The 72,089-nt window shown below is 41.9% G+C and overlaps 1 protein-coding gene across 2 annotated transcripts; it reads right to left on the bottom strand.

Annotated features, from left to right (window-relative positions):
* Nucleotides 1-33,458: 33,458 nt before the first annotated feature.
* TMIE (transmembrane inner ear) lies at nt 33,459-69,745 on the bottom strand. 2 transcript variants are annotated; one of them, XM_033011823.2, is made up of 4 exons: nt 69,514-69,745; nt 54,506-54,623; nt 38,355-38,504; nt 33,459-33,930 (listed from the first exon to the last, which is right to left on the bottom strand). In XM_033011823.2, the coding sequence occupies exons 1-4, from the start codon at nt 69,610-69,612 to the stop codon at nt 33,593-33,595; spliced, it is 705 nt and encodes a 234-aa protein (XP_032867714.1). In that variant the 5' UTR covers nt 69,613-69,745; the 3' UTR covers nt 33,459-33,592. The 2 variants fall into 2 exon arrangements, 1 of the variants encoding a protein (XP_032867714.1); XR_006166228.1 differs by lacking the exons at nt 33,459-33,930; nt 54,506-54,623; nt 69,514-69,745 and adding an exon at nt 37,798-37,898 and having other exon boundaries at nt 38,355-38,433.
* Between the last annotated feature and the right edge of the window lie 2,344 nt (nt 69,746-72,089).

The following is a 72,089-nucleotide window of genomic DNA, read 5'->3' as shown; positions in this document are numbered from 1 at the left end:
TCCTCAGAGGAGCAACTTTCTCTGCTGTTTCCCACACACCGTGACTGACATCATCTTCAGCACCAAAAAGGAGGAAAAGGAACCACATTACCTTGATCAGTTTTCAATGATGATTTTTATTTTACTGTTAAAGTTTTATATAGTACTAGTAATCAATGACACCCATCTCCTATGGTGCTCAGAGCTTTAATGATCCTGTATGACCTCATTCTGCTGGCCCTAAATACAAGGAAGTTCTGGCTACCAGACTCTAAGTCTGACTGAATTACCTGTCTTCTCAAAACAGCTGTGGATTGTTTTCAAACCTAGAAATCAGCTGTCCCTAATCCTCTTGTTTAGAAGAGTGTTGTAAAATTCTGATTCCCTACTCAGAGCTCTGAGAGATGATGGGGAAAGTTCACTTTTTTAGGATTATGTTAGCAAAAGAGATGTCAGGAGTAGTGTTGGTGTATTTGATGCTCGCAGAAGGGGGACAAATGGACTGGATGACCGCTGAGGTCCTGTTACCCTTTTTCTTTTCTGAAACTGCTTCTTTAGGCCCTTGTTGTGTGAACGGATACTGTTTTCAACCCTGTCACTGGTTACTGGAAATCATGCAGGTCTGCACCAGCTGTTAAAAAAGATTGTTAAGAATTATTTCTTCACAGAGAATTTGTGTTAAATTTTTGTAAACTGGCTAATTAAGAAGTGTTTCGCACCTGATCTAAATTCCATTCAAGTCAGGTGAAAACTTCCCTCTCCATTTCAGTGAGCTTTCAAAAGGTCTTTCCATGTTTTCTTGTGATAAATATACTGACAGCATATGACTGACACTAACAAAATTGCAATGCCCCTGTCTCTTTTTGGAAAAACTACAAATGTTTCCTTTGTAATTATGATGTCAAATCAGCTTTGCTATCTCAGTACATCATTAATGATTTCTGCGTGACTAGTCACTTCTGCGTTCTTTTTTCCTTGCCTCCAGAATTCACTTATCATGGCTTTCATCGTTGAGATTGCAGATTATTTCTAACCACCTTCAAGCCGTAAAAAGAAACAAATCATCAAAACACTCTGTGTGAGCATAACAGGAAGCCAACTAGCAAATCTCCTGCCTCTTATAAATGCAGTACCTGAGAGAAGATGTTTTAAAGTAGTGAAGTTTCTCATAACAACAACAGAAATGTGAAAGCTGATATGATTCAGAGCAAGGCTATCGATTCCAAACCTCCTGGCACATCACAGGGGGTTTGATCAGCAGGCAAAATACAAAACTTGAGGGAAAAAAAGATTAAAGGGGATTTTTGGGTACTGGACTATGGTTTAAATTCAGCTGCAAAGCCAGGTCTGGGCATATTTCCCATTTGAGCTAATGGTGATAGGTGTGAATCAACCCCCAGTCTTCTTCTCAGGTCATTGCTTTACTCTGATTCACCCCCACACAGAAAAATGCTTAAAGTTATATAGACAGATGCTCTTCCATAGGAAACAAGGCTGCAGTTTCTGCCCTGCTTGGTTAAGCTTTTTGCTCCATCTGACAAGCAGTGATCAGCCAGGCTTTGTCTTTAGGAATGATAAAGACATCTTTGTTCTCTTTTGGCATGGGATTTTTGCGTAGGAGTCAATAAACAAGTGGATAAACTCACTTGTTTGGTATTCCAGGCCCACCACACAGAGCTGTAAACTGCCAGTTGCCCAAATTAGAAGCAGATAAACCTTGTTTACCTCTGTTCACCCTTGGCTACGCTTCTGGAGATAGATAAATCCTCAGCGGGTGCCAAGCATTACAGCTTCCTGAATTGTAATGAAACAAGATGCAAAGCTCCTGCAGTCAGTTTTGCCTCCTCAGAATCAGCCTTTTGGAGGCATATTTGTTTTGAAAGAAAGACTGTAAAGCTATTTGCTTCGGCTCTTAATAGCGCAGAAGCAGAGCAGTGACATCTCTGCTGCTTCTGCTGGAGGGAGTTATCCCCACTGAGGTGATGGAGGAAATCCTTGCTCGAGGTGAAAATAGCAATATCCATCCTACTTTGGAGTTCCTCTGATGATTCAATGCGGCGAATCTCCTGCTTCACTCTGTGCTGTGGCTCCTCATGCATAAAATTGTATTAAGGAGTAACACTGAATGGGGATAGAAATTCCAGTTTGTTGAAATTGTTTCTTTTTTCTTTTTTTTCTTTTTTTTTTTTTTTTTATGAGAAATACTGCTTAAGTCATGCAGTTAACTGGCCACTACTGTAATTAAGAGAATTTAAAAAAACAGATCAATCATACCAAGAAAAAAGACAAGATAGAAACAGTCCTGTCCCCCCTCCCAAACTTTGGTACTCTTCTAAAGCTACAGTAGGGTTCTGAACTCTTGTAACAACAGAGAGATTGGAGGAACTAAAACCAATTAAAATTAATGTCAGGTTTTGTCGCGGTTTAGGCCTGGTTGGTAGCCAACCACAATGCAGCAGCTAATCACCCTCCCTTCCCCCTCCCCACCTGGGAATGGGGGAGGGGATTAGAGGGGTGAAGGGAGACTCGCAGGCTGAGATAAGAACAGTTTAATAATGGCAATAAAACGAAAATAATAACGATGTTGGGGGGAAAACAAAAAAGAAATATATAAACAGGCAATGTACAGCGTAATTGCTCACCACCCGCTAACCAATATCCAGCCTGTTCCCGGCCAGCGACCCCGAGATACCAAGATCCCACAATCGCAATCCTGGAAGCGAGAGAGAGAGAGAGCTCCTTCCCAACCACCCCTCCTTCATATACTGAGCATGACTGCGGAGCCGCGGACGAACGACACGCCGAGACGGGTTCAATGTGGGTGATAGAGCATCAATTAACGTGTGTCTTTATTGGCCCAGGGTACATATATTTATACAGACGATGATAATTATTATGCCTACTAGTCACTAGCTGATTGGCTTAAGCTCTAAAGGTCGTATTCGCACGGTCCACCTACTTGCAGTTAGCTTACAGCACAAGCTTCTCATAACACTAAGTTTCTCATGCTACTTGTTTTTGATACACGACAGTACCGTAACACAATGTTTCTCAGACCACCGTTATCATAACACTAAGTTTCTCAGACCACTATTCCTAATTCCCCTTAACCTGTTTTCGACACACCACGGTACACAGGGCTGAAGCGTCCTTGACATTCCTCCTGTATCAGCAGCTGCGAGCAGCTGCAGGCAAACCCTAGTGAGGCCCAGCATCAGCAGCTAGAGCAGGCTCTGATCATGCAATTGCTCGGTGGGCTCAAGACCCTTGTCTCTGAGCCATTCTCCAACAATTCCCCCTTTTTCTTTTTGTATGAGCAGAGCCTGCGCCAACGTTCGTTCAAAGATTTTCTTAATACATGACAAGGCACAACTTAGGCATGCAGGCTTACAATCTACTGGCTAAAGGCACAGGACCATTGTCTCTGAGCCATTCTCCAACACATGACATTCCATGATATGGAATATTTCACTGGCCAGTTAGGGTCAGGTGCTGTGGCCGTGCTCCCTCCCTGCTCCCTGTGCCCTGGCGCACGGGCAGGACATGGAGAGTCGGAGAGTCCTTGAAGTCTCGGCAGCAGCTGAAAACATCAGTGTGCTATCAACATTTTTCCCATACCAAACCCAAAGCTAAATCCAAAACACAGCCCTCATCTAGTCCCTGAAAAGGAATATTAACTCTATTTCAGCCCAAACTAAGACAGTTTTATAATGTCCATTGCATATAAATTTATTTAAAAATAAAGACCTGAAGGTTTTTAAAAAAAGGATATTTCTTAGTGAATATTATCAGCTATGTCTAGCTGGTACAAAGATGGTGGAGCTCCAGAAAAGGAAATGGTTTGGGCATTTTTTTTCTTTTTTTTTTTTTTTTATTTTTCAGCCAAGGGAGGAACAGCATTCTGTATTTTAGCATCTATTTTCCTATGCTTTTAAAATCATACCATCAGCAAATTCTTCTTTCCTTGCATCATTTTAAGTTAGAGAGAACTGGTTCTAGCAAGGGATTCTTCCCATCTAGCCCAGACTCCAACCCTAGGATGACATTACCAGCTGAGATACAATGCCTACAGCCAAGAGGATTCCTAGCCCATTTTAGTTCATATTTGTGGCCTCTAAGTCCCTTGATTCTGTGGTGTTGATTAATTTCTTAAATGCCAATTAAGCCTTTATAATCCTTATGGGAAAAAACCCAAACAAACAAAAAACCTCTGGAATACCTATGTATGCTTGTTTGTGCCTTATCAGTGCACCTGGTATTTTACAATCAAAGTTTAAGGTCCATAAGAATATCCTGATGCACAATTTAATTATACACATATAACTCTGAACAAAACAAGCAGAGGTTTGGTGATTGTCTTTTTTTATTTTTTTTTTTTCTCCTCTTAAGTTTGCTATTTTTGTCACTCTAAAGATGGCAACAGCCTTCTCTTTGGATAATTACACCTATTTTGTTGAATGCTGCTTTTCATTCACACTTCATACCCTGCCACCGTGTTTGTACTGCTACCTGCTATTACTGCAAAACTTTACAAAACCTACTTACTGTTCCATTTCCCATGATTGCTCATTAAAACAAGGAAAAACTATGACACGTGTCAGAAGAGGAACTGTGTGTTGGCTGCAAGTTTTGCTAGGAGTCTTTGAAATTTGCTCTTATTCAATTTTTTGGTAACAAGAAAAACAAGCAATTAGTTTAAATGTTATCTGAGTTTGAGAGAGGTTATGTTTATAGGGAAGAATAGAATTTTAGGCTGGTGGTAATTGGAGATTAAGACAGACTTCATCCCACTGTCACAGTCTTTCACCTCTGTATGGAAACAACAAGTTCGGTATTTTTGCAGGGATTTTCACTTGTACAAGTGCAGGATGGGGAATGGCTGATAAGTTCTAGAGGGGAAAGCAGACTCCAGGCTCCCAATACATTTGCGATGTCACAGATGCTACCAAATCCAACGTCGTTCTGAGACCCGCTTTAGGAAAAAGCTGCGTCTGCAAGACCCACTCCAGGATCCTTTAACTCTGCTCAGCGTTGGGTCCCAGAAGTGGGGACAAAAGTGATGGAGTAGCTGGAAAAATTCTTTACAAATCTGAATGCACAACCTATAGGGAAAACCAGCAAGAATTGGGGTTGCTGAGTGTAGAGATACAAACCTGAAAATATAAGGACTCGAGAGGCAGTCAGCTAAATCACTATTAGTGTTAACTGATCTGAGAAACTTCTAGTTCCAGGAATCCTGCATCATTCCTCCATGTTTGTCCCAGGGCTCCTCTGCTATAACAGTTAGGAATTTTCTTCTAAAAGCTGAGATGATTTTACCTGCAATTTTAGCCTCTCCCATGATAGTTGTCATTGATTGTTTAAAGGAGCAGAAGGTGATTCTTCTTAACAAGGATAACATGTCATCTCTGTATCCTAAAGAACAAAGCTTATTTTTTTTCTCCAGCTTTCTCAGGTTTCAAGAAAATGTTACTTCTCTTTTTTTTTTTTTTTTTTATATTTTTTTTTTTTAACCTAAGACTACAAGATCTCTTTTTTTTTTTTTTAATCCTATAGTGCAATCAATCAATCCCTAAGAGTGCTTATGATATAAAAGACAAAGGTTTGGAGGAAGAAATATATTTCCTGTTACAAATTGGAAAGAAAATACAAGCTCCTTAGAGTTTTAGGTGACCAGGCTGTTGACAGATGTGTGACACGAGGCACCATTTCTTGTGCAATTGAAGTCCTATACTTTACTAGTAGTAAAGATGTAACTTCTCTTTAACTGGAAGTTTGTATCTGGAAGCTGTGGAAGAGAATATTACTGTCTCTGAGAATTTCTTAAAACTTATAATCAGATCATATATGATTATGGGATTTGACTCTGACCCCAAAAAAATAAGTGGAAACCATCATGTAAATCAGGACACCTAATTTATATGGTTAAATGTGTTCTGAGTAGTTATTTCCTATTAGAATTGATGAAGGATTGATTAATCTGGGAAAAAATCTGATTACTCATTTGAAGACATCTAATGCCATTTGAATTGCCCCAGAGGATCCCTCCTGATCACTGGTTTCTGGTCCAAGAGGGTACAAACTACTGATGGTTAGGTAACTGAATAAAACCATCTGTGTCTATAGGAAAATGCAGCTCTCGTGAGCTGCAAATGCTGCTTGTGATTGCCTTACCATCCCAAGGCTCCACCTTGTTTCCTCTCTAGATGACGTGGTCCTTGAAAACATTTTTGATTGATCACTCTCAGGCACAAAAGTTCATCACATTCCCATGCTTTAAATTTATATACTCTATTAATTTTTTTAGCTCCCTTTCTTATTAGACCCATGTTATTACTGACTTTTTGTGCATATGAAAATGCAGATGTACTCATTTTCCTTTGTGTTGACCATCCTGGGTAGCTCTTGTCTTTTTATGATTTAATCACTTTTTTTAAATGAACCCCCTTTGCATTAGAGCTGAAAGGTTATGTATATCCAACAGATGCTGTGCACGGGTATGTAATGAGATTATGAAATTCATTTCAAGCACGTCGTGTGCTGTGCATTAACTGAAATGTCTCCAATGAATTCATAAAATCGAGGCTACCCCTGTAAGTAAGTTCTCAATAATTTGCATGGTATTAAACTCTAGGCCTGATTTTATTGGCACTGCTGGTATGTTCACACCAATGATTATGCCTAATGGTTGGTGGAGTATGTTTTGTGATGGGTATTCAGCGGATAACTTACAAAGACAAAAGCACATATTGATCTTGAACTATGCCTATGTTTTGCATTAGACAACTGTTAGACCCAAAATCTCTTAAAATATCCCAGCAGGGATCACTCACCAACCTTTGTTGAGCCACAAATTCTTCTTAATTTCTTTCTCTCGCTGACCTACTGCTATTTGTAACAGAAGATTCAACAGGAAGGACAAAGGGTCCCCTGAATCAGAACGTCTTCTCTCCTGCTAGTTAAGAAGTGGATTTGACAAAGCCTAGATATAAAGCTTCCCCACACTGGGAAGTGCTTTCACCTGGAATATGTTAAAGAACAAGAGGACAGTCTCTCCTCTTCAGCCTGTGTTTTGGTCTAATGTCCATACCCTCCAGGTTTCCCAGAGTGAATAGGGTCTCCAAGGTGAAAGTGAGCATGAACTCCTCTACCTTTTGGATCTTGAGTGACTTTGATGAAAAAAAGTCATTTAGATGTGTCAGTTCAGCCAAGACTGCAGAGCTCATGAGCATGCACAGAGCAGAAAATGAGGTGCATAAAAATTTGCCAGGAACTGGATATACCTGTGTGCACTTAGATGCTTAAAGTGGTTGTTGGGCTTGCCTTCTTCCACAAAAACCTCAAAGTCTCTACTCCTGATTATAAAACATGAGGATTATTTGGGGTTTCAGGTCTGTACCTATTTTCCTTTTTCCGAGGCCAAGAGTGTGTCCCTGAATCACAGTGGCACAAAAAGATGTGCCATGTGGCTATTTTTCACAGATTTTCTGGCTCTCTATCCAGCTCTTATTCCAAGGAATTGTTCTGGGAAGCAAAGATAAGAAATGACTTCAGAAAAAAAAGGCAGCCATTTCACTTAAGACATCCTAAATTTAAGTTTAAGCAAATTTAAAAGTTTAAAATATAAGTCTTGTCTGGCAGAATAATCTCCCCAGGTTTTCACAGCTGTCAGAGCCCATTTATTCAATGCCTTCAAAATAGCAATCATACACACTGCCTTTTTGAAATCTTTCAGATACTGGTGTTATTTTTACTGAGCAAGTAACAGATGAGTATCGGAAGTGAAATAAAGTGGCTCATTAATAAGCTTTTATATAAATCTTCATCTGAGGACCTCATAGAAAACTCTGAACATCTGTTAAATAAGTGCAATACATCCCACTAGCTTCCTTAGAACAAATGCCGTTCAATTCCAGTCACGTTTCAGTATTTCATCATAGAGCATCCCTCGAATGACTTAAAAGCTACTAAAGCCAATGGCAATCTTTCCTTTGCCCCTTCCAGACTTTGGGTCAGGATGTGTATTCAATACCATCTTGCAGCCCTGATAGTTTAAAGATATAAACAAGACAACTTTTATTTAATATAAGGTTGGCTGCTCCTATTTCAGTCCTGAAGAAGGGGTTGAGTCTCTGGAAGCTCCTTTGTTATTTCCAGTGGTATTAGCTGGTCTAATAAAATATATGAGGCCTTACTACAAAATCAGTTTTCTGTAGACCAAGCAGACACATTTTTGGTATATCTTGGGAAATAAGGCTACAAAGCACTTCTGAGAAAGCAGTTCCTCTCTGGTTGTGTTCTAAGAGCAAAACAGAGATGAGATTAGGCATTGACACCGTAGCCTTGGTGCAATGCAGAGAACAAGAGGAATGAAAGCGAGATAGCAGCATGTGGTTGGAAAGGCTCCAGAAGGACTCGGAGCTCCTGAAGAGTTCAAGCTTGCACTCCGGAGCAGACCTTGAGTGATGGCCAATGTCTTGGCTCACTTTTTGACACCAGTGCTGGTTAAACTGTTTTTAGCAGGCACTGCAGTGTCTGTCGTCTTTGCCAGCATTGTCTAGACGTAAAAGGCAACTCTCACAATGTCTTTCCTGGGTGGAAGAGGCAGTCTGAGACATCTCTGTCCTCCACAGACATAGCCTTACACATAGTCCCAGTCAGCAGTCCAGATCTGCTTGAAAGACTATGCTGCAAAGCTTAGTAAGGAAATGATGTACATTAAAAATAACCCTTCAGTGTGAAGAACAAAGGTTTGATAACAGCCCAGATCCTCTCCCTCACTGGGATGTAAGATCATATGTAAGGTCGGCATTCTACAAACACTTAAATTAGCCTTTCTCTGTTTGAAAATAAGTGGGTGATGTTATCTTACATTTTTTAGACACCTACCTGATCACAGGAAGGATCAGCTTTCTGAATTTAATTCCAGAGGGAGCCTCAAGTGACTTGCCCAGAGTTAGATTTCTGGCACTTAGATGACTACCGTTAGCCAAGATAAACCTCATATGCAGTGTCAGACATGTGACTTGTCAAGCTGTAGCAGAATTTGGTTCAAAAGGGCATCACAAAGTATTAACATTCTCATTGCACAGATGACTTAAGAACAAAAAGGAATGAACAGGCAAAAAGCTTATTTTTTTTTTAATCTGAAATAAAAGTGGACTTGCCAAACATTTTCTTGGCTCCTAAAGGCATCTGAACAGTTTAGGCAGCTGCCAGGTAAGCAAGAGAGAGGAAGATCAGTGGAATGGTAATGGGATACCTTTTTTTTTTTATTTTTTTTTTTTTTTAAGATAACTCCTTATTTTTGAAGCCAGAAAGCCAAAATGAGAATTTAATTTGAACTCAGTCAGACCACTTTGTCTAGCAATTTGAATCAATCCTCAGTCTTTCTGTTCCTTGCTGTCTCATCAAATTTGGAATGACCTCCAAGCTTTCAAATAATTAAGACTCTACCACAGGTATCCCCAGGAGAATCAGATTGCTGTCAGGAAGCCCTAAAAGATCAAGCCTGGATTTTAACTACACATGACAAGATATAGAGGAAGGTCTCTTAGCAAATTAAAAAAAAAAAAAAACCAAACCCAAAATGTCTGTTCACAACATAGGACTGTCTTTTTCTATGTCACATCCCAACGCTCATTTTTCATTTCCCAAAACCGAGCATGCAACCTCAGAGGAATGAGTAAGAATGAGTTATCTAGGTCAGCCTCCCCATGGGTACTGTCCATGGAGACGTTCTTAAAATGCAGCAGTTCAAGGAAATTCAAGGTCCCCTATTCCAATAGAAAAGAGAACTATGTTTCCTCATAGACCATTCAGTACCTGGTAGGTTACAACACAGGGTGGAGGGCTGTAGAATAAGGGACAGATCTCCAAAGTGAGTGACTCAATAACTCACTTAAATTTTTTTAAACCTCTTGCAATCTGGCTAGTAGCACAGATTCCTGAACAGTGAACAGTTTCTTCATGAGATTTTGACATAACTGAAGAGCCTACTGTTTAAGTACTTTGAAAAAGGTTGTTCCAAACACTAGAATACATGAATATATGTTGCATAGAATAGCACAACAATCTAAATCAAGCTCATGGGTATAATTAGTCTTTTTCACCTTTGTTTCAACTTGAAGTAAAACACTCAAAATTTAATAAATTTAAGAAAGTTCATTGGGTCTTTTTCAGGGATTTATCCTTTCAACCTTAATTTATCTCACAGAAAAGATACAGAACAGTTCTTGGTGCTCAGTGCCCCAATGGGTTCATTACCATTGTGAGTTGTGAGTTTAGACCCCAGAAAAACCTCATCAGCTTTGTGCACTCCTAAGGAGATGTCTGTGCGTTGAAAGAATTTTGCTATTTTGTCTTAAATATTTCATTACAATATAGTTCCTTATGCCCCAACTGGAAAAGGAACTGAAACAGTACTGTGAAGGAAATCCTTCTCATAACTGTGGCAGCCAGAGGAGAAATAGGAGGCACCAAAATAGGAGGACCTGAACATCACAGGTTCAGCCCCAAGTGATTGAATCTATCTATATTCTTTAGGATGGCAGAGAAACAGCCACTTTATTGCTGATGACCTGAAGACAGCAAAAGTAGAACTGTTCATTACGAGAACACGTCTGTTCATACATTTCCTATTGGTGGCTATGTTCAGTCAAGCCAAAAATCTGTGTAGCCTGTCCAAAAAGGCAATGCATAGGGAAAGAGTGGAAGAAACATGGAATGTAGAAAGTGATCCTGTGTCTGGAATAACCTCCCAGGATCCAGCACTACACATAGCAGAAGCTTCCTGAGCTGGAAGTTGAACTCAGACCCTTGAATTTAATAATCCCAAGAGATGGGTCCTCCACAGTTTTGTCTTTAGTTTACGAGCCTATCGATATATTTGGACTCCACAGCTTCCTGTGACAATGAGTTACAGGATATGAGCTTGGCAGAAAAAGGCTTCCTCTCATTTGTTTTTGAAGTGCATTTCTCCAAATATTCACTGAGTGCTCCCTTTAACTGGTAGAGGTTCCTGTTCACTTTCTCCCACCTCATCACCCTTCAGGATTTTACAGACCAATTTCACTATTTAACAACCTGAAGAGCAGGGGCTCTCTTTTCTGATGTGGCCATTTGATTGTCTCTGTCACCCTTCTCTGAACCTCATCTGATCCCAATCTGTTCTTTCCTGGGTGGAGGGCAGAAGAACTAAAATTACCAGAAGCATTCAAGATGTGGGTGCACTATTTAGCTGTGTTATTTTTTTGTCTTCTTCTAACACAGAGGTACTTCTATCTTCTTCTCTTCAGCTGAATGTTTTTATAGTCATTGATAATATTTATTATCTTCTTCAGCACTGATCTGATTTACAGAGAACTCAGTACAAACTCCAAGATCACTTAACCTCTGTGCCTCAGTCTATTTAAAAATAAAATATTTTAAAACTTCTCTCACCCTGTATAATTTTCTGATTTAATAACAGAAAAGAAACTCAGGATCTATTTAACTGAAGTAAGTAGCATTACACAGAGCCTAATTCAGCTCACAATCTTATATTAACAGTGTTCATATCTCCAAAAGATGTATTAATTCAGAAAAAGTCATTAAAGTAAGCAAAGCAAACTTCCTACTGCATGACCCTCAAGCTGCTGGGGGGCAAGTGGCCACGGGGTTAGCTGGAACTGAAGCAAATGCATTAGAGACCAAGGAATTTCCTAATTAGAATGTACTACAAGAATAATAAAGCTAAGGTCTGGGAGCAATGATGATGGAGACAGGTCTGCAATCAAAAAGGTATCATTAACAGCTTTCCAGTTTAACTAGGGCCCTGAAAAGAGACTTGAATCCTGAGAGAGATTGAAGAAAGAGAGTAGTTCCAAGCCGCACACCTGCCTTTGGGTCACCATCTCTATTGAAACTAAAGGCACATGTGTTTTCCTCTGATTTCCTCTGGAACTCCACAGCCTCTGTGGTGCAAAGCTCACATTCCCCATGCAAAATGGGCAGACAGTGTGGATAAAGGACACAGAGAGCTGCATTAGAGTTACAGTCTAAACTACTCTAGTGTCCCATCTCTAACAATAAACTGCTGAAACTCTTTCAGAAGAAAGTGAGAGAACTCTGTACAAGATAACTAGGGCATGATCTACCCTAGACATGTCTTGGGCTCTTGCTATTTCAGTCTTACCACTAGTAACTGCTCATCCCTAAATTCTCAAAGTATTTCAAACCAGTGAGCCAGTTTAGCCAACATATCTTGTAGGTTTAGCTATGAAATGATCTCTGTGACATTCTATATCTAGGTTTGGTCAACATGTTGACTTGCTCCAGATAAGAGCCAATGAAGAAGACCATCAGGAGGAGAAGGACTGCAAGTTTCTTCCCCAGCCTAACATACCAATATAGACACAGACTATTGACCAGCTAACACACAAAGCAATGACCCTCAGGACCCACTCCCACATTTTCTCATTTAACTATAACAACCAGACCTATTCAGGGTAGGAGTAAACATGGACAGCTTCTTATTTAATCTAAGCTCCAGGACTAAAGAACTTCTTGTATTTGTCTTCAATCCTCAGTCCTAAATATCCAGAGGTTATGAAAGAACTCTGTAATTATTCAGTAATAAATTGGGGGTATTTCACATTACTATAGCTGTCTAAGAATTAGGCATCTTGTCTAAACTGTGATGCCTGAGGTTTTGTCTACAATTAACAGAGAGAGAGAACCGTACTGCTGGTTTTGGTGGTTTTTTTTTTTTTTTTTTTTGTGCTTCCCCCACCCTCCCCAACCCCTGGCAATCAAGGAAAATTCACAAATTCTTTGATTGAAGCATGAACTTCCCTAAATATCCCATCCACCAACTTCATATAAGATGCTTTGATAAACTTTTTTTCCTACCCCATTGTAAGATCTTTCTTTGTGTGTGCTCTGCGCAGACGGTTAATGGAAAATTTTGGGATGAAACTCAGGTGTATTTCCCACCATACCAGATCTGGTGTTGCATTAACGTCCATATTACTTGCAATAGTGTTTTTATCTTTGAGCGTCTTCAGGTTTCCAGGTGAGGGAATTCGTAGAAAGTCCAGTATGAAATAGTTTGAAAAATGTCAATTGCTGATAAATGTATAAGACCGCAGATATTCTTATAGCCAAGCCAGCTGTTAGTACCAAATTGTTTCACTAGGCATGTTTATATCGTCAGTGAAACCCAAATAAGAGTCCGCTCTTAAGACCAACCCTGTCACACAACCACTTTGTAAACCCTCAAGACTGCTTCAGGTCCATAGTCACAGCTTTTAAGGAGGAGAACCTCCACTTGCAGTAAAAGTTTGAACATGTTGCACGTTAATGCAGCCCAACACGTATCTTAAATTCATCTCTTTCAAAAATGTTTGGGCACTTCTGACATAGCCAATAGCAAGGCCATCAGGGTGGAGACCAGGGTTGGGATTTCTCTGCCCTGTCCACTAGAGATGGGCACTTGAAAGTGAAGATGTTTCCTGTCTGCCTATTTATTTATTATTTTTGCCATCCTATTTAGATTTGTAACTATTCAGGGCAGAAGCCAGTTGTTAGTACAAGTTTATGCAACACAGTGTCATGGGGCCCAGATCCTGTTGGAGGCCCCGAGATGTTGCTGTGTTACAAATTCTTATTTTTATTTGCTATGTGGAGTTATTGCGTGATGAATGAGTCTGGAGGAGACCCAAAGGCCAAAGCATGCACACACATGCACACAGATAAAAGCAAATTGTTTGGATTAGTTCCATAAAACTCACTCTGAATAAGTGTCATTGCTGCTCTTCATCCAAACATTGCTGGATGCTTAAGCCTTTTTAAATGGTTTTCAAAATATAATTTTGATCAGCTGCAATTTACCTTTTTTAAATGAAAAATAAAGAAGTGGTGTCAAAACGGGGGGCACATTTCTCTAGCATTGTAGTCACAGATGAAAGAAATGATGCCTCAGAAAATTTCTTGTCATAACTTCGGACAATGTAAATACTAACATCAAGATGTATCTCCACAATAATGTACCCCACTAATGACCTTAGAAAGACTAAATGTCTAAACACCAGCCTGCACCCTACTGCACTCTGATCTTTCTGGAATAACATGACTGACTTGCTAGTGAAAGGGATGCAAAGAGAGATGCAATGGCCACAAACCAGGTTTTGAGGATAGGTGAGACCATTCCCCATGTCACCACTGGGAGAGGAAATCATGTTTCAGCCAAGCTTGCCACAAAGAACCTTGAAAGAGAATAATCATATAGAGACAACTTTCCCCCCTTTTCCTAATTACCCATTGGATCTGTGATGGAATCAAACTTGCATGAGCACTGGAGGAAGAGCAAGGGGCAAGCTGCTACCTCCAGGCCAGGAAAGGACCTCTTCTATCACCATCTCCACTGTAGTTCTCCCTGTCCAGGCAATACGAACGTCCTCCTTAGTATGTAACTTCATGCAGAACTTTAGTCTTACTTTTAATTCCTTTTAAACCCAGGCAGAAATACACCAAAGGAGGAATAAGAAGGTGGTGGTAGCCTCTCTGTTAAGCAGCTCCCAATATAGCAGCCTTTTTGCAAAAGGTGATAGACAGTAACTACAGAAGTATTCCTCCATTCTGGGTGGCCTCCAGTTCCCTAAACCTCCAGCCTCACCTAGGTCCTTACCTTTAAGCACACTGGCTAACACACGCTCACAATATATTTTGTCTTCCAGCAGAGAAACTGTCTTCTGTCCTTCCACTCTTTTAATAGAGTCAGGGACTTACAAAAATTCAAACAATGCCCCAACCCTGGTTGTTTTAAAATTTTTTTTTAATCTGTATTTCAGTCAAGATCAACATTTTATGTAGAGAAAAAAAAAAAAAAAGTAAAAAATCTTGTTGACAGAATACTCAGTTGCTTGCTCCAAGTCTTTCAAGGCCTTTTGGAGGTCTGAACCTTTGGACTCTTGACTGTCTGTAATAAGATACATAAGATTTTTGTATACAGCTTTGAGAACTGTTATGGTTATAGTTAGGAAAGTGATTCTCTAGGAACATAAGCCCCTTTCCCCAAAGATCTGTTTCATTGTGTCTTTGAGTCATAGTGGATTCTTTAGCAAGCAAAAGTAATATTTTACTCCTGTTGGTTCTGCAGAGCCAAAGCCATTAATGGAAAAATCATCTCCATTCGGTTCCAGCTCATGCATCATCAACAAAATGGTTGGCCAAATTCCAATGGCAGAACTTTTGGGGAGGACTTAAGAGGCATACACAAAAGGTTTTCATCCAAAGCTGAATTTGTGTTCCTGGTAATTAGAGGAGGAGGGGAGCACATCTTTCATTTTGTAAATCAAATGGATGCAATCTGGAAGCCATTGAGCGAAACCAGAGAGGGGGAGAGAATTTCGAACTTCACCATTTTTATCGAGCCGATTTTCTGATGAATGGCTAGACTTTCATGTGAAGGTTTTTTTGTTCTGGCCTCTGTAAGGCTGCTGGATGTGGAATGAAGGATGTGGAAATGTATCTGTGCCCAGAGATCGATGATATTCATGGCTATTTCCATTTTGTTAAGGCTGCAGAATGGTGACATTAAAGAACACAGCTGGGCCACTTAATGTTTAAAGGTTGGATATAAAAGCCTGGTGTTTCACTTAAATGAAAAGGCAATGCTTGTTTTTTCACAAAATAATCCAGTCTATATCGTCCTTCAAAGGCTTGAGTTAAAAGTCATACCCCACAGCAAATATTGTGATTCTTTTTGTGATGTTTAAAGTTTATGAAGTATTCACAAGTTCTGGGTTCTTTGAGGTTGCTTTGTTCGCAGGGCAAGTCAGAGCCAGAGAAGAACACAGGAAGGTCTGTAAGTCCATTAATTCTCTTGTTGAACCCTTTCTAGGGCGGGGAAGGTTCCATGTTGTCTAAGCAGGTGGTCAGGGTTTTTGAAGGGAGGCGAGTTCTCAGCAGAAAGCATCTTTGAATCACCATGCCATCAGTAAACAGGAACTGCAACTCTGGTGACTCGATGGTGGAGGTTTGTTTCCATTTCTCTTTCTTTCTCGCATCACTGTCTATTAGCAATGAGTGCTTTATCATCAACCCCACAGTTTAAGAACCCATTTGACGTTTCTGGGGTCTTCCCCACAGCTTTCCAGGCTGTCTCAGGGACCACAGTTTCGGAATTCAATGCACAGTCATTATCCAAGTGGGTAAGGCCAAGATGAGCATCCCAGGACTCTGTGGCACTACTCATCATCTCTTCCTGCTGCAAATGCCAGACCTTGCCATCCTTCTCTGCTCTGGAGTAGGACACCACATGGGGAGAGAAACCTCAAATGCCTTTAGATGTCTACAGTGCAGCCACACACCTCTAGTGACCCTGGACTCTTTTTGTAGTCAGTAAAAAGAAATAGAGCTTTTTAGGGAGCAATTTGTTTGATCTAGTGTCTACCTTATAATGAAAGGAGCAGTGCCTTAGGACCATTTATTTCTTTTAGCAAGTTGTAAAGGAAGCCTGGGCTGCCTTCACTGGCTGCAGACATTGGCAACTCAGATGTCTGCACTTAGTCACAGAACTCCTGTTCTTGTGGCTCAGTTTACCTGGCAGCAGGAATCCAGAGACCCTAGAAGATACCAGAGACTCAATCAGTGACTTGCTTTCTCTCTCAAAATCTCACTGATTACCAGGGCCAGCTTCACTCAGAACAAAGAATTTGCATAGCTGGCACCCCTGGTGCAAAGAGCTAAGGGGATCGAGAGCAGCGGCAGGTTAACAGTCTCATGCTGGCTAGCTTGTATGAAATCTCTAGGATACTTGGCCATTGGTCTCAGTACTCTCATCTCTACCAACAGTTTTCCAGGGAAGTCCACCACATCGATTTAAACCCATACAAGATTTAAGATTATTCTCAAACAAGCTGAAATTCTCCTTAAAATGCATTATTTACATCTTATCGAGGCCTTAACTCATACTCTACAGAACATCTTTCTCCCTATCTAGTTAGATTATTTACTTACCAATTTGCTCTCTTTCTTGCTCCCAGGCTCCATATGACTTATGTCAAGTTGCCATCTTGTTCCCTGAGTGAAATTCATTTTTACCCATATTGATGCAGTTCCTTCATTTTAGTAAATGGATAGCCCAGCCCTCAGTCCATTCTTTACGTCAAATATTTACTGACTCACATCTAAGAGCACTGCAGGGAGCCAACCCTTATTACATCATGTTTCTCTTTACAAAGATTTTATTGGCCTCAATGACTGGTGGCATCTCTGGGATGTGAAGTGGTAAATATTATGAACAGGTAGTGCCCTGGTGGGTAAAGAAACAGCTATAGCAATGAGTTGTTAAAGGAGGAACAGGCAATAGGCATGCTTCTCCAGAAGCATGTGCTTTTGTTACAGTTCAGCTGACTTACACTAGTTCAGTTTGTGAAACTTCAACAAGCCTAAAAGTTCACTCTAAAAAAATTAAGGTTCTCTGTAGTCAGATGGTGAAGAGTAATTGTTCTAGCTCCTCATTAATTTTAGCATATAAACTCACGCTGCCCAAATGGTTAGTCTGACAAGGAAACAACTGAGAAAGGTCTAAAAAAACTCTGTGCAGCTTGAAAGGGTATCTACTTTCACTGCCTTCTCCATTACAAGAAGTAGGGGACAAGAAATGAAGCCCATGGGAATTAGTTTTGAAATAAACAAAAGGCAGTGTTTCTTGACATAACCAGTAGTAAACCTGGGTAATAACTTTCTATCAAAGGGCATCGTCTATGCTGAAAGCTCATGAGTACCAGAAAAGACTGTGAAAAAAAAACAAGAGAAAAGACACATTCAAATGTCTCAGAGCTGAAAATAGTGCTGCATAGTTTAGACCTATTCTTGTTTTTCCCTTCTACATGTAAAGATGTAAATTTTCCTCCTTTCTGTTCAATATTTATATATTTCTCCACACTTATGATCCTGGTTTGTCCTTGACCTGTTCTGTAGAAACTGTGTTGAGGTAAGAGAGATCTAGTTTAATTTTTTTCTATTTCCTGGGAAGGTGACTTGGATGGAGTTGTTCATAGACACTCAGAAAATGATTTCCAGTTCCTGGAGCAGGAACAATATGCTTGTGCTGTTTGGTAGGGCCACAAAACAAACTAGATTCAGTAATTTGGACTCCAGAACCTATCTGTACTCCTAATCAGAAATAGTCTTTGAAATATCTATTAGGTAGGTGCTTCGGTATGGGCTGGGGTGACAATAGGAATCACCACCAAGGACTCTTTTAATTTCACTACACTTGAGCATGTAATGCGGTTTGACAGGTTCTGACATGTTCAAGGCATCCCCATGATGTTGGCAGATCATATGGGAGACTTAAAGGTACATTATGACACAGTTGTTCTTTCCTGGTCATCTCTGATCTTTCCCACTTGCCTTTTTCCCCTGTTAGCCTCTCTCCATAGTGGGCCTTGGTATGAAATCCCACATCTGAGAAACCTATATATGTTTTCCCAGATAAGAAATGTAAAATGTCCTTTATGACTTCCTGCTGAAAGAGTAAAGAGAAAAAGAGAAAAAACCCTAAAAACAATAACAACAACCAAACCCCCTCCACCTCTGAAAATACAGGTGATTGAAAAGAGTGAAGAGCACTCAGGAGAGGTAAATAGACCCCACTGCAGATGGACTGGAATTAGTAGCAACTTTAAATCACTTTGATGCCAATCTGCACTTGAGGTTAAATTCTCTAACAAGTGACACTGTATTTCATCATTTTTATTTTGTCAGCAATTTATCCTTGAGCCAGACAGTTTCAAAAAGCATAACTGCAAAGGATATCTTTTAAGGTTTTCTGATTCAGTTGGCAACCTCTTCAGTGCTGCTTTAATAAGCAGTGCCTTCCTAAAAGGTCTTGAGAGATTTATTCAGTGCCTATTCAACTCTGTTAGTGTATTGCTGCTTTACACTTCCCTTTAAATTTCAAGGTTATGCAAGAAACTCTCCTTCTCCCTGACTCTGTTGTGTAGTAGACTTCAGAATATCTGTTTCCAAGATAGTGAATTTAGTGTCTGCCATCTACAATGTCTCTGATGTTTGTAAAACATTTATCACCGTGTTGTGTGGGTGTCTAGTATCAATGATTAATTCAGAAGAACAAAAGTCTGACAGCAATAAAATGAAACCTTCTGCATATATTAAAAGAATGGGAACCACTAAATTATGCTGAGCCTATAAATATTGGACCTGGCTTGTCCCCTGGAAGTGCTCCAATGATTTCATGGGTCATATCTACACTTGTAAAACAAAAAGGAAGTTGGAGAGTTAGCCAAGACAGGAGACTTCCATGTTCTCCACTCACATTCTTTGGTATGAACCTGACTCCGGATATAGATACATCTGAATCCATAAGTAAAATGGGTTAGGGTCTTTCCGTTGGTTCTGAGGCCAACTGGCACAGTGCAGCCTACAACCCTGCAGCTGAGTTCTTCTACTTATAGGCCATGACAACCTGAAACAAGATACCTTCATGCACTGCATATTAAGAACAGTCCTTGGCCTGTGCAAACCTCAAAAAAAAAACTCAGGCATTTTTTGGAAGGATGCTAATTGGCATTGGCCAGAGACAAAAGAAATCAACTATATGGATAACAGAATTCTTGCACTGAGGGAAGTTCTCTGATATTCCTTGACTTATTAGCATGGATGGAAACAGAACCCTGATATTACCAGTTTGTAGGGAGGAAGAAGTTTTTGGTTTATCCTGTTAGAAGTTCCAAGCATTTCTATACAGTAAGGTGAGTTTCTTGGCTAGCTGATTGAGTTTGTTTTTTCTTATTTAGCAAAGCATGTCACTTAAAAAAATACAGCCCTTCAGGACCCTACAGGAACAACTTCTAGAGCTCACTTTCTGCCAATACAACCATATCAAGAGCCTGCTTTGAAGAGTCTTACATCCTCAGATATTCTGCACTTACCTCAAGGGTACCATGCTTGAGCAGTGACCATGGTTGAGGGAGTAGAGTGATGAGATAGCTGGACTGGGTGAAGGATAGACATGAAGGAAAGACTGATTCTGAAGAAGCCTGTCTGGAAACTTTCAAAGGATCAAGGACTCCTTCAGTCTTGCTAGGGGACACTTCAGGAAAAGCTGGTCCAGGAAAGAGGACTCTTACCCTTGTCAGGGAGAGTCCAAACACGGATGCAAAAAAAGTGGGTACGCAGAATATATATGCATAAGTACATTTAAAATTATGTTTTTGAAGATACTTCTTGGCTATAGGCCAGGATGGTGGGGTGTTAATTTCTGATTCATGTTTTTTGACCTCTTAGCTTTGGCAACATGGGGCATCCTAAACCAGCCTCTAACAGGTGATGGTGAAGAGAGCTGAGAAATGATTCAGCACAAACACAGTATTTATGGCTATAAAGACAAAATGGCTTCTGGGAAGCAGGAGAATGTCAGTTATTTTTAGGAAAGAAAGGACAATGAATTCTTGTCTACATTGTGAGTTTTCTCCAGCTCCCAAGCTGGCCTGAAAACTGTCTGTAATCACCGTGTAAACAAGTTCCCAGCTGCCAGGATCAGTTTTATCATCCCTTAAGTTTTAACCAAAATTCAGATGGTTTATCTGCTCTGTTTGCCAACAAGACTGCATCCTTGAGTTGTAATGCATTGTTCCGTACCAATAGCCTCATGAAACAGGGCAGAGATCTTTCTTTCCCCTCTACAGAACCAGTGGTACACAGCATGGAGATGAGAAATTAATTGCCTGTGACAGGAGAGGATCTTGATCACAAGATTTGAGCAAACCCTATAGCCATTGCACTACCTTGTTCTAACTGTGCTTCACATCTTTTAAAAACAACTAAATTTTGGAAGGTTGAATCACTTGCATAAAAATGTTATTTTTCTTCACAAAGAAAATGACTGGTAGATTTCAAGTCAGCTTCTAAAACATGTTTTTCCATTTTCTTTGTATTGGAAGAACAAGGCCTGGAAATATGGATTAAGAAGTTCTGAAAGCAGAAATTCCTAGGAGAAAAGGGCATCCCTGAAATCATACTTTTTAAAATGATTTAAACAAGTGTCATGACTTCTAGTCTGAACTGTAAACCTGGCATATCTTGTGCGTAAAAACACACCACCTTTCTGCTCAAGACATTGTCTAGTTCCATGTCACAGCCCCAATATTGAATCGGCTCTACCTAAACCAAACATGATTTGCATCTAATCTCTTCTTAAAATCCTAAAATCAGTGAGGTTGCAATACTTTGTTACTCTCATCATTTGGAATCCATTCTGCTACCTGCACTAAATATCTATTTCTATAATTATGTTCATTTTCACTTGTTCTGTCTTCAGTGGACAAGGAAAACACCATATTTCTTTGATCTAGTTAGTGATCTTTAAGGGTTTTGAAAATTATTTCCAGGCTTTTCCTTGGCATTCTCTACAGTAAAACTTTGTTTCATTTTTCTTTGCAGGCCATTATTTCCACCTCTCTGATGCTTCTCCTCACATCTGTCTGAACCACTTTGACCTTCACCACTGTCTCCAAAGGGAGTGTAAGACATATCAACCCTCTCAGACTTTCACAGTATTTTCTTCTGTGTTTCAGCATTCATTAAACCCTTGCCCATCATTTTCCATATTTTCCACTCTTTTACAACAAAGGAGTTACATTCAGCCACTCCTTTCCTATTCACAAATGTGTGAATGTTGAAACAGTGTTTGGAAAAGTGTGTTTAAGTTGAACTGAGGTAAAAGAACCAAATAGAATAGGGGTTTAATTTTGTCCAAATCTTTAGTTTCTCTTAGCCATTAGCTTCCTGCGACACTGAAATTCTTCTTTGAAAGTCCTCAGGTTGAACTGATGCATATATGCTCAGTAAGTAGAATAAAATGGACTCTTCTTTCTGTTTGTCTCTTTCCAGTACATAACAGGATAAAATATTCAGTTTGGAGAATTTGTCTGAAAAGGTTTGGAAGCCTTCTGAGATTTTTTTGGGCAGTGGGACAATCTGATTTGGCAAACTAGCTAAGAAGTTGTTGAAAGAATTAAACCGTATTATTGGATCAGATGTGATATGGCTGTTTTGCCAGAACTGTGTTTTGGAGGTCTCATTTCCAATGGTGGGTATTTTTCAAATTATACAGGCTAGGTGGCTTTCTTATATGTTTGTAGTTAAAAAGGTCCTTGGATCCCCCACACAATGAACATGTTAGTCTGAAATGAAAACAGACTAAAATTTGAGCATTTTTTTTTTTTTCTCAGAAGTTCACATGAAATGTCTAGGTCATTAGATACCTAAGTCATTAGGCCTAAATCCTATTGTAAATTTACAGTTTATTTTATGCGTAAAATCCCAGCAGACATCAGGTCAGTGCTTACATAAGTCACATTTCCTTTATTCTTGCCAGGTCTTGTGCTTGCAGAGGAGAATGACTGCTGTCTGAAAGGCTTAGATCAGATACTTTGACTTACCCCCTTTCTGTGGACAGGAAACTACATCTCCTTGAGGATTTTCCATGAGGAATGTGTCCCTCAAATCACTTCCATGCTTGCAAAGATCCTAACTAGAAAAAAAAAATTGCTCTTTGGGAAATGTAGGGCATCAGTTACAGCTTATACTGGGCAATGAAGTCACAGTGAGACTTATACAGGGATCAGGGGGACAGTGGCTTCTTGAAGAAAATTGAGTTCACCTGAAAGTTTGGTCTAGTTACCTGGGGTTGAACCTATTGTCTTTGGTAAATGCAGGACCTCTCACGCACCAGCTAAAATGCTCAGGTCAGTTGTCTCAGACATTATTGTTCTTCTTTTAAGGCAAGTCTGAACCCTCCAATGAGAAAAGGCCACCATCTATTCCAGTGTGGTTTCATCACATTCAGCCTTGGCTTCTATTCAATCCTTGTGCTAATGCTTCATCTTTAATTAACATCTAAGTTTTGTGTGTGCCAGAATTATATAAGGACATACATTAATGGAAACCCCAATAGTTTTAGATAGTTTTTTTAGCTAGGTAGCCCTGTTTAACAAGACTATCCTGGAAATGCACATAAAGGCTACCTGTGACAGGTGGGTATTAACTCAGATGTGTCACTAATCCAAAGTCCTCCATTCACTAATCCCCTGGTACGACTTCTGGCAAATTTACCCCTTTTTCTCTCAATTATGCAGCCCACACTTAGCTTCCTTGGAAACAGATTAGAACCCGCCCCACTCTTTCGTATCTTGAGAAATTAGAAGAGTGAAATGTGGCTCACCTTCTACATCATTCTGATGGTCTCCCAAATGTAAAACCAAACCTTAGAAATACACAGTGTTTGCAACATCAGGGCAATGGACCCGGGTCATCTCAGTGGCATGGTAAATATCCCAGCAGAGCAGTTTCTGAGTGTCCTCTTTCTACAGATCTTCCTTGTGTCCCTTGAATGTTGGTAAACCAAAATATAGGCCACGTTTCCATATCTTCACTGAATGCCCTGCAATTATTCGACTTTGTTGCCTTGGGATTGTACCCAAGGCTGGTGCCCAAAAACTGCTGAGCTCTGTGTGTAGGGATGTGAAACACAGCCGTTTATTCCAGCTCCACTGTCTCCACCATCTCTTTCACATCAAAATAAGAAGATTCTCAGCAGATTTTTCTCTCCTTTGTAACAAAGCTAACAATACTCTGAAAGTGCAAATAAAGCTTTTCAATACAGCAACACCTCCAGAAATGCTTTAGATGGGCATTTTTTTCTAATATCTAAAGCTGGTACATGACAGTTCTGTGGCAATAAAGGAAATTCAAGAGTCACTATTTCTAATAGCTAGAGGACACAAGGTCTCAGAATATCCTAATAGGTTTCTTTCCAGTCAGATACGGACAAATCATTCCATTTAAATAACTTCCCATTTGCCCTCAAATGGCCTCAAATGCCCCCAAAGGTATTGCTGCTGAGAAGATTTTTTTTTTCCAACTATTCAGAAAAAAAATTTGTAGGGAAATTTTATGTTAAATTGACATCCTCTTCTTTATCTTGAGGTTCTGTTTTATAGTTTCTTGTCTCAGGATGCCATCACAGGCCAGTGAGGATCAACCTTATGAAACTTACGGGCATCAGAAAGCACCCATACAGCAGCTCTTACACACACAAATGAGTGAAAATTGGGAATTAAGCCAAGGATACTTCTCTGCTGAAGGAAAGAAAAGGAGGAGAAGCAGTTGATTTATGCTTGGTGGGCAGACATTTGTAGCATGGGCATATCTCTGATTGGTAGTGGGGAGCCTTAACAGAAATAAGGCAGGGCTGAAGTTATATTGACCTGATGGGAAATGGTGTGGATTTGAAAAGCACTATACAAACAGCAAAGGTTTTGTCCCAAAGTATCAGGGAACAACATTCCTAGTGAGCCCACAAAAGAAAAGACAAGCCCATGTATGTGGGGTCTGCCATCATCTACAGTTTCCATCAGCAGACTGTTAGCATTTACTGTTTTTATACCAGCAACTCAACAAGACCAGGAAATAGGCCAAACATTGTTCTAATACCACCTATGCTATTCATTTTTTAGCTCAGTCTTTAGCATGGTTTTGGCCCAGGTTAACTAACATTTTCCAAAACAATTCCTGGGTATTGTTCAGGCATTATCATAAGCCAGGAATCCTTCCAACTGCACAATTTGGATTCAACCAGACTGTTTCAGATTTCAGCTAAGTGGATGTACACTCTGGTGGGACAGATGGCTTCTGGGACAGGGAACGGGTGTTGGCTCATTTCTTTACCAGCATAGGTGTATCCTCCGAGTGCAATGAGAACAGGATTTGTGCCCAGAGTTGACAAGTATCTATCCTAAATTGGACTGAGCTTCATTATGTTATGGCCATAACAGTTGGACTGTGAGAGTCAAGCTGTTGGATGTGTACATCCGTGCTTCTACTATTACCATATGTCTGGATCTTTCTTTTTTTTTTTTTTTTTTTTTCCCCTGGAAATTTTTTCCAAATATATGTCAGGCTGCTTACTATATTCTTCCTTGGATCAATTGACTTCTTTGCCCTTTCCCAGCTGTCTGGTCTAGTGCACACAGTCACTTTTGAAGACAAAGCTGCATCTCTGCCCACTATAGCTCTGAATTTATAGCTTTTCCCCTATTGTCTATCTCTTAATTTCTAGCTTTTATCCTATTGCTGTCCAGCTCTGAGGGAGGTTCCTTTTTACCCTGCTCCTACACAACTCTGTCTCACCTGGTGTCCCTTGTCCACTATAGACACCTCAGGAAGGAGCCAAAGTCAACTAGGAACTCAAGCAAGATTTAGAGATGGATACTCTAAACTCTGTTCATTTTTGGGCTCCTCACTGCAAGAAAGATATTGAAGTGCTACAGCGCATCCAAAAAAGAGCAATGAAGCTGGTGAAGGGTCTAGAGAACAAATCCTGTGAGGAAGACTTTATTGCTCTCTATAACTACCTGGAAGGAGGTTGAAGCGACGTGGGGATTGGTCTCTTTTCCCAAGTAACAAGTGATAGGACAAGAAGAAATGGCCTGATGTTGCACCAGGAGAGGTTTAGGTTGGATATTAGGAAAAATTTCTTCACTGAAAGGGTTGTCAAGCATTGGAACAGGCTGCCCAGGGAAAGGGTTGAGTCACCATCCCAGGAAGTACTTACAAGACATGTAGTTGTGACACTTGGGGACATGGTTTAGTGGTGGACTTGGCAGTGTTGGGTTAATGGTTGGACTCGATGATCTTAAAGGTATTTTCCAACCTAAATGATTCTACGATTCTGTGAAAAACAAATACAACTGCTTAGCCACATGAAAAAAGATTTATTTCCTCTCCTTGACCACATCACACCTAAATCTGACCAAATCAGGACCCTGAGCTCTGCCTCTTTGTCCCTCTAATACCCTCCCTCAGTAAACCAGACTCAGTCTCATGATCCTCACCCATTCACCAGATCCCCAGACCCATGAAACCAAAGCCTTACCCCACTCCCCATGCCATATCCACTGTGGACATCTCCCTTTCAGTGTTTTCAGGTACACAATCCAGCATAGCCACCACAAGCTGCTGTTCTGCTCTTAGAAAGAGATGCCTGGATGGGTCATATCTTTCAGCCCCCCAAAATTATAGGGCCCCTGACAATTGCTTGTACCTAAAGCAAGTTCTGGTGCAGGTCCTGTTGGTTCAGGGAACGGTCTCTGGAAGGGGGCTTGTTTACAGGCTGTACTCTTATGCTCCACATCTGCCTTTAGGAATTTGCATTCACAGCCTCCCCATCCAGCTCATTTCCTCATAGTTTGCTGTTATAACAACACCTGCATGGGCTGAAAAGGACCGTTCTAGCAAAGAAGTCAGCTTGCTTCTCTTTCTGCAGTGTCCATGCTGACTTGTGTCCATTCCTTCCTTTCCTGCCCCTTGGAGCTCAAAGGCTCCATAGCTTGAAGCTCATTTACTTATTATGCAACTGGTCCTGCTCAGGGAAGGTAGGATTTCAGAAGGACCTCAGGATGTGCATCTAGAGACATGGGAGAACTTGAGATCCAGGCCTGGTATGGATGGCAGGCAGTAGAAAGTTTGTAAGGCTCTGGTGTTTACTACAACAGAGACAGCATTAAACAATTATTCCTTTTGGACTCTTTCCCTCAGGCTCATGACTCCAGAATGGAAATGGATGTCAACAAAACCCTACAATATGTCCAAGCATGCATGTGAGATAGTAATTTCTGAACCCTTGAAAGAACTCTGTGGCAATCAATGCCATGCTTGTTTCTTGCAGAGGGTGAAAATAGTCTCATGGAGCACACATCTGGAAAGTGCTTTATTGAGCTGAAAGGCTGGTACTCCTCAGATTGTGTTTGTTGCCTGATAGTTTGTGTTCCCCAGGTGAGAGTTTTCCCAACAGCTATGGACAACATCTCCCTGGTATCTCTCTTTCTCAACCATATGCCACCACCCAGTGGGTCAGATCAGCCCAGCTTTCCACCTCTCTGGCTAAGAGAGAAAATGAAAAAGGGAAATGTGTGTTAAGCCCTTTCATTAATAACCAGAAACACACAACACAAGTGACCCTCAGTGAATGTGTCCCACCCCTCATCCATGTATCTGCCATCCCCAACAACTCGCCCCTGACAGCACATTCCAGCCAGGACGGGACTTGTGCCCTACACAGCAGTTCTGTCCCTCTCCCAGCTCAGCAACTCATCAAACAGAAAGCCACAGAAATTAAACGATTAGTCTTTATTTCTATACACACAGGGCATTGATCCTAGGGTCTGTTTTATGGGCTGGGGAGGGGGGAAATGAGATGGGGACAGGATGGGGGAGAGCATGAGTGCGTTTCATTTATAAAGTCAAGCCCTGTTCCAGTGAAAATTGAAGTTCCTATTTCTTTCCCTCTGTATTAGACTCCCTGTCCTCTTACAGGAAGTCTTAATAAAGTCTCCAGGGATGTTTAAAATAAATTTTTAAAAATCATAATCCCCATATGGAAGCATTGGCATCAGTAAGATACACCACTGTGTGATAGCATGGAGCCAGGGAATATGTGAAAGCCTGTAAAATAAACTCATTAAATTGGTATTCTGAATGCATTACCTATGGAGAAAGCCCTCCATAAGCTACTTCCTATCTCTTGAGCAAAGAAAAAGATGTGACTGAGTTTAGAGCCAAGCCATGTGAGGCTGGGATGGAGGGAGAGCCACACTACATTATGTAGGAGGGACAAACAGAAAGGGACAGACACCCACTTCAAAGCACAGAGATGGCTTTCTGCTTCAGGGACTTTTGTTTCAAAGACGTCCCTCCTCGTACCAAGAAACAAACAGTCCAGAGCTCATTTTGTCAGCGACAGCCATACCTTTCACGTACAAAGGGGATGGCAAGAGATCTTTGAATGCTGGAAAAATATCAGCTAGAGAACACCACAATGGGTCTCAACTTTTGAGAGACATTAAGGCAGGACCAACTACAAAAGTGCTTGGAAATGATACACGAGAGGATCACAAGGGTAGACTATCCATCCAAAGGCCACTGAAATCCAGTATCCCTTCAGCATTACACTAGTCAAAGATCCCTGCAGCCAAGCCTCTTTCTCCTGAAAAAGGCCTAGGAAAGACAAAAAGAACAGGTCAAATATGGACTGAAGATTTTCCAGAGGACTCTCCTGATCTTGAGGTAAAGGAGACTTTCTCTTCCTTAGAATCACAAACTCAGGAGAGCTGTGAGTAACAGCCCAAAGAAAGGCAAATTACAAAAGTCTTTATGTCTTGTTTTCCTTTTTCCCTTCACTCTCAAAGCAAAATTAATTCCCCCAGTCAACTGTATCACCTCTTTAGTTTCTCAACAACAGATTTTGAAAGTGAACATGCATTTCTATTGTGTCTTAAATAGGAGAATTTCTATTGAGTCCTATGACCTCCCTGCAAATAACTTTGTTTTGACAGGCAGTTTTATAGTAAGAGAAGATAGTGAAGTTCAGGGAGACTTTACCACTATTATTTTAGATCAAATCCCTGGAGCATCTTAAGAAGGAAATGTGCACAAAGCCCTCTTTCACAAGATCAGTGCTCAGGTCCCATCTATTGTCCCATATTTTGCTTCTGACATTAAGCAGATTGCCTTTGTGCCCCAGTTACCCTGCATGACACTTCTCAGTCTGCAGGAGTCCAGACTAAGGAAGTCAGTACATCAAGGACTCAGAAAATTTAGAAGATGTATTTTGTTTAGCCAGAAAAGATTAGGACCATAAAAGTCTTTTGGGTCTCAGTGTAGAAATGAGGGGAATGCCATGCAAAATGCCATATGAAATTAGGAACAGTAGAGAGCCGGAGTTATCTCACAGTTATTGTCTGATGCATCTCTAAAACACCTTAGGGGTTTTGGAGTTACACTTCATGAGGATATTTGGCTGGTGCATTTGCAGGAGCATAGTCAAAGAACCCCAATTTCTCCCTCCGCCCCCTTCCCCCCAAAAAAGAAGAAAATAAAAAGAGGGAAAGGAGAAATTTTGCAACTCTTTATTTCAGAAAAATACCCGTTTCTTTAAGCCTGCAAAACCCTATCTCTTTGAAAATGGCTACCCATATCAGTAACATAAAAGCCAACATGACCTACAGATGAAAAGCTCAGTCTCCAGTCCTAGAAACACTTGGGGGCTGACTCTTTTAATTTTTGGCTACTGAAAGGAAAAATCCATGGTTTTAACAGCTCTACCTCAGATTTGGGACTCCACATGTCACCTGGTGGAAGAGGGAATCTTCCAGTCCTAATGAAGATCTTGTTTGTTCTCCATGGGTCTAACCAGGTGATCAGAACAGCACAAGTGATCCAGATTTCTTCTTTCCTACATCTCAAGAGGGACCTGGGCACACAGAGTTTGCTTTCTGAAGGCAGAGCCAAGACACTTCTAATATTTAGATCTGTATTATGAAATCAATGAGAAACAGCAGTTTTTATTCAGAGTCCTACTGTGTAAGGAAGTACACAAAGAGAGGAAAAAAAAAGACCATATTTTTTCTTGAGAGCCTCTGGAGCAGCTGTAATTACTCCAGAGGATTTCATCCTTTGGAGAAACCTGTAATTTAGTAGAGAAAAGATATCATGACATTTCCTAGCAATAGATGCACCTTGTACGTATCTCCTGGCAGATCAGCACAGAACCTATGATTGTTTTTTCACTGCTTTTCATTAATACTAAAAGCTTTTCCCAATGAACCAGGAATAAAATTTAAAAACTTCAGCTCCTATCACCTCCTATTGACTTGCTCATCCAGACTTACGATCCTCACTGGAACATCCTGGGGACACCTAGTTAGACTGACTTAAGTTTTATCCACCAAAGCCAATGACTATTTTCTTGATGTGTGTTACATCAGTGATGTCCCTTACATCAGTGATGTCCTTGTGGTATTAAGCTACTGTCAGCTGAACTCTTAATTAATCAGTAGAAGAACAATATTGGAAGAAGATATGATGGGTCAGGTAGATCAACCAATGCCACAAAAGTCTTCTTTAGACTGAAGAAAAGATGTTACCAAAGCCAGGGTTGATTTAACACCACAAATAAGACAAACTACCTTTAAAACTGTCTCCAGATACTACAGAGGAAGAACAAGGTCCCCTCTAGTGGAAAGCTATGGAATATGTCGAGCAGGAGATCCTGCAAGTCCTTCCTTGTCCTGTCTCTGTAGTATCTCAGTCTTCTCCATGCCACCCTTGCCATGCACACACCATCAGGCTAAAGTCATGAAAGCAGAGCTACCATCATTACTACCTAGATGTCTGAGCCTTGGGTCATAAATCCTGCTTTTAGCCTCTGGGATTTGTTGTTGAACTTATGTTTTCAGAGAAATCAGCATATCTCCAATCTTGCCGTTAATGATCCATTCCTCAAAGCTTCAGCAGCTGTGGATGTAATTTTGCCAATGCAATCTCTCCATCTGGTGGTGCAAAAATCAGCTCTCGAGCTGCTGTTGGTTAGTGTACTCCACTCCAGCAGTGCTATTTCACACCCACCATGATCTGGCTTTCAGATTCCACCTGACCACTGTAGTACAAACTAGAGGAAAATGCACACCAGTTTTGGACCGTGCCTGTAAATTTATTACCGTCCATGCCCACTTCAGACACTATGACCTGTTTTGCTTTGTTAGGCAGAATGTTTCCCTGAAAGTCTGTAACCTCAGTAATGTACTCCCTTTGTTCCACCCACAGCCACTCTTGAGAGCTTAGAAACAAGTTGCTACATCCCCTCAGGTGACCCAGGGCTGATTTTCTCAGAGGAGAAACAATATTTTTAACACAACATTTTTGTTTTTTCTTTCAGTAAAACATGACCACAAACTAGTGTGATATGATATGTAAGACTCTGAGTGTATTTGTGGTCTGATATTGGTAGAAATTAATCAAGATCCATTGCAAAGGATCCAGCAGTCCCAGAAGCAGATGTTTTTGTTTTGTTTTGTTCTGTTTTTTAATTTTGTTTTTCTTTGGTGTGGGAGGGAAGGTGATTGTATTGGGGAGGAGGGAGTTAAGAAAAGTGCTATTTCACTTTATGGTAGTGTGCTAAACAACAAAATAAAGGGGCAGATTTTCTTAATTGAAGCTTTCAGATCAAGAATAGATCTGTCCCTCTTCCCTTTCACCCAATAGGTACAGATTGAGTCAGCATCCTCATTCTGTACATCCTAAGGAGCTTTAATGGCAGCATTAACAGCACCACAACATATTTCCAGCCACAGGGCAGGGAAGCAGTCCTTCCTGCCTGAATCACAGCTGTATCCCATCCTACAGCTGCTTTACCTGTGAACTGGAGTTTATAAGACAGAAGCATCCACTTAGTCCCCTCAAAATACACAGTGAGCTCATACAAGCTAGTGCAGGTCCCAGGGAGTGACATCACTGCAATCAGGCAAAGAGTATGGCCTGAATGTAATTTTTTTAAACGTTTTTCCTTTATTTTCTTTTTGACTCCTAATTAAATAAATCAACTTTAAAGGGGGAGAGAACGGCAGAAAGCAGGTAACTGGGATATCATGATTGACAGCTGTCACGTTTCTCTGTGCTTACATTAACTCTGGCACTAGAAGTCTCTCCTGCTCCCTGAGTGAAGTGTTCATATGAACTGGTACCTCTTCAGGTGTTACACACGCACATACACATACACACACAGGCTGGATTACAGACCTGTGGTCCTGCAGGGTTGCCTCCTCCCCAGCTGGCTGTGTGACTCTTGTATTCCCTTTTGTTCCAGATGAAAAAAAGTAGATAAAAGTCCTTTTCCTGGTCTTCATACAACCCAGTAGTTGTCCTGAGCCATAAACCTGGACATCTGAGACCTCTCAGACTGAGGAGGAAATTGAAAACAGGTCCTTTATTCCTGCCTGGAAGCTGCAATCCCCACTCACCATCAGCCTTTGAAAAATTAGGGGTGGGACTGAGATTCAGACTGAAACATAGATGTCCATAACATACATATTCACACTCATCATTGGGTGTCAATGCAGTGGATGGAGGTTTAGGGCTCCAACCACTTGTCCACACGTAGGGGTAGAATTTCTGACCCTGACATCTCTCCATACTCCTCTAGCACGGCAGATCATACCTAGAGGCAGTGAACTGTCACCGTTCACGCTCTGTGTAAATAGTTCTGTGGTCGTGGACATCTTCCCCATCCTTGCTCCTCAAGTCTTACACCATCCCTCCAGTATCTCTGCTGCTTTTGGGGCCTTTTATGAGCTGATGGACCTCATTAACACAGCAGAACATGCTCTTCATTTTGCTAGGTTCACTTTCTACCACGATGGGTTGTGTAAGAGAGGAGAGAGGGGAAAGGAAAGGTGGAGAAATGTCTTTGCAGAGATAAATCAGCTTTCTGTCTGTGTTGAAACCACAGGGTGAATAGAAAGCAGTTGGATTAATATAAATCTAATGCATGGGACCTGAGCTGAATAAACTGCTGGATGTAACTCCCTCCTTGCCCCGCAGAATAGACAAAGACATGCCAGTGTATATAGTCAAAGATAGTGCATCCAGCAGAGACTTAGGTAGAGCTTTAGTCATTACAAGAGCATGCAAACTATCCCCCATTAGCTTTTTAGCTAAGTACGTCATGGCTGTTAATATTAAGGTATAAATTGCTGAGATATTTACAAAACACACTAGGAGAAAAGCTGCTCCTGATAAAATTACTCTTCAATTTTTTCCAGGAGGTGAGAGAAATAGCAGCTACATAAAAGTGTAGCAAAATCCCTGGTTTCAGAAGTGCTCAGGGGGAGCTCAAAGACATGAATGTGCTCAGCCCTGCTCCCCTGAGACCCTGAGTTTCTGCTGCAACATGATGAGCATCTTCACCTTCCCTTCATCCCTGTGGGCTCTTCTCATCTTCTGCCTTTCCTGAAGGGATGATGAACTGAGGACAGCTACTGCCTACAGAAGCCAGATGCAGTCTGCTTTTTTTTTTTTATTGTGTGCACATCCTCCTCCTGCTTCATTTATGTCTTTCATCAGAAAAGAGAAATAGGTGGATAAACCTTCTGGGAGATATGAAACTCTTTGTATTTCCTTCAACAGTTCAGAGAAAGAGGCATCTGAGAAGGAAGGAAAGCTTACTCCCATGTGTCCAAGCCACCTCTCAGAAACCACATGAGCACATGACTTAGAAAACTACATTCTTTGGGTTTTAGCATTAAGAGTGTACTTAATCCCTAAAATTACCCACATGCAAGTCCTATTTAGGAGGAGACGCGTGCCAGTCAATATTTATCAAACTCCTTAAGGTCCTCAAGAAGAACAAAATTTAAATGAATCATGTCCTCTCACTCATTTAGCTCTTCATCTCTGTGCATTTCCATGCTTATCCAAAGTCCTGATTCTCACTCCAGGTTGCAGTTTGGTTGCAGTTGCTGTTATCACGTAGCTCTGCACAGTGCATTTTATTTACAAGATACTCTCTAGCCAAATGGCCAGGTTTTCCTTTGGTGGACAAAAAAACAGTGACTTGGTCTTCAAAAGGTAATAAATCTGTACATCCAGTGGCACTCAACAGCCTGAGTATGTGGAGACAGCGTGTCCCATCTGCTCCCAATGCTCTACCATCAGCAGTTTGACAGTGCCCTCCCCGAAAGGCTGCCAGCACTGTCTTTTAGCAAAGTCACTTCTTCTTTGCTGGGCCTTTGGCATTCCCACCAGCCTTTCCTGATTTTGCTTCTTCACCTTCTTTTTCACCTTTCTTCCCACCACCTTGTTTCTTGTCAGTAGCATCCTTTCCCCCCTTATCTCCCTTATCTCCCTTTTCCCCCTTTTCTCCTTTTTCTCCCTTTTCTCCTTCTTTCTTTTTGGCCCCATCCTTCCCTTCTTTCTTGGATTCTTCTTTCTGGTCCTTTTCACCATCCTTCTTCTTGGAGTCTTTGGATCCATCTTTCTTTCCCTGAGCCTTGTCCACTTTTCCAGATACAGTGGGAACTTCTTCCTCTTCTTCTTTTTTTTCTTCTGCAGGCTGACCTGTATGTGAGGATGGAAAAAGAAAACAGGAAAGCAGTTAAGTTGGGCTGACACTAGCCAGGAAGAGGGCAAAACTCCTGCTCCCTGCTGGCAAATCTTGGACACAGGAAAAATACTTCTACTGGGGCTTTGTGCAAAGAGCTGTTTTGCTCACTGGCTAGCAGATTTTCATGTCTTTGTTTTGAAAAGATAGACTAATGGGATAAAGCTGAACTGCTGATTTCAAGACCTGAGTTGTGGATCTATTGGAGGAAATGGCTCCTGTTGGTAGGAGCTAATCCATGAACATTATAAGCACAGTCCATAAGCATTTTGCAGTAATGACATTCAATGTGGAGGTGTCTCCTTCCACAAAAAGGATCAGAAACATCTCATGCGATGCAGTGCAGACCTGTCTTGGGTTTGGGCTTTTTGATTGGTTGGGTTTTCTTATTCTTTATGTACTGGGTATGTCTCTTGCAGCTGGGAGTGGACCGTAGGGATTATGCTGGGGATCTTTGCTTTCAGAGACAGACAAGCAGAAGATGGCTCGCCCAGCGCAAGACTATAAGGTAGGCTTAGCTTATGTCCTGTCCACATCCAGTCACCATGGGACTGGCTTCCCATCTTCACCACTGTAAATAATGGCAGCAACATACCATGGTCATATACCAATTAACTCTAGTGCATAGTCAGCCCTCTTCCGGTATGTTTTAACAAGCCATACTAGCTATAAGGAGCTTATAATAACTTTACTTGTGGAATATATTTACTTAGGAATATCTTAGATTCAGTGCTCACATTTCAGGTGAGACGACTCATAAGTATCACACTGGCTCTGCACACCTTAATTATTCTGACAAAGAATTCAGTGGCAGAAAACTTCTTCATCTTTCATATTTTTCTTCTACAAGTGGTTTATTTTCTCAGAAGTACTTCTGAAGTCAGAGCTTGATGCACTAAACTCTCATCTCAAGCAGCAACTTGACACTTAAATTTAGATCGTATTTCATATATTTCTCGTGGAAAGTTTTTCCTTTGCTCAAGACCAGCAGAGTATAAAATTTTGCAAAAACAAGTGAAAATGTGTTAGGTTTCCCATGGCCTCCTTCTATGAAAAATCCCCAGTATAGGACTCATATGTAAATAGATAACCATGTTAAAATCAGTCAAGATGTAGCAATGACCTGGGAGTGACCTCAGCAAATGGAGGATGATTGGTTGCTGTTTAGCTTTCTTCAGCCAGCACCTAGGCTAAGTCAAACTATTTCACACTTGTCACAGGCTAAGGAAAGATGGTGAACTGACTTGGGTGGTAATTTGGTATGGGCCTTTGGTGAGATGTCTAAACTCTTACCTGGAGCCATCGGACTCCAATCTCTGCAGGTAGTCCCAAATCTCCCATTGCTATGGAAGCCTGTAGTGTCACTTTCAAAATTGCAGCGAATCAAACCTGAATTTGTTACTTTTACCTAAAATATTCCTTCAGTGTGCACACTAAAATAAAAGATGAGCCTTTGACCTTAGGAACTGATAATACAAATGGGAGTAGAACAGTATAGATTCGTTCTTACAACCTCATGGGAAATCCTGACATCGTATATAAAAAAAAAGGAGCGGGGAAAAAACAAAAACAAAATCAAACAAAACAAGCAAAAACCACCACATTGTCTGCTTCCTGGACAAATATGGTAGGAACCAGGTGAACTCCCAAAAATATCAGCTGGAGCAGCCTCGGTCCAGAATACTTGAAGATCTCCCAGGCTGTGGACCCAGACAGTACATTTTCACCCAGAGCAAAGGCCAAGTCCTGCTTGTGCTTTGTACTTCTCCCACATGCTGGGAGACAGAGGACAGATGAATCCATTTGCATGTAACATTTTATACTCTGAACCCTAATGTCCATTTTATTTATGTCCAGTAAAAGGGCTTGCCATATATGACTCTCAAAAAAGTGCACGGAGACACATTTGGCAGTTAGAATATTCTATCATAGTAAACACGAAGTAGGGTAAAATAATGCCAAGAAATGAGAGTATTTAAGGATTGTAATATATTAATTATTAATAGCATTTGACATTTACAGAAACCTTTAAAGCATTTAATGGCCACTCAGTAATTAAAATCACCCAGGTCATCTCTCTGGCTTAGACTTACTGACTTGACTTACTGGAAGTATATAAATAGTTGACAAATACATACATTATATTTCATGACCACATAAATCAAGGTGGGTTGCCAAATGTCAGTGAGACAACTTGCAGAGCACCACACTCTGTATAGATGAAAATAACAGCACAGAGATGAAGCCCAAAGGTTTGCATACTTTCCACTGTAATGCCTAAATCATGTAGTGAAATTTTTTTGGGGACAGGATGCACACTAATCTCAGAAGGAAGGCAAACCAGTGGGTTTGATCACACATAGCTTTTGCATCTAACAGTTCAGGTGCTGACAGCTGAGTCAGACTTTCTGTCTCCCCAGGGTTGGAGACATACAAGCATTTTTAAGGCAAAAGTTACCTCTTCCACTTTAGCACCTCCCCTACCATGAAAGGAGCCACATCCTTTATATTTTCCACCGAGGATAAAGGGATAAAGTCTAGACAACTAGTGCTGATGCAGGCTTCTCCATAGATGTGAATAATTTACTTGTGGATAGGTGGCTCCCACCCCAGTACCAGTTCTTCCAGGCAACTTGGGCAGATTTATATCTGTCTAGTCCCAGAGGACTAGGAACTTTAAAGAACATGGATTCACAAACCATTACCAGATATCAGCAGCCACTTAGCAATATGTTATCCACCAGCCTTCTACCCTGCACCATTCCCGGACCATAATTCTGGGATTATCAGATATCAAAAGGTGGTCAACTACTCAACTTATATTTTAACTGGTTAAAAGTTTAGGTAGTCTATGGTGCTGCTGCCTTCCCATAAATTGCTTTCTTATGGTAATTTATTCATGAGTTTATGCTGCAATAATTTACCATGGTCTGATAAAATCTACACCAAAATAGGCAGCTTTTGAATGTAGTACATGTACACATTTGTGGGATGTAAAGGATGTAAAGGAGATCAAAAAATATTAGCGTTTTAGGGTGAAACAGCCATTCTACAGCCCAAATACCCTTTCTGTCTCTTCTGGATATTCTCTTCCTTAATTTATTGGTTTTCCAGAAGTAACAGCCAGGCAGGAAGAGGATGCAGAAGCACATGAGTGAATTTGGCTTTCTGCTATCTACAGGCATGATCCTTCACACACGCTGGGGTCTACTGATAGCTGGTCCTTACAGAGACAAAATTTAGTCTTTTGGGCAGGAAATCAAAGGATACAATACTAAGCACTTCCACGTGTGATTGCTCATACAGGTAAGAGTAGATTAACTAGACCTTTGGATGACCTTTGACTTTAAAGTAGGTTAAGAAAATTTAACTGCATGGACAAGGGCTTATTCATGTCAGTTGGGTTCAGCTCCAGAGAGTGGTCTGGCCATCCTCAGTTTATAGTATAGGCATGGTCCGATGTCTAAACACCTCTGAAATCCTGAGGTATGTGCAAGTTCCTACTGTTAAGTTCTTAGTTCTGAATTTTGCTGGTGTAGGACTAGTTTTCTACAATTATGTTATCTGCCTCTTATCACCAGTTTCATGGACTGAAGCATCACATCTTGAGTTAAGGAAACTTCCAGTTTCTATGAAGCTATAGAGCACAGGGCTTGCAGAGGCACAGGAAAGAAAAAAGTTCATAAAAAGGTATTAAGAAAACAGAAGTCAAATGCAGAAAGGGAACTGAGAAGTGGAGAGTCCAAGGTATGATGGATCTCATCAGAAAAGAGAAGCCATAGACAGACAGACAGGAAGGCAGTCCCCTAATTTCCTTGCAGGGCCATTTCATCTTCTTCTTTCACCACAGGCAGGGAGTTGAGAGGTCTGGACTGGACATGACCAGAGAGAGTTAGGAGAGTTTCAGTAGAGCCTAGGTACAGAATCAGGAAAGATGAGTGAGAGCAATGGAGATCAGTGACAGAAATACTTCTGCCATTCCAAATAGGGCAAGCCATTCATGAGTAATGTGAAACTCTGACAACTCTTTTTCTTCCTACCGACATCCCCCAACCCAGAAACTGGCCCTTAAAATGAATCACACCCTCTGGAAATTTTAAACATGAACTTCAAAAGAATGACCGGGACTTGTACCAATGGAGAAACTGTCCATTTCATTGAAATGACTGTGGCTGCTGCCACAAGTGTTGCAGATTTAGTGCATGTGAATGGGAGGGGGTTACCAAGTCATGGCAATATCTTAATGATTGTGACCAAGGATCCACTCTGATTTACACTAAGGGAGGACCTAGCCCTTTGCATTCATGCATACAGAAAGCAACCCCAAAAGAAGAGATGGGTCTCGTGTAGGTGTGGGTATGGGAAGTACCTCCAGGGATCTCTGTCAGCTCATTGAGCGGTGGCACAGTCTCCAGTTTGTCTGCATATGTCTTGGCTGCTTGCCGTTGAGCATATCGTGCCTCAATCTCTTTCCTTGTCCGGGGAATCCGGCACTTGAAGATACAGCACAGCGTGATAACTGGGAGGGGGAAGCAAGAGCATTCAGTTTAGTCAGCAGATCTCTGTCTCGTACAGGCTGGTCCATTTACAGTAGGGAGACAGCAGGAAGAAAAATTAATTTCAGAATAGTTTCTTCCAGTGGGAATCTATAGCCATTTACATCAGTAGAAGTACCTGTCTGAGGGATAAGGTCACATAGCCTAAAGCAATTGAGCTACCTGAAAATAAAGAATTACCACTTTTCAGGTGAGCTGTGGTAAAGGACTGAGCATGGACCCAGCAAAACCCGTGCAAAACATTGCCTTAAACCATACATGCCACCAGTTTTTCTGAGCATCAGAACATCAACAGATTAAATTTATTATCTCTTTGTAAATGACAGCAGCAATTAAGATGTACTGTCACCCTCCAACAGTGCGTTATTGCTAGAGGGTTCTGACAACATATCTTAGCCATTCGTTTTTGTGGTAGGTAGATGCTGGGGATGTGGACCTCCAGATGAAGAAAACAATAAGATGTTTGGCATGGAAGCCCTCCAAAATAGATCCAGAATGAAAGCTCAATATATGCCTTAACTGAGTTTCATCCAAATCCATTTAGGGCAGGACAAGAACCCAGATCTCCTGAATCTCCCTATTATGTGCTTACTATTCCATCATTCTTCTTTCCATAAGCTAGGCTTCTTTTCATGTTTTAAGGATGCAGATGAAGTTTTTTCTCCTGGTAAGATATATTTTACCTTCATGCTTAAATCACAATTTCACAATTTCCGTCTGTAAATCTAATCATGATTCAGACAACTCATTCTAATGAAATCAATATAATTTGCTTTCCTCGACCAGGAATTCACAGGCTTGAGCAGATCATTGGTTCATCATGTATTATTTCTGACAACAAAGCAGCAACTTCAGGGAAAAACCAATGAACCTCGGAAGCAGATAATCATAAAATTAGTTGGTTCACAGTCATAAACACATGTCAAGAAGCTTGAGAACTTTGTGGTCATCGTTAAAACAGTCTGAGGGATTCTTCTGTTCTAAATAAAAGCTCAACTTTCCAACCTACCTAAGTTCTTAACCTCGTTTATACAACTTATGGAAATGGGTTCTGCAGGCAGGCAAAGCCTTGTGCTTGGAAAGGTGCTGCATGATCAATTTTACATGTTCTGTCTCTTATTTTAACTGGAGTTCCCCCATGTTGCATCAACGCTACGAAAAAGGAGCAAGCATCCAACTTTCTGTACATGTCAAAAGTCAAGTAATCTCATCTGGCTTTATATCACCATGAGCAATGTATTAGACCTTTGAGACTCATATCCAAGGAAATGAGAGAAATAATCTGTATGTTTGGTTCCAAGTGTGAGCATTTCTCATTCACCCAGAGTAAAACCATTTTGCAGACAGCCTTCACAACACAAGCACACAGACCATTTGCTGGTGTAAATTTTACTCCCTAAAAGTTTGTCCTGTACCTGTCCAGCCCCTCCTAGTAAAGAGGGATCATGTTAACCAGGAAAAAACTCTGCATGACCTCTCCATATCACAAAAGAGAAAAGGGAAATAGTAAAACACATTTCTCAGGGGTTTGAGGTTGGTGTAAAATTACCAAGTGAAGTGTAGCAGCTCCTCTATCCCCCTGTTGAATTTTGATGCCAAAAATATCCCTCCCCTTAAACAGTTTGCTGCAGAGGTGCTGTAGTGGAGTCACACTCACAGATTTCTAAATGTCACAACGGGATGAGACACTTGAAGCTGAAGTGAATTGCCTAAACCAACATGAAATTGTAATAACCTGTAATTGGGGAAGCAATCAAGATGCTTTTATCCTTGCTCTTCCATGAGGGTCAGCAATGAGCTGAGGATAATTGAGCTTTTATTTGTCTTACAAAAAGAAAGCAAGGTTCTCATACGGTGTTATTGGCGGCACAACACTGGCAGCCTGAAAATGGATAATGCAGCACATCTGGAAAGCACACAGCTGGGTCTGTCCTGCTGTTCAGGGCAGCAGGATTTCACTGTGCACCTGCCCGCAGAGTCAGCTACAGCTACACTGCAACCAGTGGATGGCACAGACTTTTTCAGGATAGCAGACAAGAAAATACCCAGTCACTGGGCAAGGACTCAAGGCAAGGTCAGGCTAGACATAAGTATGCATTTTCAACAGTGACAGCAAGCAGGAAAACAATTTACTGGGGGAAATGAGGTACGTGCTTTTTCTCTAACCACTTTTAAATCAAGATCTATTGTTTTCCTGAAAGCACTCTGGAATTTAGCTAAGCCAGGAAATCCTCTACTCACATTTGAGAAAAAAATTGCCAGGAAAATTAGCACCATATTTCCTAGAGATTGATGAATGGTAAGACTGTCAGCTTTCAAGTAAAGCACAAAAGATTGGTCAATGCCCTTGAAAGTCAAGGACAGAATGCCTGCCAACATCACAGTAGTTGGCTTGGCTCTGCAGGAAGGAGCAAGGGTTGTTCTATATCTTATATCTCTACTTCTTTTCAGTTATTAAGGACAGTGATGGTAGTTGCTACATGACAATCATGAGCTGAGCTCTCTGTTTAACTTTCTAATGGAGATGAAGTGTTACACTGAGGTACTGGGGATTTATGTTGTCTTGGGATGTGAAATGATTCATAACCAGCCACCAGAGCAAGAGGCTCATGTGAAAATAATACAGTACTATTCCTATCTCCATCCCCCTTGCAATCTGTGCTTAGTGTGAGGCTCAGGCCAGGCAGGGAGCTAAGTATTGGACTGAATGCCATTAACGCTTTAAAAGAATAGGCCAATGAATAAGATTTTGGTACAGGAGCTTTCGGACACTGAAGCTAATGCCAGGAATGATCACTTCATTGCTAGTGGGAAGTTATTGCCTGTTGGATATCTTTGTTTTCCCCTCCAGGTCAGACACGGGAGACAGAGTGGGTGGAATTCATCTGCTCTGGTTTGTGTGTCCCAAATCTAGAGATTATGGTCTCAGACAGACACTCCAGGCTCCCTTTGTCACTGATGGAGAGAAAGAACTACCTCTGCAGGATGATTAATTTAATCTTAAAACAGAAATTTAAGGTGTGCCAAATAAATCATACTCTGAAGCTGCCTTTCTCTCCATTAACTACAAAAAGAGCTTGGAGTGACCAGTCAGACACAGGATTGTAGAAGAGCTGTGACCCCCTGGAGCGAGAACCAGAGGCTGAACAGTGTGCCCTAGGGCTTCCTAAATGGTGTCAGAGAACTACATTTAGGTGTGAAAATAGTTCCCTCAGTTAGAAGAGGTGAATCTCATACTTTGGAACTTAAGAGTGAAATGTTTGTTGCATATTAGAAGTTAGGATCTTTTTTAGCATAGTTTCTGTTGTGCCTGGTAGATACTTTAAGCTTTTTCCTGCTTCAGACTGATGAGATTATATTTGCTGCACTGATAAATTATCTATCAAGTGAACCAGAAAGCAGTGTAACCTGTAATGTTTCCTGGGCCTCTGTTGTTGCCAAGGTTAACATTATTTTCCACTGGAAGAGCAGAGATTTTTAAATTCTGAAGACAACCGGGGAAACTGAACATGCCTGTAAGGGTCCTTAGAGCATCCTCATCATAGAATCGGACTGTATTCTCTTCCATGAGAGTTAAAATCAAAGCAACACTTACAAAAGCTTAGTATGAGACATGGCACCAGTTGAGCATGTTAACTGATAGGCCCATGTTCTCAGGGTAGAAGAATTGCAACATTATAAAGAAAAACAAAAACAAAACAGCACTAAAAAACTCCATGAGGGTTATATGCACAATGGAAGTAGTTTAAATTAAATGTTTTTGTTTGGGGTATGAATATGTTCAGGAATATGAATTGCAACTCAGTTGAATAGTGATAACTTGATCACTTTGATTCTGGGTCCACAGGATGAAGTATTTGGGGGACCAGTTAGCTTGGATGTAACTTGAAAATTTGTTACTATGCTTTTCTCTTGGTGGGCAGATGACCTGACTTGAAGCCTCTAATGTTTGTTTTATATACTGCATTCACTGATTCTCTTATTCTCCAGGTGAATGCTTTAATCACACTGCTATCAAGCAACATTTAGTACCTTTTTTTCATGCTGTGGGTCTCCTTTTCCTTTCCAGGATTTCAGCTTTCATTTTAATTGTCAAGAAGGCTTCTAAAATGCATCCTGAGTAATCAGACAGTGCCCGTCTGATGCTATGGTGAGCTTAAATCAATTTCCATAAGCTCCATCAGTGCCCCATTAGTACCGTGGAAGGTCCATGAAAATATTCACCATCAGGGCTTGGAATGGTGACATTACTCATGGTTTCTCTGCTATCAAACTACACAAAGCAGAAGAAGAAACATCCTGTGGAACAAAATGTAGTGGGGTAATTTTCACTTCTCTCAATTTTCTCAGCTTTTCTGTATGACTAATATATGGCCTTGTGATACTGTGATAATAAGCATTTTCCACTAACTGCACAATTAAAATACAGGCTTCTCTTTTCCAATAACATGCTGTGGATTGCTTTGCTGTTTGGCTTCTGAAAATAATTTTCTCACCTATTTTTTTTTTCCCCTTTTCAGTTACCTGACATACACAGTTTAATTCATCCACCTATTCTAAATGAATGTTTCTATTTTAAATTAAAAAGTCAGGTTTGCTCCCGAATGTGGTTTTCTCTTTCCACACTGAAGACTAAAGCTGACAACATATCAAAGAATTTCTCATTGTTTCTGCCAGGATGATCATGTGAAATGTAATTTTTCAAGAAGGAAACAAATACTTAGTGGTCCTTTATGAAATGGGTATTTCAAATGAGTCAACTTTTTGTTATCTATGATGACAAAAGAGGTATTGTAAGTGATATATTTTCATTCCTCAGAATATATTCAAAAATTCTGACTTGGGAGATAACAAAAAACTCTGAGGCTTGCTCCCTTCTGGATTTTTAGTATGTTTTCATTATTTTTACGGGGGGTAATGTCTTCCTAATATTCATATCCAGTACTATTCAGGTTGAAAGAGCCGAGAAATAGCCCCAAAAAACACTCACCTGAAGTACAGGAACAGTGCAAATGTTAAACACACAATTTCCACCATAAACAATTAAATGCTTGTGACTAAATAATGGCTATGCGTTTACTCCCACTGGCTTAAACTAAAATATTTTGGTTTGTAATTGAAGCAAGCTAAGAGCATACCCAAAGGCCTCCATTGGCTTAAATTAAATATCCATGTGGCCAAGTTATCCTGTTCATGGTCTCTTCTTCCTTTTCAATTAAGTGAATTGAGCTCAACAGCAGTAACACACTTGGTTCTAGTTTAACTGGGAAGTAAATTAAAAAACAAACCACCAAACAAACAAAAAACAAACCAAACAACCAAAACCAACCAAACAACAAATAGAAGAAGGAAAGAAACAACCTGGTTCTCCTAGGAGCTGGGAAAGATGTAAATGAAAGATCTTCTCCAGAGACTGCTTGGTGAAACATTTCAGCAGAGCTATGATTGAAAACTGAATAGTTTTAGAAATTGAATGGAAATTGGCTGCAATACACAGTAGATTTGTTCTCTTTGAAGCTGAAAAAAATAGTCTACCAATGAAGCATTTAATTAACATTTAGTAAAGTAGCCTGTGCTTCTCTGAGTTGATTAGGCAGCCATTCCATTGTTAATAATGCAAGCAATTAATGCAGATGTATTCAATGTCAAGTTAACTGCAGCATTTGTGTTTAAATGCTCGTTGAGAAGCCTGGAGAGTTGCTTACTCTAGGACAACTGGGGCATCACTATTTTAAGGAAAGAGCTAGCATATTTTGGCTGTTCAAGCTACTCATGGCAGTGTTAAGAACTGGCTAATTGTGATAATGCAGTGATTGGGAAGGGCTACTAAACTTTGAAGAAAATTAGTTAGGTGGTGACTGCTTGTAGGACTGGTCCACCCTGAGTGCTCAGGTGGTGCGACGATGCTGGTGCCAGAACCAGCTCATTTAAAGATGCCACTGCTGCTACTAGAGCTACTGCTGAGACACTAATGCTTTGGGAGAGGTCTCTGAGCACGGCTTCAGAAGACTTTCCCTCTAAAAGGTGTGCAGCCATCTACAGGGCACGTAACCACATCCTGGCTGTGGCTCAAGCTTTGGATCACGTTGCAGCAATGGGGATTCGGATCCAATTTCTTCTGGAAAAAACAGAGAGACATAGATGGTAAAAATGTCATATTTAAAGTCCAGGTTGGAGATTAATTAAATGCCCTCTCAAGATCCTCCTCAGTCCTGTGTTTTATCCCACTCTATGGCTGTTTTTTTCAGTGGAAATCTAGTACTTGGATTAATGTACTAATTTCCTAGAAAGTAAAAACAGAAGCCAAAGAATGAAGAGATTTAGATTGTAGTCCCGATAGATGTGCCAACATAACTTCATGCAAAGCATGTTTTTAAATATGTCCACTTTTGTCAAACACCCTGAGGACATTCTGAAATGACTGCTGCAAGGGGCCTGGGCTGCTCCAATACTTGCTCAGCAATTCCTCTGGTGTCTGGAAATGAGGGCCTTGCCACGCTATTAGATCATTTAACCTCTCTGCACATCGCAGGTTATTATATTTAATTACTGCCTGAGTGAAATAACTTGTGTTGGATTGAATCCCACCTTACACTGGGGAGAGCTGTTAAGGGGTGGAGAGTGTGGCAGTGTTTAATCACCTGCCCTGATACATTTATTTCTCAAATTCTCATTTGAATTGACCTGACTTTAATTTCCAGACTCTGCTCTTACCTCGATCCACTAGATTAAACAGATCTTTAATAATTTTTTTCCTGTTTTCTTTCTGAAGTCCTTCAATGCTGCAATCAAGTGGTCTTTTCATCTTCTTTCCAAAAAGCTAAACAGAGTTCAGCAAGATTCTTCTTTGAAGACCTTTCTCTAGGCATTGAACAGAGGTGAGGATTTTTGGTCTTTTTGTTTCCTGCAGGCCTTTGTTTTTTCAACATTTGTTTTTTCAGCATTTGTTTTCTCAACATTTGTTTTCATACATAGGCACAAGCATCTCACCAGGACAACATACAGAGGTCAAAAAAATCTTCCTACCTCTCACTAATACATTTAAATAACTCTTTATTGCAGCATCACCCTGAACTGTGCTGCTTAACTGATTGCTTTGCTCTGGTAATAGTTATTAAATGTTATTAATTATAGTTTAGTCACAGAATGTTTGTTTCTTCTGTAAATGAGGTCTGTATTCCTGTTTCCCAACCACAGTTCCTTGCTTCTGCTGTTATTCACTGCATTTTGTTTGAATGGATTTGGCCAACTACCTGCATGACTCCTTCCATCTCTTTTTTTTCTTTTTTTTTTTTTTTTTTTTTTCTCTTAATCTTCTGTCTACTGGAAAGGAAGACAGCCTTAGCAGCAGCCACTTTGCATTTATTCTGAGCTCCTCAGTGAAAAAATATGAGCTAGGGTTGGACCTCTCATCAGAATAAATGTTTCCTTAGAAAATTTGGGTCTGAGCAATATTAGGTTTCTGGGCTAGTAAATGCTGTGGGGGGACAAAAAGAAGCAAGTAGTCACTGGGAGCTCCCTGGAGCATCCCTGCAGACCCAGACAGGGTATCCAGGGCACTTGATGACACGGGTCATCTCACCCTTAGGTAGACATCTAAAGCAACCAGATTAATTATTTCCACTTATTCTCTTATCTAGTCACTCTAGATACCTACCCTGAAGGCGTCTCTGAATAGGTGAGATGAGTCATAGTGACAAAGTCCATATAAGCTGCTTTGTCTGGCAATCTGAGCTATTAATTAACACAAGCCCTACTTCCAAAAAAAAAAAAAAAAAAAAATGCTCCTAATTGCTTATGCTTTCTGCCTCTTTCCTGAGGTCTTTTATGCTTGGTGCAATAACTCCTATGGCTAAGGTGGAACTTTCTAACCTTCTTTTCCCACCATCCCATCTTAAAGGCTGGGAGCTGGAGTGGGATTTACCATCCCAGGGGGTGAGAGGTTTGGGACTGAACCCTCCCCATTGTCCTCATACAAGGAGGAGCCAACACTGCAGCTGTGTGAGGCACAAGCTAAGGATGATTGTTCCATAGCAAAGAGAAATACCTCTTGTCAAGCATTTATTCAAGAAATAGTCAATCAGCTGAGCCTGTCTTTTCTGTCAAACTAGAACTAGCAACAGAAGACAGGATCCCAACAGCCACTGCTGATCTTGTGACTTAGGAAAATCAAAACCAGGTTTGGATCTAATCTGTGCAGCTCAGACCTGTCCACCCCAAGACCTGTCTACCCCCAGATCTCACGTAGTCCCATGGATACACACAGATTTCAATTCAGAATTAATTGCAAGCAACATATGGCTGCTACCTATGTTCGTTTGCAGCAGCTGAAAAGCAGGGATATAGGCTGTTATTTACCCTGCCCTGGGAATCTGCAAAATTCCTAATGTGTGGTGTTAGTTGGATTTTGTGTGAGATGGTGATTTATGCCTTTTCTCTGCACTGGAGAGAGAAAATGCACTAGGGCAGGGTCAGGCATGAAATTATACATGAAGGGCAAATGGGAATTAAAATTATGATGGTCTATTAAAAAAATAAATCAGATCACGCAGAGTTAACCCAGCAGGTTTTCCCAGGAAGGCTGCAAATCTGACTTCCACGTTCAGATCCATAAAGACATCCACAAGTGATACTTGCTTGTCCCACGCAGACCTCGAGCACACCTGATTTCGTGCTCTGTGCCATACAGCAAAGCAGCCTCTCCTCCCAGTCCCCATCTCTGATGCCAGAGCCTGTCTGCACACAACTCTGCGCTCCATCACCCCAGTGCCTTGACTATGAATGGTCACCAGGTGTGAGGAAGGCTGATGAAGCACGTTCAGCTTCCATCTGGTGGGGACACCTACCTAGGAGCTGTTTTGGAGCCCCAACACAAGCCAACACCTCAAGTCTTTTCCTTGCAGACTCTAGACACAGTCCTCTCTGTGTGACCTGATAGCTGTCACATTTAAAGAGAAGCCAGCCTCAAGCAATGGCATCTCCAAGGCTTTTTAGCCGATAGCGATCACAACTACTAATTTTGTAGTAGCCTTGGGTTTAAGATAATATTATAGTACAAAACAAGAAGAGCATAGGTTATTTGTTATCAAAATAATCAACAAGAAAGCATATTTACTTGTTATTAATGAGAGTACTTAAAAATAGTCCTTCCTTTGTAAAAGACATTTAACTTTCTCCTAAGGACCCCGTTTTGTGCTCAGAGCTACATATGCTGCTGCAAATTATTTTGAGGGCCTGGGCTATTTTGTAGGCACAGAAGTGCAGAACAGCACTAAACCAGAAGGAAATGTCTCATCTGTGATGAGAGGTATCTATGTGAGAATTTGGACTGCGGGCAAAAGAGGGGCTCAGCCTACTGTCCCCAGGTAAGAGCCATTGCTTGTCTCAGGTGATGTTTTCTGTGATAGAGGACAGTACTCCCCCCGCTCGCATCCATCTCTGCACATACTATTTTGTGCACCCTGATGAGTGTTTCTCATATGCTGGGCTCCTGGTGATGCCATGTTTGAAGATAAACGGCTAAAACCTCTGAAAGCACCATGTGAAGCATCCTTGAGCCAGCCTAAATTACCCATGCCTCACTGGAAACTCTGCACATTAAAGGAAACATCTGGGTAGTTTTGCCATCCGAACAGTAATGGTTATTTAATAGTGTAAATCTTTTGCCTGGCGTTTATACTTCAACACCCGCAGCAAGCTGGTAAATAAAACCTCTAACACTTCAAATTAAACTGTGCTCAGTTAATTGCATTCCAGATGTTTAACAGCTTTTTTTGGTGCTCATTAAGTAATACTTCATTCCTGGGAGCACGTTTGTTCAGTGTGAGCCTCCCTCCCTTGAACTTTCATGCTATTTTATGTTCCTCTTGGACCTCTGACAATTTCAAGGGAAAGAGTCCCAGTTTATGCAGGCAGATAAGCAAAAGCTTTGATTTCATGACTCCCAAGCATCCCTCCTGATGACAGACCTGCTTCTTCCAGGTTTCATATCTGTGCTTATATGTCAGGAGAAAAGTTATTGATGCTTATGTCTGGGGCTGCATGTTACTATTTGACTGGCATAGGTGAGAGTGGGGAAAGCATCTCCAGAAGGACACAAATATAGGGAAAAAAAAGATCAGAACTGAGCCTCCTACTTTTGCAATCAGCTTCTGCTTTAGGCCACTACTTTGTGTCTCCTCATCCAGGTAAGCCCTACTTCCCAGTAGTACTAGACCTGGTGTGGACTACATGTGAGGATGTGCAGTGAGCAAACATGTTTCCATGGTCCCAGAGGTGTTCTGGTGCCACTAGAACACCAGCACCCAATGAATTCAAGGTCCACCACTCATGGATACAAGATGGTGTAAAGTCTACCGCCAGCTTCGGAAGCTCTGGAGTTCCTTGGCATGGTAACTAGGTATCATCCAAAGCCAATTTGGACTTTGGTTTGAGTTGAGCACAAGGCATGAGCTCCTGCCTGGAACACAGCAGTGGGATGCAGTAACAGCCCTGCTGCAACCCCACCCCACGTGGGAACCTCCAGCAACATTTCCATCCTTCCTCCTCCCTCAATTTCTCCGTTCAACAGTAGAGATTCAAAACAGGATGATAAGGAAAGGGGTTTCTCCCTGCCGGTGGTACCTGAAATACATCTGATTGACCCTCTACATGAAGCTGGTATGATACAGAAGAAGGAGGACTCGGGCAGGAGCTGAGAGGCATTTCTTCCCTATTCCCATCTTCCTCTTCACCCCTCTCCCTTCTATTTATGCCTTTCACTCCAGAGGAATGTGTCAGCAGGGATGTTGAGGCATTTTGCCCTGCATCCAGATCCAGTTGTTGGATTGTTTCTGTAGAAATCAGTGGGGCATTACTCAGTGAGGTGCTTCCTGCACCCTCCTGGAGGGGGGGATGTCTGCTGTCAACAGCCCTGGGGGCGTATGTAAACAAGGAAACCATTAGACCTTGAAACCAAAGTAAAGTCCAGAGGGCTGCTTAAAAACACTGATAGTGGTTGTGATGCCAAAGAAAAGGGTGAGTCAATGGCACGGGGCAAACCTTGGGCCAGCTGCTGGTTTTCCCAGTGATGGGTCAGGACCACCCCCTCCTCCACCACAGCACTGCAGTTTGCAAAGGATAACGCTTTGGGGGGAAAAATCCTCAGTCTTTGCAGATGAAACAGGCTGTACAAGATTTCAAGGTTATGATTCAATTCCATCCCATGTGGGCGATAGTCTTGGGCCTCATTTCCCTATTTACAGCTTTCACGTGACAAAAAAAAAAAAAAAAAAGAAAAATCAAGAAACCAAACAGTGCTCTTGAGTGAATCAAATCCTCCTGACAGCTAATCTCATTTTCCTCATTTTCCTTGTCTGTTGTCTCATCAAAGTCTCTCCAAGAAAGAGAGAGACTGGTGCAACCCTTGTCTCTGCTCCTGCCTGCAAGGGGTCTCTTTTCTTACCAGCCAGCACTCAGGGAAGCAATCCAGAGCAGCTGAATTAAGCCTGGTGGTGAGAGGCAGCCCTGATAAGGATTTCAAGGTACTATCAGGACTTCTGTGCTCTACCTGGCTCAAATATCCAAAAGGGGAGGTTTCCTTTAACCAAGTACAAAATGACCAAGCTAAAATCTTGAGGGGCAGAGGAACAACAGTGAGTTGACCTGCTGTGTGTGGCATCTGAGAAAACGTTCCTTTTCCTCCCTTTCTTTACAGATTTTTCCCTGTAGAGGTTGCATTTGCTTTAAAAATGAGCTCTCGTGCTTCCCCCAGCTGTAGCAAAAAGATTTGATGTTCCGGATATTTGAGTAGATTAATAAGAATTGTGTAATGATACACACATCCATGACAGTTATGCCTCCAGCATCACCTGAGTGATGCTCTGCATGTGCTACTAAGTTATATTTTCTACTGTGGGCTGGTTTACTCCCAAAGATATTTTTTTTTTCTCTTGTGACATATCCTATCACAGAGAGAAGCAAAGGACAAAGATAGAGGTGGATGGGTCTGACAGAGAGATGATTTCATATGGCATCTGGGAAAGTTGGCTATCAGTTGCTGCAGGAAAGACAGAAAAGCCTTCTGCTAACCGGTGTGTAAACATTTAGTCTCTACGGGTTAGAGCTAGGAGTTGCTCCTTTTGGTTTTTAACCTGTCCCAAAACCTTTTTACGAGTTAGGAGATTTCCCTGGAGACTTTTTACCCATTTGAGTCGTTTGCGTTGATATATAAGATACCTTTATGTAGGGTTTTTATTTTAATTTTTTTTTTCGAATTAAATAAGGAAATGTAAGAGTTTTGGCCTTAGGCATTTTTTCTGCCTTTTATTATGTGATGATGCCATCTTGTGGAAGTTGCTAAGAGCAAGAGTTGGAAACCACACCTAGATGATATCTATGTTTACAAGCCCCGTCACTCAGCAGGAGCAGGTTTGTGGGGTGGAGGATCTGCCATCCACATTCCATGTATTTCAGATAGGGTAGCTTTAGTCTGGTCCTGTGACTGCCCTTAGCAATTATCACACATATCTGAGACTGTATCTTTCTGGAGCAACCGTCTTCTATTTCCATTTTAAACTGAAAGGAATCCAGTTCAAGTGCACCACAATGAAGTAGCTAAGGGCATTAACTTTAAAAGTTTCTTAATTCCCCTCCTCATCCTCATTTACTCCTCACCTGAATTCACATGACAAAGTAGACACACCCTTAAAGCCTTGATAACAAGGTGAGATGGTAAGCCAATGGGATCATGTGTAGCCCCCAGAAGCCCTGGGAAGGATGCTCTTCTGTCTCCTAGTGCAGATGATTAGTGCTGTAATTAGAAGTTTGTGCTACTCACTCTGACTAGAAAGGTGCTCCTGGAACCAGGAAAAAGAAGCCATACTAAAGCTCTTCTCCAGCTTTTGTCCTATTAGAAAAATAGAATATTGCCTAGCTTTCTGGACTGATACTAAGGCAGCCCCCAAGAGCTTGCTCACAGAAGAACCTGTGTCTGCTCCTGAGAGTTAAAGCTTTGCTGGTAAAGCTGGGGAACCATCAATGCTTTGGGGATCGCAAAGCAAAGGAGGAGGAGGAGGATGTTGCTGGAGCAAGATACGAGAAATTGGTGAGAACTGACTATACGATTCAGTTATTCTAATGTCAGTAAGTTTGAACCTGCCTTGTTTTGACTTGGATCACGAGACTTGATTACATAGTTGCTGTTTTCACCAAATAGTTGTTGTTTTGATAAAGATGATTGAGCTGGTGCTGTCACTTTCAAATCTCCTCTGCTCATTCAGAGAAAGTTTCTTCAAACAAAAAGGCTGTAACAGAGCAGTAGAGTCATAAAATCACTCCATTACATGTGGTGATGCACTGAATATATTTATCACTCTGAGACTCAGCAAGCTAAAACCCTGTGATCCCCTAGCAAATACTTCCCTGCTCCTCCAGTAGTATGTATCTTTTGGAGGTTGACATAACGGCCTGATTTTGTTGAACTACCTGTGTATGTTAGTGGAAACTCGAACCTTAAAGGTGATGTTACTTTATTGAATTTCACATAACCTATTTGTTTGCTTATCTAAATGCAGTTCCTTTAAAGTATTTGTTTCTCATAATTCACTGTATTTCAGTACTTGAAATAACTACACTGTAATTTTCTTCATATATTGTTTACTATGAAACATTTAATTTCTCAGCTGTCACTTGATGTGTAAATTTTCATGGGTCTTTGCTTCTTGCTACTGGTATTTTTAGGTAACAAAAAAAAAAGGTAGTTTATTTTCTTCAAGCAGTGTACCATCTGATGTGTTGGTTTGCCAGCACGGCAGATTTTTATATGCTTCTAACCTGAATTAACTTGGTAATGCCAGAGACAATTTCTAATGAACAACAAAACATTCAGACCTACCGGGTGAAAATTTCTTCACAAATTGATGGCCCCCAAATCAAAAATAAACAGCTAAATAAATCCCTTCACCAGTCTACTTGCCCCTCCCCTGCCACCAAAAAACTCCACCACTCACTCAACCCAGGACACATTCCAAAGCTCCTGCAGATAATTTTGAATGCCTATTTCACATGGTGTGTGGAGTCACTAGATTACTTGGCCATGTCTACTTTGCTCTGTGGAGTTTCTTTCTTGTGATTGTTTGTAAAGGGTGTTGTGGCATGTGATGAATTAGCATAAGCTTCATTGATGGAGAGAAGGCAAGTTGTAGGAGTAGTTATCCCTCAGACTTTGAGTGTAGGATGTGGTGTTTGCCCAGAAAGGACAATGAGGGGAAAAGAAAACAGAGGAAAATGCTTCTACTTGCTTTGAAAATGTGACTGTCTGGTTTAAACAGAGCATGGGAACAGAACAGGAAGGCTATTGGGGAGGATTGGTACCTACAGCAGCCAAAGAGGTGGTGGTGGCAACAAGAAGTGACTCGATTCCAGCAATATCAACAGAGACGACACCACACAGACCGCTGTGCTCTTTGATTAGATTAGGGCTACATCTAGATGGGGGGTTTATCAGTAAATTAAAAAATAACAGTGAGCTCTAGAAATCAGTTGTTTGTGATCCTGTGGTTTTTGAGCTGGCCCAGTAAACATGTGTTCTAAAAAAGGGCTGCTTGTAGGTGAGGGTTGGTGTTGCCTGTGGCTGCTCCCCACCAGGAGCTTGCATGTGGCCACTCGGTTTTAGAGAGTGCTCATCACTTATGAAGAATGAGAGCAGAAGTGATGCAGAAAGCTAAGGCACTCAAGACCTTCCTTCAGTCACTTTAAAATGCTTCATTGCTCCACTTAGGAATTGATTTTTTTAACAAGCCATTAGGGCCACAAGCCAGAATGAGAAGAGAATGGTAAGAAATGCCTCAACAATTTAGATGATGTATCTAAGGCCATGTGGCTGGATGATGCCCTTCCTGGAGTGGGTAAGGATTTGAGGTGATTTCCAAGTTGGTAGGATTTAACTTCAGGGACTGGGGACAAACTCTATCCCTCTTCTCATCTGGCTTTAACAGGAAAAAAAGAAGACGTTCAAGGGAATTGTAGTTGAGTCAGTGTGACTTAGTTTTGCTGAAAGAAGTGAGTTAGTGATACACTTTGCAATATTTAGTGATACCCCATTTGATTCATACCAAACTCATCTATTTTTTATTTTTTTTTTTTTTTTTTTTTGGTATGAAATTATAGCTCGCTCCAGAAGAGAGCAGAAGATCCTTCCTTTGAATTTTGATGGGGTTATGACAGTGTCTTAAGTGATATTCTCGTAAGGAAGCTCATGGTAGTAGTTTGCAATGCACAGTGAAGCTGGCTTACACTATTCCCAGGGAGTGAGCTGCAAGGGGATGGACCTGGATGAAGACACTCAGGTGGGGAATGCACCATACCCAGATAGATCCTCAAAATGTGCTGGCAGAGTGTCTGATCCCATCCCACTGCAGTCACCAGCTCTGAGTCAGCGGCTTCCTAGTGTCCTGGGTTCAAAAAAAGGAGGTGTTTAAGTCCTAAAAGCCCTGCTAAAATCAAGTTGAAAGTCTTGGCACTCAGAATAGGAGTTAGGGACCTCAACACCAGATCTGGCTGTGACTGCAAACCTCTTGAGGCTTCTTATTGCAGCAGGTGGGACAGCATCACAGGAGGTCACATAGAGTTTGTATGGTTGTGTGACAGGGCAGGACCATGGCTATAACATGCATTTGGGCTTGAATGTGGTACTGTAGCTGATCACAGTCTCAGCTGTGGCACAGCCCTGTGGTAGCTCTTCTCTGGGAGGACCTGTTGATGAGTATGTGGCAAGATGAAGCCATGGTGGCCCATCTGTGGCTCCTTCAAAGATCCCACCTGCCTCTCCCTGCTGTAAAAACCCCTCAATGTGTAGCCCTGGGATGCCAGAGGCCAAAGAGCCTCAGGCCGCGACCTCCTTGGCCATCTGGTCTGTAGTCCTCCAGGAACAAGTCCTACTTGGGGTGGTGCTGTGGTTGGTGCAAGGCAGAGAATTACAACTTACTGACTGCCAGGACAAAGATGGCAAAGATACCAATCACCTGCCAGAGGCGCAGCCCCCAGATCACCACCGTCTCCGAAGTGACAGGGTCCGGTTTCTTTTTTGGGGGTTCTGTGGTGGCCTGGGAAAGAGGGAGAAAAAAACAAAACAAAACAAAACAAAAAACGAGAAATGTGGTTTAAGATTTGTAAGGGTCCCTAAAACAGTCAGAAAGATGCCAGTAGCATAGGAGATGGTGGACCTCAGTCTACTGGCCTCCCAACAATTTGGATATCTTTGAGGAATGGAGACTTCGCTCAAGAGCTTGTATCGAAAGCTTTTGCTATCTTGAAATTTATCTGAAGTATTGCCAGTTTTTATGACTACAAAGCAAATCTATTTGCTATTATTTCTTAAAGTCTGAGGTTTTTTCTAAAGAGTCCATCTCCTCAGGTCAGGAGGAAATTTTTTATACTTTGCACTCCTATCTTTAAAAGATATTTTTAAGACTCAGCTGCAAAATGCAACATGGCTTTTTTAATTTTTTGAAAAGACTTCTCCACAAGTTTCACTGCGGTGGTATCTGCTCTGCTAGGGCTAGGTGAGAAGGGAAGGAAGAAAAAAGCTAAACGTCCAGAGCCAGTTGCTCCCTAAAGATGGGGAGCTGAGGAAGACAACACAAACAGCAGAGTAGGGCTCTTCACCACCAAGACCCCATCCCACCATCCCCAAACAAGGTGAGCAGAGATCCCAGGTCACCAGATATGTCCACAGTGATGGGGGATGTTCAAGGGTCAGCAGAGCCCATGGCCAGGCACAGGGTAAACACTAGAGCCTTGGTTTAAAGCAGGTCCCACTGGACTTGGGGTCAACCCTTGTTTCACTATCTCACAATTGGTCTCAGCACCCCAACTTCCAGGAGGAGGATGCTCTGGGTGCTTAAAAAGTAATTTCTGCCTTTCTCCTGAACCCTGGAGAAATGCTGCTGAAGAACTGCTAGATCAAATAGGACAGAAGTTTGTGCGTATGAGACGGCAGTCGATTGTTAGCTTTGGGTTTGGTTGTGTCTTTCTATTTTTCTTTTCATCCTGTAGCGTAAGACCTGCCAGGAGAACGGGATAGCTGCTTCCCTGGCTCATATTGGTGTTTTGGTGCTGAAAGATGTTGGGTCTGTTCCCCTTCTTGGTGCACATTCCCTTCCTGACCCCATACCAGTCCCTTTTTCTCCACTCAGACTTCATAGGGCCTGAGAGGAGGGGTAGGGCACGGTGCACACTTGGTTCCCACCTTCTTTAACTGTGTAGTAACTGCTGCAGGCTACAGTTACTCCACTGCCTGAAGGAACAGTGCAGGAAGGGACCAGATAATGTCTCTGCTCCACGTTGGCCTCTCTAGCTGCTATAGGAATAGCGGGTTAATCTGTTGGGCAGAGATAGCCGTGGCCATGCCTGGCTCTCTGGCACTGGGGTTGCTATAAGAAAAGATGTGAATCTTCTTTCCAATTGTCCTACTATGGAGCTCCTCCAGGCATGTACCTCTCTGTGGGCTGCTGTCCAAGGTCTGAACATCTGCACTCTGATGTTGACTTAACCCTCAATTTCTAGGCAGGGAATGCACCTCTGGAGGGGAGGAGGACTCAGAAAGTTGAGTAATCTGAGGTTCTGTGGTGGTGTTTCATAGTTACTTGGCTGCAAAGATGTGAGTGGGGCTAGGCTTCCACCTACTAAATACAGGCATCTTGTCTGAAGTGTTGTGGGGTATCCTCCATCCACCCACCCAGCAGGGCACAGGTCTTGCACTGTGTCGTAGGTGCCAGCTAATGTATTCATGTCAGATACTGTAGGACACCTCAAATGGCAATAGACTTCATAGCAATGTCATAGCAGTGGCCTCATCACTCACAGATTAGAGACAAAATCAGGAAGTCTCATATCTACATCTTTCACTGTCTACTTCATGTTGTACGAGCACCCAGTGCCTCAGTCTCTCCATGGGTAACAGAGGAACATTGCTGCTCGCCTACTTTTGTTCTGAGATATTTTGAAGGAAAATGCCATGTGAATTTGATACAGGGACAGACACTGGGGCTCATTTATAAGTTCAGAAAGGATGCTTGATTTTAAATCCCATTATCACTGGGGAATAAGGAGTTAAAGGACCCTTGAAAGGCAACACACTGTGTGAGCAGTAATTCCCACACAGCATATTCTCTAGTTTTCAAAAAGCAAAGCTGAATTAGAAGGCTGTTTGAGTTGCATGTAAGTACTGGGGATTCAATCATGTTGTTTTAACCCTGTAAAGTAAATATTGGAAAACACAGATGTCAGATTCTGTGAAATGCAAAGAAAAATCATAGAACGGTTTGGGTTGGAAGGGACCTTAAAGACCATCCAGTCCCAACCCCCCTGCCCTGGGCAGGGCCCCCTTCCCCCAGCCCAGGGGGCTCCCAGCCCCGTCCAACCTGGCCTTGAACCCTTCCAGGGAGGGGGCAGCCACAGCTGCTCTGGGCACCCTGGGCCAGCGCCTCACCCCCCGCACAGGGAACAATTTCTGCCTTAGATCTCACCTAAATCTCCCCTCTTTCAGCTTAAAACCGTCCCCTCTCGTCCTACCCCCACCCCCTGATCCAGAGTCCTCCCCCACCTTTCCTGTCCCCCCTTTAAGCCCTGGGAGGCCGCTCGAAGGTCCCCCCGGAGCCTTCTCTTCTCCAGGCTGAACCCCCCCAACTCTCTCAGCCCGGCCCCCCAGGGGAGCTGCTCCAGCCCCCCCAGCATCTCCGTGGCCTCCTCTGGCCCCGCTCGAGCAGCTCCGGGTCCTTCTGCTGTTGGGGGCCCCCGAGCTGGCCCCAGCACTGCAGGGGGGTCTCCCCAGAGTGGAGCAGAGGGGGAGAATCCCCCCCCTGGCCCTGCTGCCCCCCCTGCTCTGGCTGCAGCCCAGGGCACGGGTGGGTTCTGGGCTGCCAGCGCACGGGGCTGCCTCACGGGCAGTTTTCCCCCCACCAACCCCCCCAGTCCCTCTCCTTGGGGCTGCTCTCCAGCCACCCCTCGCCCAGCCTGTGTTTATGGTTCAAAATGGGTCATTCTGGGCTAGAGGCTCCAGCAGTATGAGAGATTCAGGGCAAGAAAGCATAATGTATCACTAGGGAAATTAAATAACACAGTATCAAGGAGTTGAGATTAAAGCTTAGACTAGGGATCCTATTGGTTTTTTATATATATAAATAACACTACTGAACAAACAGCTGGTTGCAATGAAGAATTTGGGTAACCTGTATTTGCTGAGAACTCTAGCGTTACTTGAGAACACATTAAATGTGTAGAGAAGAGCCAGCTGTGCTGTGAGTCCAGAAGGAAGGTTCTGGGTCCTGGCTTTTCTCTGTTTTTGGTTTTGGTTTTGGTTTTGTTGTTTTTTTTTTTTTTTTTTTCACATGAATACACTATAAGACTGTTGACTGGCAAGGTGGTGCTGTTTCCTTTCTTTTTATGTTGTAGCTTGCAGATTCCTTTTGCAATTTCATGCATATATACATATATATATATTGTGATCTGGAAAATAATTTAAGTGGGAGATGTGATACCAAATGTCTCCATTCCTTAAAAATATCTTTATTTTTACAATTAAGTGGACTCTTCCTAGCTGTAAGTATACTTTTTTTTTTTTTTTTCAATTTGTATTTGTTTTGGCGAAGTCAAGTTTTCAGTGAAGTTCTCCATTAAACAAAGACTTTAATTAATAATGAATTACAACGAAATGTAAAAAAAAAAGAAGTGAAAGAGTTCTCATTTTTCTTCATTCATAAATAGTATTTTTTCTATGCAGTCCTGCTTCTATATTTTCAGTTACCAAGGACAAGTTTGACCACAGAAACCTGCTTTTAAATTGTCTTATAGAAGTTGTGTTAAGCCTGGCTGTCATTTGGGAAAGTACTTCTTAATCAGTTAACTTATTCGGACTGACAAGGAGGTCTTTGGATTAAATTTTCTGGCTTGTACTGTACCAAAAGTCGGAAAAGATGTGATAATATCCTGCATATCTACAAAAAGAGGGGATTTGGGTAAAGAGGGGAGGGTGTCTGATGCAACATGAACAGCACTCTAGTTAGTTTCTTATTGCTGAAAAGGCTCTAAAAGTGGAGTGTAAGGGGGAAATTAGAAAACACATGAAAAAAAAAAAGAATATTATTCATAAGAGCCTTATCTTGTGAAGATGCTGTGAGCTTTCTTTATGTGGTTTAGTGGTGATTTGGTTAGTACTTCAGATGAGGTGAATCGCAACCTCAGCTTCACTGACTATTGAGTAGATTTTCAAAATATATGGGACAGTCTGGGTCAAATGGCTTTACAGACACCTGCCTTCGGTAGAAGAAACTTTTCTGGAGCAACCATTTAGATAGAAATGGGTCAAGGACCCTACAGCCTCCAAAGTACCTAAGTCTCATTGCAGATCTAGTCCTTAGTCCTTGTGTGCCTCAGTTCCCCACCTCTGAAATGGAATTGAACATGGTTCACAGGTGTGTTAAGAGCACAGATGTTACCAGTGAAATGAGTTTTCTAGACCAACTCCTGTCGTCCCAGTGCAGTGATGACATGGTAGTCACACATACCAACAGGCAGCATTTATTCTCTTGGCTTGTGACTTAAAAAATCAGAGGTTAGCAACCTTTAACTGCTAATGAACTTCACGTTATGATGTGTTATGGTGTAGAAAATCACAGCTGAATTCTGCAAGTCACCTTTCAGAAGGGTTGTTAGCAAAACACAGTCATTGCTTTATATCTGAATGTAGGACCTGATGTGAATTGGCAATAGCCTTTTGATCGAGGCTGAAAAACACTTCGCTTATTAAAAAAAAAAAGAAAAATCTCCTAAACAGGCACATCTGATTCCCTGCAGTGTTCTTCCCTTCTCTGCCTGTGAAAGTGCTGTTAAAACACAGCTGTAATGGACACCACAGAGTGAACTGGAGCTGGAGCTGCTCTCCAATTACTCGCCTATTTGTGCAATACAGACTATATTTTAGTCTCTTCCTAATGAAGGATGCTTCCCGCTGTGTCTGGAGTGCTTTGTCTCTCGGGGGCATCTTATTCAGCACAGATGGATTCTGAATAGGACTGCTGTCTGAGCCTGTCTCTTCCAAGCTGTCTTGGTTACTCAGCACCACCCGGCCCCACCTCATCGCAATCTGTGACAGTCACCCTTCTCCCAGAGTGCAGGGACTGGCCATGGGGCATCTAGTGCTCAAACCCCAGAATTTCTATAGGTGAACTAAGGTAGGGGGAGAAAGAAAGTCTGGCTGGAGTGGTGCGGTCTTGTGGAGGCATCTGAGACAGTCAAAGAGGTAGGAATCTGTGATACTTGATGCTGAAGGATCTCTCTTTTCAACTGTAGGATTTCTTTCTACTCCTTACAAAGCATCCAGCAACAAAGAACAGAAATTGAAGAAACTGCAGCAGACAGCAGCCCTGGGGAGGGATTAGGGCACCATTTTAGGTTCAGAAAACTTTGCCTAATTACAAGTGTTTACCTCAGAGATCCAAATTTACTTTCCTGACTTGACTTCAGCTTTCCTTCCTTACTACTGATCCTGGGGTTAACGTCTAGGGTAGCCTCAGTCTGATTCAAAGGAGACACTTCATTTGCAGCAGTTGGCGTGATTTTGCCATTTTGTGAAGCTCAGCTCTCCAAAGGATGGGTCTTTTCTTCCAGACTTCTCTCTGACGGACAATTGGGAAAGCGAGACAGATATTAAGAGGAAAACTGATGAGAAAAAGAAATTGTGGGGCTTCTGCTAGAACTCTGCATACCTGGTTAAGTCTTCAGTGAAAATCCGTAAGGGAAAAGAGACAAAGAGGGACATGGATGGTGTTAGGTTACACCATCCATGCCAAGGTTACACCGGATGGGAGCAGAGATGAAGGGTTAGCTCTGTAGATGACTAGAGGTTTACAGTTGACTGTAGCTATTGCTCCAGACTGTCTTAGGAGCGAGTCCCCAAAGGACCTATCGATAGTGCGGGGAGGGGAGTTGCAGCTCTGGAGGTTATCATGCACATGCTGCCTGCTCAGCTAAGTCTTGCTGTCCTTCATTTCCAAGAAAGCTCCATGCTTTCTTGACGACGGTGGAACACTCACCATGAGTGGTGACCTGCTACAAAGAGTCCCAAGACATGACAGAGGCTGTGGAATTACTCTACATCCAAGGAGTGTGTTTTCTCATGAGGGTCTGCTCTGAAGAGTCGCATGCTTGTGGGTATATTCCCTGTTTGCAGCTCTGGAGAGCAACCTCTTGTGGGTCATGTAACCTGGTTTCCTGTCTCACGACCAGCCACACAGTACCTCATGCACCAGATCCTGATGGTCTTCAGCAAGTTGTTTTACTTTATAGTTACTAATTAATAATCAGTAACAATAAATATCACATCCTCAAAGGATCCATAATAAAATACACAAGACTGCAAATTGAAGATCTGAAGGTGAGGGAACAAGAACCCACCTTCAGCTCCATGGCTTGAAAGTGATGGTACTGGTTTTCTACAGGACACACAGAGCTGTGGGACCAGAGAACCATGCTTTCACCTGCTGAACCCTGCTGAACCTTCCAGTGCTAGTCTTTCTGTTCTGGGGATCTGAAAGAACTTGATGCATCATCCTTGTTCAACAGAAGTAATATTCCCCGTACAGATTAGAGTAGCTGAGGTGGTCAATTAAAAAATATTCTTAAGATCACAGCATGGCTCAATAGCTCAGGGGAGGATTCTGCAATCCATTCCAAACTGCTGATTGATGTAGAAAAATGATTTAAACTTTCACAGTATGCATGTAGTAGGCATTATCCAATGTTTACATGTTTTCCAGTTGAAGTCATGAAGGAATGATGAACGAACTCTTGGACTAGTACAAAGATGGGGAAGATGTAAATAAACAGAAAGATAAGGGATGTGTTGACGTTGGGTGCTACATAGTTGTGTGTCTCAGTAGGACAGCCTGAGACTCTGGATCACTGTAGAAGCATGTTCTTACCAACAGTAGCAGGAAGGCTAATGATTGGAGCACTTGTAACCAGTTTATGGACAATTCAGGAGGAAGTTGTGGATGAAGAACAGCATAACCTTAAACAAGGCTGAACTTGTGTTGGAGGGAAGAAACAACAAGGTTAAAGTTCTCTGCCACTTCCCTGGTTTCACAAAAGCTCTTGATGTGCACCAATATATAAAGTAGCAAAATATATTGCATATGTAAGACAAAAATGCAGAGGGAAAAAGCATGAAGCATGACTGCTGGTGTAGATACTTTGGTTTAATCACTGTAACTTCTTTATATTCTTAGAGTAAGTGTTGAATCCTAGGGCTGAAGTATGCAGTGAAATTACTGTAGTGTCACAGTTAAGCTTCCACAGCTTGGTAAAATTATCACATATAAGCTGATCTATGGCAACTGCCTGTGTGCATGTACTGGGACTTGGTAGCAGATGTTGAAGATGTTGAATTACTATACGTGCTGACCAGACAAGGTGTCCAAACTCTTAAGTGGGTTGAAAGATGCAACACTGACCCACATCTGGTGCTCTTAGCTTTTGGAGATGACATGTACAGTGTGTGTGTGTGGGACATCTTAATGAAAGTAATTCTTAGTAGCTTCAAGAAATTGGAACTGCTGATTTATGCTTGGCAATAAATGTCAAGATTTGGAGCTCTCGATTTGTTCATGGGAGTAAATGTCAAGATTTGGAGTTACTGATTTGTGCTTGGCAATAAATGTCAAGATAACAGAATGATTGGATCGGGGACAAAAGGAAAAGATATAAGGAAGTAAAACACAGCAGAGATTTACACTGGGACAAAGAGATTCTTATGCAGCCTTGGTGCAGGGCAGGGGAAACTAATTCCATCAAAGGTGAACTTGTGCCCTTGACCACCAGTGTTGACCAGAATTGGAAGACGGGCAGATGGATGAAGAAGTTACATTTGGTATAAAGATTAACAGTACTGCTTTATCTATGCAAAGCAACTACACTAAACAAAAGACTTCAGAAGACTGGAGGCAGTAAAGAAGACCTCTGCAAAAGATATCAGGCTTCAGAGGAGTCATCTTTAGATGAAGGAAGTTGATAAGAACAGCGAAAATGCAAGCAAGAAGCAGCATTAGCAGCGCTTGGGTCATAATTCAACAGGGAAATATTTTTGAAGGCAAGCAGATGACAATATATCAAAGAAAATTATGCATATGCACCTGAGATTAGCCTTACTATGATGTTGCTATCATTTAGTTGTCTGGGCAGTGCCCATGGGAATATGAAAAAGTCAGGGTTCCAGGAGAAACCAAAATTGAGCAGAAAGCAATAACAAGGAGTCTCTTGGCTGGAAGAGTGTATAATCATATTGTATAAAAGAGAAACTTATGGCTTAGTTTAGTAGCCTAAATTTAAATGTGAAGGAGACAACGATGTAGGTCTTGGTAAATATTCCATGTAACATTTATGGAAGACCTGCACCCTCTGGAGCGGCACCTGGAAAACAGGAGGAGTACAGCACAGTACCTAAAATAAGATGAGACTGCTATGTTTAGGGAAATGAAACCAACTCCTAGCTAATACCAATAATTAATATTGAGACCAAAGATGGAGTGTTGATTGGGGTGTCTCTTGCAGGACAGTTGAAGAGCTCTTTGGCCTGTGACTGCATTGACTACATCTTCCATGGAAGCTGAGGAACCCAGAATGCCAATACTGTAGACACATAATTTTGTGTCTTAACCTTCAGCCTAAATCTCCCCCTCTCAAGAAAAAGTATTTACCCTTATGTAGGTGCTTAAAAATGTGTGGTACAAGTAGTTAAGACTAAACTAGTTATTCCAGGGTTATTTATGTCTGAGAGAAAGTGGCACTTACATAAGGCTCTTCATCCCATTGAATAAACCTACCTAGATCTGAATAAGTGACGTTTTCTCTTTAGTGATTATTCGTGGAGCCTACAGTGACTAGCTCAGATTTGGGTGTACAGTTTCTAGATGCCCAATTTAGAGCAGGTAAATTCTGTCCTTGACATCCAATTCTTTGCCTGATGTCTGAGAGCAGGAGCAGGGAAGAGAGACAAGGGGATTTGGGGGGATTCCTAAGGATCAGGTGGTTCCCTGTCAGGAGCTGGAACAGGGGCTGGTGGCCCATTACTGCCCCATGCTTTGGGATTCCAATGCCTTGGAACTTGTAGGGCAGGTTTGGGGGGGATCTAAAGTAGTAAAGGCTGGAATTTGTTCATGATACCCTGGCATCTCTTCTGCTTTATTACCCACTGTGGCAGGTTTTCTTAGATGTGGAGGCACAACATCTGCTTCAGTGAAGGCTGGACCGTGCCAAAGATTTGGCCTCCAATCCCCACTGGATGGCATGTCCCCAGGTGTAAAGGGACCCAGGCATGTCTCCCCCACCCCAGTGTGTCTCAGAGTGGCACTGAAGAAAAGATTTCTGCCTTGTATGCAGACATCACCTTTGCAGCTTCTCCAAGTGCCCAGCAAGGGCTGGGAGGAGGAAAAACTGCTCCGTAAGGAGCTGGATCTGAACTGACGTTGGACACTCAGGGCTGTAAAACTTCTACTTAAACCCCAAAGCATTAAATCATTTCCAGTCAAGTTGCATTTTTAGGTCAGAACAGTTTGACACCGGTTCTTGTAACTAACAAAACAAACACAGAATTAAAAAAAAAAAAATCATGATTGCTTTGTTTCTGATTCATTTCAGGCAGGCAGAAACTGTCAGTGGTGATTGTGGGGGAAGCAGAGGTAGCATCTCTAGTGGAAAAAGGAGATCGTTGATGGAGACAGGAGTTTTATTTGCTTCATTAAGCAGCAGAAAAGAAAAATTGTAGAAGGCACTGTTTTTCAAAGTTTGGGGTTTTTTTTTTTTTTTTTTTTTTTTTTAAATGCCCCTTCTCATTAGGCTTGACTGGTGTTGCTGCTTTGTCTGTAATGTGGCTCAGGCTTGAAAAACTAACAACGTTTATTCCTAATTGCATTTGATTACACATATCTAAAGGCCACAGATGGTTCAGGAGAACTGAGCTTTAAACACATGCACAAGCACACTCTTTCCCTTCCCCTCTTTCTAAGTCAGAAGATGGACAGTCTGACACTTGACTTTCATGCAGGCAAAACTTATCTAGTGAGGCCATCAAAATCCTCCATAGCGGTGGGGAAACCCTGGCAGAGTCCAGATGCAACACTGAAAATACAGTAGTGATAATTGATTTGTGGCTTCACCGGTCAAGGGCCAATATAATAGGATTATGCATTTAGGAAAAAAATAACTGATCATGATGACTGAATTTAAGTGTGATAGCTGATAAATCTAGTAGTTAATGAGAAATTATGATGTAGCTATAGCTGTTGCCCTGGTTGTGAGGCTTGCTTGTGCCAGGGCTGCTTCTGGATTGGGCTGAGGGACCCCTTGGATGGTCTCAGACCTCCAGCCTCCCTAGTTCCCAATGACAACTTCATTTTTTTTCACATCTGGACCAGTTCAGGGTCCTACAAACAACAGTTTCACATTGAACCCTGGTGCCTATTTTCCTCTGAGGACAGCAGCGGTCACACAACAGCCTCTTTAGTATAGCTGTAGCATTTAACATAGCTGTTTATTAGCAGAGACAATAGATTTAATTATGGATGCAATCTCTCCGAAAGTAATGAAAATTCTCTGAGATCATGTCTAAGTTTTTCCTTAATGTTTATGTGGGTTTGGTTCTGGGTGGGTCCAGGACTTTGCATCCTATCTAGTCTCCATCCCTCTCTCTTCAGCCTGTCTCCTCAGCAGACCATGACAAGGAATTTTCCAAAAAAATGGCTTTTATATTTTCCTATATTATCTTGAATCTAGCTGACCCAAAATACTGATATCTTCCTTAAAGGTGCCATTCTTAAAGCTAACACTTGTCTTTCGGATCATCTTTTGTGTTGCTTGTGTATGTCCTCCTGAACTATTACTTCCTTGTTTGTTCTTTTTTTGGTCAGCTATTGAGTTAAATCTATGCATACACATGGGAAGTCAACCTCAGGAGTCCACTATAACTACTCAGTAATTTTACCTGCCTTCATTTAAACTACGATCACACATGATCATATTTAGATTATTACATACAGCATCACATCCATCATATTCACTTGGAGGCTATAAATGAGGGTTACTGTCTCCTTAGCCCAAAAATATATAGCTAAGTGTAGTACAATCTGAACTCCACCTAACACCCTGTGTATCAAATATATCATTTTTCTGTATGGCAATTTGAAAGTGGAAGGACTTGGAAAACATCTGAAAGCTTTTATGTTGTAGCTTTTCCAAGGAGTCCAAGATATAATTGATAGGAGATCAGAAGCATCTTTATTTTAATTCCTACCTTGGTAGAGAGAAGGGGAACCTTTTTCTAGTCTGATAAAGCTTCTGAAGAGTTTCTTTTCTGTGACTTCCTAGGACAGAGTTTAATATCCTGAATAAGAAGATCCAAACTCCAATCCAGAGACCAAGAGCTTAATAAAGGTCTGGCAGATGCAGAATGGACTCAATAAGGAGATCGTTGACTAAACCACACGCTACATCCCAAACACCTGACGTGCCTTCCCATCCCAGGGTCCAACTTCACACTTGGTCCAAGTCTTTTAAAAGCTGATCAGGTCACTGTGTTTGTTTTCTCCATGAGAACTGCATTACATCTGGGGCCAGGGTGCCCTGTGATAACCCATGAGGCTGATGGGCCTAAACCCTGTCAAAACAAGATGAACCTCTCCTACAAAACAGACTGCTATTTATTTTTTTACATTTTTTTTTTTTTTTTATCTATCCTGATTCCCTCCTTTAGGTACCTGCAGACAGACAGAAAAGTTTATAACAAAGGAGAAAACCCAGGTAAACCAAATGAGGGCTGAGAAAAGCCTTGAGATAGGAATGAGAAGATAAATATGCCAGTAAGGAATTCAATAACAAACCATATGGGGATGACTGGAGAAATGTGATCCATTCCAGATGGTTTATCAGTCCTTAGTATCAACAAACTGGCTCAAATAAGCATAGAGATTTCCCTATGCTTTCCCAAAGCAAAGCCCTGGTGGTTTTCCTGTTATGCTGAAGGGCAGACTAATCCTTAAGCTGATGACAAAATAGTCATAAAACATTGTGATGCTGTTTTTCAGCTCTTGCCCAAAAGAGGGCCGAATTTAAGAAGTGGTGGTGTTTATATTGATCTTTATAAGAGCAAATTTCTGATCTAGATGTACTGGAAATGTTGATGTTCCTCCCTCCCTCATTTGTTCTGATTCTGTTTCCAGCACATCCCTTGGGCATGTTGAAAGTCTGATGGACAAAACCTGTAGTACTATGAACTGTACTGTCACCTTGTCCCTCCTTCCCTGTGTAAGCTGCCTGTCTCTTGAAATGCAGACTTTATTCTAGCTGGGGCTCGCGGACAAATGATGGGGAAGGTGGAAATCTAAGGAATGGGCCAGTGTTATATGCATTTCAGGTAATTGGTATTATTTTATGGGAGCTAAATGCATCGTCTGAGCAGTCCTGTGCAAGGGGGGGGAAAAAAACCCTAAATCCATGCTATTTGCTTCTTCAGACTTCTTGGTGCTCGAGCATTGGTGTGATGCTGGAAACGAAGCTTTTTGAAGTCTTCTGGTTGTTTATCTAGCACCTGCTAATGTCTGAGCATATGAAGAGATTTTAAAGGTCAGAATATGGAGGTTCGAAGGGTGCCCAAGTAGGGATACATGGGTGTGTCTCTTCATAAACCGGTACAAGCTACACTTGAGGTTGGGCAAGGGGCTCCTGGGGAGGTGCAGGAGGTCCCTCTGTCAGGCACCTTACAGGAGGGCTCCCAGTGCACCAAAAGGGGCAGTGGCCAGGGCAGCCCATGGAGCTAATTCCAAATTTACCCAGTGCCAGGGTAGCTTGCTAATCCTTGGACAGTTAACTTTCAACCTGGGGGACTGAGAATTCTTCCAAAAGGCCTGTGAAAGAGGAAAGCTTTTTGTCAATGCAATTAGATTCAATATTCAGAGGCTTTTATTGCCTCTTTGCTTCTAAGTGGAAAAGTGTACATCAATCTGCACATTTGAAAACACTTGAACACCATTAAACAAGAGCATCTTCTTGTTTCATTACTTGTCCGTATTATGTGGTTTTTTTGGTGGTGTTTTGGGAGGGGTTTTTGGTTTGGGTTTTTTTTTGAGCTCACTGAAACACTCGGATGTCCAGTCCCTTTGACCTTCTCTCTGCTTTGGTGGGCTGGTTTAGCATAAATTGAATTACTCAGGATAACTACATTGTATAATTATTTGAAGTAAAAAAGTGCTTGCAGAGCTTTGGAGCAGCCTGTAATTCATCTGCTTTTAGAAATACAGAAACTGACTGGTCTTCTAATCTCATTTTTGGATACCTGGTAGTTAACCTGCCACACAGTTTGTGTTTCCAGATGACATTTGCTCCCTCTGATGTGCTTTCAGAAGTAGACAAGTTTTCCAGAAATCTGGTATGAGTAAAGCAGACCATAAAATTACACCTGTTTTATAACAATTTTTGTAGTTTTGCCATTTATCTTTGCTTTGGCATGAGGACAGTTTCAGTAAAGTGTGTGTCTGTGAAACATAATGAAAGAGAGCATCTTCCTGGTGGGGTGGATGCTGCGTCTGCACATTGCCCTGGGTTCAGTGAAGCATTGCTTCGTGAAATGTGCACTGTAAGAGAAAGTTCTGCCTCACTTGTCACCTTGAGAGCTGCTGTAGGCTGAGCAGATGGGAAAAAAAAAAGGTGAAAAATGTCTACAGCAGAGTGTGTATGAGTTTGTTTCAGGTTCTTGTTTGCCTTGCTGAGGATGTTATAGTGTGGTCAGATAGGGATGGATTGGTAGACCCATTTGAAAATCCTGAATTAAGTAACATTAAAATGAGACGACCAGAGGGTCAGGGCAGAAGATGGACCGCAAAGTGGGGATATGAACTCAGCACAGTTGTAATTCTCTGGTTGATGATGAACTGCTAAAATCTGCAGACTAAAGGCTGCAGAGATCAGACCTGACTCAGTGTGAGACTAGGCGAGGGGCAGGGCAGCCAGGGAGGTGAAGTTTTAAAATGCTGAAAAAAAATCTTTTCTTATTAACACAGCTATGCCTGCACAGATGCATTTTTTTTTTTTTTAAGCCATTTAACTAAGCCCAGAAATCTGGTCAAAGCAAGCTCTGCTGCAAGAACATGTTGTTCACTAGCATCACAACACTGGGGCTCTGACTCTGGACCAACACAGCAGCTGCCTCTAACATGGCTCAGGCCTTAGGAAAAGTGATGAAGAGGTTGAAAATGACTGTGCTGCCAAATTTTTGGCAGCTATAATTCTGTGGGGCTGTCCTCCCAGGCAGGATTCTCACTTCTGAAACTGCTGGCAGCAAGTTTTAAGCTGTGAAGCTGCTCTTCCCTCCTGGTTCATCCAAGCCTTGCTGTAGGGAGCTGGGGCCGGGGGGAATCCTCAGGGGAAAGCTCTGAAACTGAGCTGTGGGTGAGGAACACCACCTCAAAAGTTAATGTTTTGGCTGAAGCAGAGGAAATGAGAGAAGGCAGAAGGAGAAAAATGCATCCCAAATGTTTAGCTTGGGCAGGAGCATCCAGGGACAGGATCACCCGGGTTATGCCTGGTCCTTCTCTTCTTTCCCTGAGCCTCTGATATGGGGCACTTGTTGGACATGCAGTACTGGGCTAGAAAATGCTGTGCTGTGACTCTGGCCCTTTGCACTGTGTCAAGCTCTCTTTGGGGCTTAAAGCAGCCCTTAAGTGCCGACTGCCCTCAGCAGCAGCTATTGGCATTTTAAAAGCACCTTCTTGCTAGTGCTGGGCCCGTAGAGAGCAACAAGCATCTCCCAAAGAAGCCTCTTAACTCCTTGGAGCCACCTTAAATTCCCTCTGGTCTGCCCTACCTGTCCTCCCTGGGTAACATGCATGGAAAAAAACACGTTTCTGGACACCCCCCAACCCTTAGCGTGTAAAGCGAGTTGCTCCTTACCTCGATTAACTGTGCCATGGCAGCTCTCGAGCAGGACAAGAAGAGGGAGGAAGACCTCACCCAGGAGGGAGGATGCTGCAAGGGTGGATCCCACGCCATCTTCTCTTCCCAGTGTATCTCCGACTTCTGCGCTGTGGCCCAAAGCAGGGGAGGTTTATGAATAACCCAGCCAGCTCTCGGCAGCGTTCAGCATTTACCAGAAGCAGTCGCGTGCTGTCCCGGCCCTTCTTTACTGCTTTCCTTTCTAACCCAGCAGCCACAGAGCTGACGCCGGGGAGTCATTAATTAATTAGGCCGGTGTCACTTACAGACTGCTCTGCTGTTCCTCAAGCTGGGCTTTGTGAAGGGGGAGACGCAGGGAGCAAAGTAGCACTCAGAGCTTTTGCCGCTCCCCCAGAGGAAGACGATTCACTCATTAAGACCCTGGCTTTGCATTTTTTTTTTTTTTTTTTTTTTTTTTTTTTTTTTTTTTAAATTTTACAGCTGCCTGACTGATTCCAGCTCTCTTCTTGCTCTTGTTTTTCTCCTGGCCTGTTGAGAATTCTCTTCCCCTAATGAAAAAGGGCGGTAAGCCAAACTGATGCATCATCAGCATCATAGCTACCCTATGCTAGCAGAGTCCGGTGTTACTAGAGATGAGTATTGGGATTTTAAAAGCATCTTTCATCCCTGAAGGATCTTGTGGATATACTGCTACAGTCTGGAAGTTCACCCAGACTTAAGCTGTGAAGGGAGTTGAAGGCAACTGGGATGAGCATGTGCATAGCAGGTTGTAGAAGCTAAAACTGCAGGGCCACCATCTTGGGCTCTGTTCTACTCAAGGGGCTCCAGAAAATGATCTGAATCAGATGGGTAAGGAAAACACAGCTTGAGGGTTTGAGAGAGTGTGGGACTCTAATCTGGACTGTCCTTCCAACAAGGAGCAAAGAAAACCTCCAGCCACAGAGTGAAAAAGTGGGTCAGGAGGAGAGTGACTGGATGAACGAGGTTTACTATATTTTCCCATGCTCATAATTTCTTGTGGTATTCTTTACTGGGAGAAGCCTGGCATTTTAGGCAAGAAAAGCAATGAGATCCAGGAGGGTCTAGTCACTTCTGCTACCGTGTTCTAGCGCTTTCTGAGAACTAAGCACAATTTCAGGAAAAAGAGCTCCATAACAAATTAATATTTTACAAGCTCAAATAGGCAGGCCAGCTTTAAGGTTTGCATTACTGATCAGACTGTGAAGATCAGAGGAGGGTGGGACGATGCCAACACGTGCATTGCTTCGGAGGAAAAGCAGCTGTTCGGTTCTTTGCTGCATTTTGCTCCCTGCAGACCTTCTCAGTGACTGCTTGCTGTGTTCCCATACATGAGATGATGGGAAACTGTGTGCTCGGAATATTGACATAAGAATGAGGTACAGTGGAAAGGGAACGTGGGATGCTGTTGTATGAGGTGTCATCATCAGACAACAGACGGTGGCAGCATTGAGGCAGGGAATTATGCATCTGCCTCAGAAGTTGTGCACCTTGGTCCTCCTTCCCCCTGTGAAAACCCAATCTGGGGCTCTCAGATCCTAAGCAGTGGTTCACTGAGCCGGTTTTAATGTTTTTCAGTTTGATTTTTTAAGGAAATGGGACTTTTGGACATGATACTTTGCTTGTCACTCTCTTCCCTCCACCCTACCTTCCCTCCTGTGGACTTTTAAAATTTTGTTGTCACTTTAATTCAGCTGAAATTGCCCGAGGGATAAAGGTCTGGGAGATACTGAGTTTCTGCGCGTTGAATTTTTTAAAAGGTTTTCCATTGAGTAAAAAAATTGAATCAGTTGTAGTTCTCACGGAAGGAAGGATAGTATGTGGATAATTCTTGCAGGACACCAGAGGATCTATCCTGGGCAGAGATGTTATGACCAGCTGAGCCATGGGGAGCTTTGGTTGGCATCTTGCTAGACACCAGCGAATGCAACCACAGGGCATAAATCCACGGCAAACTGGGCTGCTGGTCCTGCTTCTTCCTTGTAGAAAAACATTGTTGAAGAACTAGTACTAGTCTGTGTAAGAGGAGCTTATGGAAATGCACCTGCTGTGCCCTGGGTCAAACACAGTATAAGCTCGCAAAGCCTCTGGGTTGCTATTTCCAGAGTGCAGTTTATTATTAGTGCCTTGCACATGAGCTGGGAGTTCAACGTTGCTCCCATCCTTTTATCTGTGGCTTCTCAAGAGGTGTGGGGTTTGGGGAGTTTTCTTTTGTTTTTTAATGCACTGAGCAAATTAGACTGTGATTTTCCTGCAGCTGATGGGGAGACATTTCTCTGTGTGCTCATGAACCGGGCCTGCTGTGGCATCAAACTGCTGCTGGAAAACATTTGTGCCAAGTGTTACACAAAAATAGCACAAACAAACCTGATTTTTTTTTTTTTTTCTTTTTTCCAACCTCCAGATTTCTTATTCTATATATGGGTCAGTGTAGCAGAGTGCTTCCTTTAGTTTAAAGGGGAAAAAAAAAAAAAAAAAAGTAGATTTCTGCAGACTCCAGACCTTCTAGCACTTTGTAATTTCATTTCAGCTTCTTTCCTTGGGACAATTTGAAA

The sequence above is a fragment of the Tyto alba genome, unplaced genomic scaffold (genome assembly GCF_018691265.1).
Source record: "Tyto alba isolate M040663 unplaced genomic scaffold, T.alba_DEE_v4.0 Super-Scaffold_38, whole genome shotgun sequence".
Classification (NCBI taxonomy): domain Eukaryota; kingdom Metazoa; phylum Chordata; class Aves; order Strigiformes; family Tytonidae; genus Tyto; species Tyto alba.
The sequence above is the reverse complement of the archived record's forward strand: the minus strand, read 5'-3'. Positions and strand labels throughout refer to the sequence as shown.

Bases quoted from the DNA above. Each gene is read 5' to 3' on its own strand.
- TMIE (XM_033011823.2), bottom strand. From the start codon at position 69,612: ATGGCGTGGGATCCACCCTTGCAGCATCCTCCCTCCTGGGTGAGGTCT. The intron at 54,624-69,513 runs GTAAGGAGCAAC...CCTCTTTCCCAG, and splicing joins CCATGGCACAGTTAATCGAG to GCCACCACAGAACCCCCAAA. The intron at 38,505-54,505 runs GTAAGTTGTAAT...TCCCCCTCCCAG, and splicing joins CATCTTTGTCCTGGCAGTCA to TTATCACGCTGTGCTGTATC.